Below are 72,089 nucleotides of genomic sequence, written 5' to 3' on the forward strand. Positions count from 1 at the left end.
AAACATTTGTATTTGCTTATTTTTCATTCTGACCAGTAGATGTTGTACTGTTAACATTAAGCACCAAGAAATTAACCTTTTAATGAACCTATTTCACTTATTATATGCAGACTGTATATAGAGGAACTGCAGCCATCATGTTTTTTTGCATCCATATTTAAGCTAAGAATGGCAGGTTCCTTAGAGACCACTGTGCAATCGCCGTATGTGGGCAGTCTATAAACGCAGGTAGTTGACCTCTGCAGTGGTTTTTCCCTGCACGTCCCGTTTCCTGTTCACCCAACTTCCAATACTGTCACAGGTATGAACGGTTTCTGCATTAGTTTGTTCCCCAATTTATTTTACTTTTGCTGTTGTTATTCATGTCACTCTGGCTAAGCCTTGGCCGAGTCTGAGTCGTGAGATCTGGCTTAAGTGAGGTCTGGCCCGAGTCCAACAACCCGCAACCAAGCCTGATGTAGCCTACACCACAAGTGCCAGACTCAGCCCATTACCAGTTCTGGCAGAGGGCCAGAATAGCTTGTGTTAATTTCATGCTATTTTCTCCATGCACACCCTTGAAGCCTGCTGTATGATTTATGATACACTGATAAATTGAGATCTGCATGTTAAAGTTGCTTTCTAAAATGATAACTTTCCATTTGGAAGGCACTGAACTGGCAAGAAACCTCTGCTAATGGGTCTGTTAAAACCCACATAAGGGTAAGCAGATTTACATTAGGGCTGTTTTCCTTAGTGAACTGACTCGTGCCAACCTTAACCTTCTATCAGGACATCTTGCAGGACAGCTGCTGTAAGTATGGCTGCCACTGCTGCAGCGCTAGCTTGAAAATTGTCTCTACTCAAAGAAATGAAAGTTGCACTCAACCTTTGCATTTACTGTTGCTTTGACAAATTTTTACTAAAGTATGTGTACTGGTGGTTAAAAACACTGACTTTTGTGGTAGTTTTATGTTAAGAAAGTAAAACATTTTTGTGTTAAGCATAACTTAATTTTTTGTAATTTTGTGTTTTTGTTTTGTAAAGTGAACACATTTTTTCATTTCACTGAACAAGAAAGTGACTACATGTCAAATAAGTAGATTTTTTTTTTTTTTTTTTTACAGTAAATTGTGTTATTTTAATATTAGTTAGGTAGCCACCAATACACACATTAATTAATTGTGAGAAGAATTAATTCATGTTTTACTTTTAAATCTTAAACCTTATCTGCAGATAACTTCAGTTTTTTTAGCCTATTAATTTATGTCAGTTTATCTCTATTTATCTTTATTATTTATCTTTTAATAGCTACATTTGCACAATTGCCCATTAAATCCTTCTTTATTTACCTGGAATCTCCTCATCTTTGGACTCAATGAAAATTTTGTACATTCTGATTGTTACCCTAAATGTAAGCTGGTGATGGGCTCCGTCAGCTCCAGGGTGTACTGCCACTGATCAGAGTATGTGTATGGATGGATGTGATGAGGATGTTACATCACTTGCAGTGCAACCAGACGCCAGCAGCAGCATCCAGCTTGGAGGAAACGCGGCGCACAAACCCAGCTGGCCATATTGTGCACCAGCTCTCCACAAATCGGCTGCGTCACACCTAAAAAAAAACACACACACACACCAGCGCTGGAACAATAAAGTCACCACATCAGGAGAAATCCACCGATTCAAAACGCGTCTCTGCTGAGCTGGTAAGTGTTGGGATGCGGTAAATCGTATTTTTTTCTTCCACGGTGATGCATCAGTCTCATTATGTCGAAGCCTTGCGTGTCCTTTCCTGCGCTTTTGTGGTTAACAGGCTTTCTCATGGCCCACAAAGCGTCTCACATCATGCACATTATTTTTTGTTAGATTTGTACTGCTGTTTGCATGTGTAAAAAAACCCAAAAAAACACGTGTTTATTTGAACGATTTATGCAACCACATAGGGGCAGAGGACAAAAGGTAATAGCTTTAATTCAGGCGTAATAAGCGATTGTTTCCTCCTCTCAGGTTGGTGTTTTTTCGTGCTGGGAAAATGGTTAAACTGGGAAATAATTTCAGCGAGAAAAATAACGGAAAGGTGGTTTCTGAAGACGGATTTGACACCATCCCTCTTATAACACCATTAGATGCCAGTCAGCTGCAGTTTCCTCCACCAGATAAGGTAAGATTTTTGATTTGATGTTTTTCCATTGATTTCAACAGTCACACTGATGGGCCCTGTGCTGTATTTCTACCAGTCCAATTAGTCCAATTAAGGAAGCACAATTATTTTTGGTTTATCAGTTTGTACAGATCTGCTATTTATATACACGTACAAAAGCAAAAGACAAATAATTTTACCCACCCTGCTTCTGTGAACTCCTATTTCCACATTAAGCTATGAGCTGACTGGATCTTCTCTCATGTGAATGTGTGTGTGTTCTGTGTTTTTTCCAGGTGGTGGTGAAGACAAAGGCAGACTATGATGGTGAGAACAAGAAGGGGAAGCTACGATCTCCAAAAATTGCTGAGTTCTCAATAAGCATCATTGAAGGCGTATCTGAGCGACTCAAAGTAAGAATAATGTTGCTGCCATTGTCTGTGTTTCATGCATCATCCCATCTCCAATATCTCTCACACCTCCACACATGCATATGCCAGAGAGCAGACGGCTGTCTTCCCTGCAGCTCGGGACATTTGTCACTACCGTCATAATATTGCCTCTCCAATCCAAGTTATACTCTGTGGCTTCTTCACTCAGGCCACCTTCACGTCTTGTGTCCTATGCTGCCTGTCATCTCACCGGGCTGCATGGGGAGATATAATGCACAATGATTCACTTAACCCCGCCCTGAAACTCTCATTAATTCAGCTGCTGCCATGGCGATGGCCTCCAAATGGCAGCATCTCTCCCACCTCCTTCAATGCCCCTCTGGCAGATGTGTTTAGCTCTTCACGCCATATAGAATAATTACATATGAATCGTTTTGTAAAAGAAAAAACAAAAGACAATCCTAGCTCCAGCTCTGATAGGGTTACGGTATAAAAAACTTCCTTGAATATTTTAAAATTCACCAAATTACACGTTTTGCATGCAGACTTTGCACCACTCTCCCTCCACACTCAAAATCAACAGATGAAACTGTCAAGCTTCCTTTAGTGATAGAGCTTTAATTCTCAAACATCTGAGAGGCAAAGAGGCACACCACTTTCTCAGAGAACACAGCTCATATCCTCACATTGGTGCTTTGAAATGCTGCAGGCAGCCCTTTCATCGCAGAGAGTCTCTTTCATAAGCTCCTGTTGCTTTGCTTTATACATGCTGTACTGTCTGTTCAGCTGTGAAACTGCAGGATTCACACCAGACAGATAAAAAGAATATCCCTTTACTCATATTGATACATGCTGTTAACAATCTTATCGAATCAGTGCCAAACATTCTGGGGAACAGTACAGAGAGCACTTGTTCCCTATCTAAGAAATCCTCTAGAATATACTGTCGTCACAGCATTCAATGAAAATCAACATTTGCTTCAGGATTTCTCTGCTGTTTAATCACAATTTCTCTGACGTTGCATGAAATGATCTCAGTTTCTCTATGAGCACCTAATCAAAGAAAAAGCATATTCATTTGTGTTGACTCATAACAAGAACACTCTCACACCGTGGCGATCAACATCTTTGACAATAATGAGGCCATTTCTCCCACACCTTGCCTTATCCCCCTCCCACTTCCCAGAAACACCAGTAGCTGGTTACATAACTCCCCAGAGAGGTGAGAGCTGGGCTGTACAGATGGTCACAAAAGCCAATTCCCTGTAGAGTTACTATATGCAGAATATCTGTAGCCCTGACTGGCTGTTAGTCACTGTTATATATACATTCACGTATTTAGTATTTAGATATATCATATAACTTGGCGCTCTTGTGCTGCTGTTTAATAATCTGAAAAAATGAATTACTCCAATCTGCTCACTCACCTCCTTTAATTAGGAAAGTTACAGTAGCTGTGTTGTTTTCTCAGGCTGATCTGTCACATAGGTCTTGTGCTTATGACGGAGCTGTTGTGTGTCTGCTTTAGGTGACCTTGCTGGTGATCTGTGCCCTGGCCTTCCTTGTGTGTGTGGTATTCCTAGTCGTCTACAAGGTCTACCAGTACGAGCAGCCTTGCCCTGACAGCTTTGTTTACACGGTAAACACTTTTGAGCATCATTGTTTGTGACCCTGTCTGACGTTGATATGTTAATGTTCATTTGATTGTTGTTATCTTATTTAACTATTTGAATTTTACCTGAGTAAACCTCTGTTCTTTACTTTGTAAAGCATTTTAGCATTGTATATAAATAAACCATATAGACAGCCATACTGTTGTAATGGTGTCCATATGCGTTGCAATGATGCTAAGCAGCCATTTATCAGACCAATTTTTTCACCAAGACTGTTGCACAATAAAAGGGATTGAAGTGACATTTACTTTTTATTTACCTCAAATGTACCCTTTGAAGACCTGACATTCGTGAGATTGTTTTCTGTTAGTAGAGATGATCTTTAATAGAATAATTGTCTCTTTGAAGGTGGCATTTTAATTATATCTCTACTGCCACACTTTAATCAGCTTTTGTTGTAAATTTACTTTTTAAAATTAACTTAAAGTGAGACCATGTAAATTTGAGGGGAGGAATAACACAACATTCCTTACATTAAAGCACAACATTAAAGCGCACCATTGTTCAGTTCACTCTATGGCAGTGGGGTGAGGGTGACTGAGTATTAGCTCATTTTCTGTGAAAGCCTCATCCATTTTGACAGACACCTGTATAGGTTAGGTAATGAAGCTTAGCTTGTGCTCTTTTCCCCTGCTGCTTGAGATTACAGTTCCATATTTATCAATGCTTTCTTATTGTGCAACAGTGAACTGTGAATCACAGTTTCTTTCAAAGTGTCATTATACTTTCCTTAATTGTAGTTTTGTTTCAAGAAAGCTACAAGGTGGTATTTTTCTTGGTATTTTTAATCTTGTTTTCTCTCTCTTTTGAGAAGCAAGGACGCTGCATGCCAGCTGGGATGTATGGCAACTACCCCCCTCAGGGCCCTGGGGGCCGCGGGCGCCTCTTTACCCTCATCAACCACTATAACATAGCAAAGCAGACCATCACTCGGTCAGTATCACCATGGATGACCATCATGTCTGAGGAGAAGGTCACCCAGCAGGAAACGGAGACTGCTCAGAAGCTTGCTTAACCAACCTGGGATCAGGTGGCATCACCTGCTGCAGAAAAAAATAAATAATATGGTTGTGTCATTCAAGCAAACCTCAGAATCCCATGGCTTTCTGTTGATGAAAAATCAACCTCTCTTTCCTGAGGTGCTATGCTGCCTTGTTGATAGAGTTTGGCCAGCGAATGTGTACTGTAGCAGGAAATGTGTGGAAATTTTGAACATGTTTTCAGCAAAGTGAGGCTTACAGTTGGCTGGATTTGTAGTTTGTTTGAATAGCATATGTTGTTATTTATTTACACTTCAAAACAGAGTGGCAAATGTGTAGAAAACGCCACAGAAACACAAACACTGACACACAGACACACACTCACTGTCTTTGTACATACACATATGTAAGAGAACTCACTTTAGTACTCAGATTGTGAAATGACTGTGAACCATCTTGTGTCTGCGTTGCTTGTTTTAATGCACATGCACGCACGACTCCAATAACAATAATACAGTTTGCTTTGAACCTCTTTCTTTTCAGATACAGTATTGATAGCGCATGTCAGACCTCTTGAGTTCCAGCAAGTTTGCAGCATATTTACCACTGAGGTCATCTGTGTCAACATATTTTACTGTCATAATATTGTGAATAAATGAGGGTTGATCTGAAAGAAACCTTTTAACCAGCGAAAAAAACTATTTTAATCGTGTTATTTTGATTCAGCCCATACTGCTCTCTGCATATAGTGCTCTTAAGGAGTTTTTAGTATTTGATGCATCAAGTCTTTTAAACCAGCATTAATGATTGTCTCCATTCATTTGAACTCTTTGTGACCACCACGTGCTTTTCTTTGCTGGCTACATGAGACTTAGTTATTGGTTACTTTACATAGCATAACTTTTATGCTACTCTATTGAATGTTTTTGCATTGCTAGTGAAGACACTGTATTGTGCAATGCTTCGCATTGATTAATGTCACCATAGATGGCTGTTGGTAGCCATCGCAGACGCTAGACTTAGGTTGATGTAGTGGAACAATCTGACAGTAGTTGCTTGTCCTGTCGCTTTTTTCTGTATTTGTCATTTACACAAATTATGTACTTTTTTCAAACAATGTAATGATTACCATTGAAGTGCATTTGCTACATAAAAATGTTAAATGAAAAACTGAAATAAAGTGCCCACATTTCACACCGATGTTCAAGTGGAATCCATATATGTAAAAGAACATTTCCTTTAACTAGTTCAAGAGGAAATCTTGTCAGTAATGCTGAAACTCCCACAAGGCAGAAAATAAATACAGTTACCAGTTCATGTTCCCTTGAGTTGAGATCAAAGGAACATTTCTAAGTGCTGTACTGCTTCCACCAGAATATAGGTTAATCCTAATAAACAGATTAGCAGAAATATCAGGGGGCCCTGTGAGTCAAATCTCAAATCGCCAGCCTCTTTTCTTTGGCTGACACAACTCAAGACAGGCCATGGCTGATGTTATGTGAAGGTTTGACATAAATTTGAAATGTATTAACTCTTTTAAAATGATATCCTGAGGTAAAGAAAGAAACAGAATTTAATTAAGAATATTGTTTAGTTTTACTACTGTGAGTGGTGTGTCAGTACAGTTATGCTGTGACAGATATCAAATAAATGCCTGGAAAGCAAAACATTCTCAATGGTTTGACAGTGAATTATAACACAAATGTCATTGAGGGTCCTAAGTTTACAATATATTTAAATACATGAGACTGCAAAGACAAGATGCAAGTCTACACAGTATCCTCTAGTGCATTAAAGTTGGTTCCAAGAAGGATCAACAAAAAACAAGATCTGTTTTTTCAGTCAGTCAGACAAGAAGGGTTGCAGCCAATCAAACCATTATTTCATTTAGTGGAAGATAAAAGACAGTGTCCAACCATACACACACTTAGAGTGAATACAGTGCTCCTGACAAAGCTCGACTCAACACAAGTGCTTGTAAACACTGATGCTGCACTAAAAGCACTGGACAAAGATTAACTGATAGTTAAGACCAGAGAAGAACAAACTGCCATCTCCACTTCAATCCAGAATCTTCATGAAGAACAACTTGTCCACCGGGTTCAGCATGGGAAGTGGTACATTCATACAGTGTGCTGTTGTCATTTCTTTATGAGATAACCAATACGTGCCAGAGCCAGGAGGTTTCCTGTTGTATAGAGTCCATGCTGGCAGCTATGTTAGCTGTCATACCAGTCCAGGAAAAGGAGAGAGAAAGAGCACATGACGAGGAAGAAGAGGATCCATACTCGGAAGCCGGCGTTGTTTTTGATTGCCTTGTGACAGAAGTTAGAAGATAGAGGAACATTTTACTGATACGATTCATTAATATCGACAGAACTGTTTTTTTTTTTTTCATCTAGTTGAGCGTTACCTCTCGTATATCCTCATTGCCTTCTTTCACGTTCTCCGTAGCACCCACAACCAGCTGATGAATACTGTCTATCTCTGTTTCCTGTCATGGAAAGCGAGATGGATCAGATCAGTTCACGTGTGACTTATTCTTGAAATACTGTGCATTTAAGTGACCAAGTGATGGAAAGAAAAGGAAATAAGCTCACTTGTTGCAGGACTTTCTCAGCAAAGATCTCCTGAAGTCGAGAGATTTCCACCACCTTCCCCTCGATTTGCCTGATGGGCACAAACGGGAAGCATGACACATCCCGTGAAAACAGTGTGCCTAGCATATTTAAGCCCTTCCAGATGGCATTAGTATTACCGGGGCAGGTCTGGTAATTTTCACCTCAGGACCTTAGGAATGTTGTTCCATCTGGAACAAACATGTCAGTGATTTTCTCTGGCTACCATAGTAATAATTTAATCTGCATACACCTATGTCCTTGGGTCATTTTAATCCTGTCTGGATCGACATCTGATATTTCATGAATGTGTTGTCTTGCGCACGTAGTATTTCAATCAGTTTGGGCATGTAATTTAGTGGGAGGGGAAGTGACACACAGTCAGACAAGAGTGTCTCTGAATTACTGCAATTACTCCCAGTAAATAATTCTACCGTTCACAACACTAATGTCTGAACAGACTGAAATTACTGATCTCCCTTGGCATTAGTAATGCTGTTCAGAACAGTCTTATTAAAATGGGACAGGAACATGTGTGCTGAGGGAGACTCACCTCACTTCATCCACCAGGCTGTTCATCTCACTCACCAACCTCTGGTTTTCCTGCTCAAACTAGACAGAAAACACACAGCACTTCATCAGTGATGCTTATGAACATGACGTTAATTCAGTGTAAGAACTTTGGATATGCTGTGTTATCTGAACTTCCATAAAACTACTAAACTAATTTAAGTGATTGCTTGTGTACAAATACACTTGACTGTGTGCCATTTTTGTAATGACAAATAACTCTGAAGTCCAAATGAGTTTGTTATCTGGACCTCTACAAATTTAATTCTCCCTAAAAACCCTCCACAGTAAAGCAATGGATGTGTGAATCCCTGTGCATTTAGATAGCTATACATTCATCAAACACATATGAATCATACAGATCTACATATACTATACAACATGAATAATAAATAATGATGTCTCAGGTGCCATACCATCTGGATCTCCTCAGGAGAGAGCTCGTCCTCCACTCGGCCTTCCTCCCACAGGTGTTCCACAGTGTTGTCCAGGACCTCTGACACACTTTTCTCTACAGGGAGGAAAACAAAGTGAAAACGCGTCATGTCTCTTCAAAAAACACCCAACATTTCCTCTGTCATTCACTTGGTTTAGCTGAAATGCTCATTTAGTTGCTTATTCTCTCTTTGAGCCATCCCTGAGTGGTTATTTAGACTGATTTGTAGTATTTGCAGTATCCTTGTAGTAACTTTACACTTCACCATATTGGGCCTTAGAGCAGCCAGTTTTGAATATTATTGTTGTCTGGGATGTTCAGTGTCAAGGTGACAATATACAGCTCGGCAACTATGCTGTGTTTGTGGAGATATTTAAAAAACAAAGGTTTACCATGTTTTCCCTCACATAATGACAGATGTTTTTTGGTTTGAAACAGTAATAGCAATAGCAAATATAATTGCAATTATGTGCAGTTGTTAACTGAAAAATTTTAGAACAAAAAAACTATTAAAATGTGCTACATTTAAGTGATAAAAGGGTTGTAGAAGTCGTTTTCTTGGTTCGCATAATAACAGCCTTACTGTGATAATGACAAAGAAGACAATTTGTTTTTTGAAACATTACCGTCAATTTGCTGTAACAAATGCAAATTCCATTAAAAATCCATTTAAAAAATTAAAAATGCCAACTGTTTAGTTCAGCTGTTGCTCCGAATATGCTATTGTTATTGGCTGAAGATATGGATGAGGATAGTCCTGAGGATGTTTAGTGATATAGACAGAACTAAGAACTTTTATTCACCTTCATATTTTATTATGAACTGTCCAATGCATCTGATTAGCCAATGACTTGCCAAATCCTGATGGTCTGGATGACATGAACGTATAGAACTGCAAATTATTGGATGTGTTGTGTAATGACAACACACGTTTCAAATTACAGGTTGTACATAACACACACACATCTGTCCTGCTGCCTTCAGACGGCTGAGAAAACATCATTAATGGCGTGGAATGCTTAATTTAAAAGCTGGTGTAGATAAGATGCAAGTAAGAATTAGACACTAACCTTTAACACGCAGACTGCTTCACTAAAATTCTTGTTGTAAACTCTTTAAAATCGTATTTCTTAGTGAATGTATCTACTGATTTAACTTAAGTGTTTCTTTGACCAATGCATAAATACACAAAAATACCAAACCAGAATAGAACAAATCATGTTCAACAAAGTACCCACATATAGTAGCAGGATTGCGTGTGCCAGCCTGTGCTGCCATAGAAGTACAGTCGAGTGTCTCAGAGGACTCACTGACTCACCAGAACTTTCTTCCTTGACAGTTTTCTCCTCAGTGGGCTCCACCTCACGCGTTTTCTCCACATGACTGTGGTGTTCTGGGGCCAGTCTGGACCTGAGACCACGTGAATCAAGGGCAACAAAGTTTAAAGTTACTACAGTCCTAAAATGATTTTAAGAAATAATAAATTGTGGGAATGAGGTATATGCATAGAAAGCATACTCACATCCTCTTCTTATCCACCATTCTCTTGACTCTAATTGCTCTCTGCTCAGAGTACAGCTTACACACTCCTTAAAGACAGAAGAGTGCTGGGCTCTTATCATCACTTTCTTAACCAGTAAACGTCCTTAAGATAAGCAAATGGATGCATTCAAAATAGTCCACAGAGGACTTGGTGCAAGACAATATCAGTCTGAATTGTAATGAGTTGCATAAACTCACCTTTCAGATACATTTCAATGAGGTCCAGCACTGCCCCTCTGTGTTCCTTTATCTGGGCTGATGTCACCTTCTTCTCTGCTACATTGACAACAATAACATATTCATTCATTAAAGATAAACTCGCTGATTTTGGGATGCTGCCCAAAAGTAATATCACATCCATTTTCAACTCAGCTCGCTGTTAATGTTTTGTAAGTCAACACAGTTGAGAGTTTAAAAACTAAAATCTGAGTCATGTATACCGCATAATGTATTACAAAACTACCACCACCTAAAAGCATATTCTACATTTCAAATAATGTTTGTAAAATAGTTCATTAGGTGCACAGTAATAGAAACACATACCTTCATTGCGTAGCTGCTTGATGGCTTCAGAACACGTCCTCATGAAGATCTGAGCATCCTGGTCGATCTGATCTCGTTCACTGTCCGTCATACGGGTAAGATCTGACGAGATGAGACTGTAGAACACACAAGACCAATCACAGTGAGTTCAAATACTTTGTGGCTATGTAGCAGAAGCTGAACATTTGATTGATATCCTAACAAAGGCTCTTTAAAGCACATATTTACAACAAGTGGCCTAAACCCTGACAGATGCCTTCCTCTTCCCTAACTCATGTCTACCTTCAACCACGTCCTGTTCTCTCTCCATTCCTATTCAGGGTCACGTGGGGCAGAGACCTATTGCACCAGGCTCTGGGCGGGTGGACGTGACTTTCCAATTCACCTGAGCTCATGTTTTATTACTACGTGAGGAAAATGGAACAATCTGAGAAAACTGAAACACAGAGAGAATGTAAATTCCACACAGGAAAGAGCATGACTGCAATCAAACCCAGGAGCTTCCTGCTGTCACACCACAGTGTGCAGCTGAGACTTAACGTCTCCCTCTGGTAGACTTCTAAGACACAACAACTCTCTTAGCTAAGAACATACAGAGCTAGTGAAAACAAAAAGACCCCAGCACTGAGAAAGCTGTAATTCTATTCATGTGTGAAGGTGGTTTTGATTAGTTAGGTTAGATTGAATTTTGAATTGGTGTGACAGGATTAATCAAGGTCATTCTTGCGAAAAATATCACTGTTAATGTAAAACCCTAAAATGATTATATAATTAAACTAGAGCTGAAAAGATAACTCAAATTGACAGAAAATTAACCAGCAACTATTTTGATAGTGAATTGTTTCATGAAATAAATTTTCCAGCAAAAGTACATTTTCTCGTTCCAGCTTCTCAAGTGTGACAGTTTGCTGCTTTTCTGTTTCACATCTTTACATCTTTGGGTTATGGACACAAAAAAATCCGGGAATGGACCCTGGGAATATGTGTTGCCACTATTTTAATGAAAATAATCTCAAACTGCATCCCCTAAATAAAACAAATACGAAAGAATTAAGATGCAGTGATAAAATATAAAGTGCAACGAGTCGTCCTTTACTATGACGTAGAGAAGCATTTTTGGTTTGTTTGTTTAAGCTACAGTCATAGTATCTTACCATAAATTGTATTGTCTTGTATTGTATCTCTATTCCAGGGTTCCATCAACAAGGCTTTTACTTTAATTAGCCTTCAATTAGCCATACTTGGACTGAAATGGTGACCAGCTACACTAATTCAGTCATAATCCAAAATCCATAATTATTCTGTCAGGCAAAGTCAAATGAAGAAGAGCAAAAGGGAAGATGATAAGAAAATTGGCAGACAGGAACGGCTGATGATGAGGCTGAATGTAGACGAGACTTGTGCACATACCAGTGATGGCATCTTGATGGATTTTCCCACCACTTAATACTACTGCACTCCACCCATTGACATCTCTAATGTTTAGTTAATGTGCTCTGTTGAGACTTTATCAACAAACCTAACAAAACATGGGCTACTCCACACACCCACACCTACAAAACACAGAGGGGGCCTTGAGCGGAGGAAGGCCTGGATTAGTCCCAGGGCGTGATTTGTTCTCCACTTGGTTGCAGCTCAATTATTCCACACAATTAGACTGGAGCCTACCGCTACAGACCACCCTACTCGCTGCTGACCTTGTGCCAGCAGCAAGCCTCTACAGTGCGCGGGCGCACACACACACACGCAAAAGACATATTTAGAAGTCCCATCAAATAACCCTGACTTCTGACCCCTTCTGAATTTTGTCAGAATCAAAGTGTTTGTCCCTTCCCTGCAGCACTGGTGGATTTTCCCGCTGCTGTTGTTGATTGTGGTGGATTACCGCAACCGTTTGGAGGGGCTTACCTTCCGGCGCTCACATAATCTTTCCTGTGTTGTAGCAGAAAGTCTTTCAGCTTGGTGATGTTTGTGATCTGCCAAGATAAAGTGAGAAAAAAGGATTATTTGACTCCATTACCTTCATGTCAATGAGTCCCTTTAAATGCGATGCCTCAGTTGCTCCTTCAAATATGTTAACCATGTCAACACAGCTTAAGAAAGAGTTTTTAGACATGTACCAGGAAACTATTTTCTCCAAACTACATTTAGACAGAGCCAGAGTAAATGTAAAACTTAGTATTTATTGGATGTGACAGGCGACCAGTGTCTTGTCTATCTCTGTGAATTCTCAATATTTGCTTTTGACAATTCATCAAGTCAGGGACATACAAAAATCAAACCTGCAATTTCCTCCTCAAACAGCTCTCATAAATAAAACCATGAGCTGCTGCATACAGAGCACTGACAGAGCGATCTCTAATAAGCTTTAAATTCATGATCTGTTACTATTTATCACTGAGAAAATGTCCAAGTGTGTGTGTGCATAGGGAAACCAGAGGAAACTTGGTTCAATCCAATATTTGCTCCTGTAATTCGGTCAAATATTAAAAAAAGGACCAAATTGCTTCCCTGTCCACAGAGCTCTGCTGGCAAGGTACAAGTGGGTGTGAATATGCACACAGCAGGCTCTGTGAGATCCACAAGAAGACAGAACTGAGACAAGCCCAGGATTGAAAAATGACACAATGAGTTTGACTGTGACAGCGACCCCAGAGCGTGGGAGATTATTTTGATAGCATAATGACGCTGTCTTCGGCCTTCAGCCTTTTCACTCTAACAACCTCAATTATCAAATTGCTTTGGCTGTAAAGAGTAACCTGGCACCAGCCATCTAATAATGTCTCTAAACATTCATTCCTCGCGTCACGGTGACCTGAAGCCCCGTCTTATTTGAGCTGACGTTTGAAAAATGAAAAGTTTTTCAAGGCAGAAAGAAGGTGTCAAGATAAACAGAGCTGAGCAATTTGTTAGAGACCAATGTTCTCCTTCTCTGGTTTATAAGGTAAGTCAGTGACGCAAGACACTGCTGTGGGGCAAATACTAACTCAGGTAAGCTGACCCTTGTAATAATACAATTATTAGAGGTCAAGAGTTAATTGTTGTTCAGAGCAGTTGAGATTAGAGGGGGGTTCAGGGGAGAAGAGAACCTTTCTTATGGTTCAAAGTATTTCAAAACATCGGGCGTTGTGTAGTGTCTCAGTGAATGAGAAAACTTTGAAGTGAGGTCCTGTGAGTCCACAACTACCAACACTTAATGGTAGGATTTTCCAGACCTACAGCCATAAAACCTCCAACGAACCACCTCCTTTTTAACATGTACTTAGTGATGTTAGGTTGGAAATAAAGGGTTATCTTGCAGCATGCACGCAGTCACTCAAATATGCATCTTAGAGTGGTGACATATGACAAATGTATTGCATTATTTTTCATTGATAATTGCTTCAATCTAAGTAGAAGTTATTGTTAGCACAAACTGATTTGTGTTTTTAAATTGTAGTGCTTGTGGTTATTTTTATTCGAGCAAATCAAAGGAAATGTTGGATTTGTGTTAGTTCTCACCTCCTAGATCAACCATATATTTTAAACACACAAGTCTGATATAAGTGGAGCTGAAACAATTAGCCGATTGATAGATTAGTCAATTCACTTTTAATAATTGACTAATGCTGTAAGTAGTAACTTTTCTCAGTTTTCCAGGATAATAAACTGAATATCCTTGTTTTGAACATGGTCAGACAAAACAAGAGAAACAACCTTGGACTAACTTGTGATGGCATACATAGCATGGTTAGGTGACTATCATGGTGTGTATCTTATGAAGCGTTCAACTTCTAATTACCAAGTTAAATTGGCTATAGTGGTAAAATTTTTATTTACAAACCAGGAAAACTGCTGTGGAAGCACATTTCCGAGTTTTAGTGATTTTAGTTTTTTTGGACTATCCTTGGCCTGCCATAAAGGGGAAAATAGAATCTTTCACATGGCATGACTAATTTATCTTTTCCTATAAACTATATTTTCTGTTTGCAATTAGCACTTGGCTTCAGCCTTTTATTTATGTATATTTGCTTGAAGAAGTGTATTCATGGTATTACACCTTTTTGACCAGCAGGCAGGGCTAAATCCACAGCATTGGGACATGCTGATTTAGAGTGTGTGTGTGTGTGTGTGTGTGTGTGTGTGTGTGTGTGTGTGTGTGTGTGTGTGTGTGTGTGTATTGTGGGGGTGCCGGGGAGTGTCAAGAGTGCTGCTCTGGGGGTTGAGCTGTCTCCTGTGTGTATACATTGGAGCTCAGATTCCCAGCACAACCTCAAGGGTTTGCAGGGGGTCAGAGGGATCAATTGCTCTTGTAACTTAAGACCCTAAAGAGCAAGTAATTCCTCAACAATGAAGGAAAGGGGTGGCCATGTGCATGCGGCTCACCGTATATGTGTAGGTGTATGTGAGTGTGTGCATGTGTATACGTGCAGCCGCCATAGGTGTGTGTGAGGCAGAGCTCGTAGCGAAGGCAGGAGGAGACAGTCTGCCGGGCTACATCTAATCTCGTCATCATCAAAGACCCCCACTTTACCTCCTCACTTTCTCCTTCCCCCTGCTTCCCTCCAGCCCCGACTGAGCCCAAACAAACCATCAGGGGGGATTATTATGAGGAAGAAAAGAGAAAAGGCTTAGCTAGCAGATTTCTAAAGAGCCTGGATGGCTCTTTGTTTTGTTAAATCTAGGTAACTGACAGAATTTGATGATGACTACCCTGCTTTGGTTTAAGTCCTTGTGTGTCCTGACCGAGGGCTATCCATACTGACGCCATGCTATGTTGTGTTTAGGTATGTGGGCCTGATACAGAAAGGACGTTTCAGTGGAGAAGACTGTGCCGCATGTTGATTTTATTATCATGTTTATGTCTGACTCTCTAATGGGCTCAGTTTTGTCTTCTTGTATATTCGCAGTTCGAACACTTCAGTCAGCTCAATAAACAAAAAAAACAAAAATCAAACAAAGCTTTTGAGATTATTTACGAACAGAATCCTTGATCTTTTTTCATGTCTGCTAAAGTTGTATTAATGTGTTTTGACCATGCAGGTCAGATCATTCACGGACACAAAATGTCAACGTACAATACCAAGATCACCATATATTGTTATGTTAAGGTAAGTCTGAATGACAGATGAAGATGAAAGTTATAAAGCTACAACAGCACTGCTTTTGTGTTGCAAGATTGTGTCACATTTCCAAATCCTTTTGCATTTTGAACAAGCTGAAAGTAGTCAGTGAACAAAGTCGTCTCTGTCCATCTCTAAAAGTCCTGCTGCTGAAGAAATGGACTGTGTTGGTCACATCACCAGTGAGACAAATCCTGTAGTCTGTTTTGAACAAATTTCTATGGAAACTACACTGCTGCATTTTGAGGCAATCACATCACATTTCAACAGTCAATTCCATAAGAAACAGATGTATTGGCCGAGGCTATTACATTTAACTAATGAAAAAACCTGGACAACACAGTGGACAAAAATAACTGAATGAACAAAAAAGAAATGTTGGCTGTGTGAAGGGCAACAGGTGATGGGTCTGGATCAGATAGCTGTAGCAGTTATTCACAAAAGCAAACAAAAACTTGTCAGAGGTGCCCATGTGCACTGTACACTAAATTCAAGTAATGACCAACCTCTGTCAAGTACTTCAAGGACCAGATTTAATTTTAAAACAGATGATTAAAACAATCATAAACAAGCAAAAGGAAAAATCAGGAAAGGTTGACCTGATAATCCCATATCATGTTGTGGAATCTAAAATGCGCAAACTTACATGTTGTCAAGTAAACAGCAGAAGGCAATGTGGAAACTTTCCTATTATATATCATAAATTGTAAATTGCCAAATTTGTAAGGGGAAGTTAGAAAAGAAAAACACTTTTTCTCTCTCTTCACCCTAAATTTTATATATGAACTCAAAAAGTGAAGGTGAAGACAAAGCAGTTTACGTTGAGATTGAAACCAAACAATGTGTCCGATCAGCATCTGAAATGATGCATTTAAGCATTTAAAGAATTTGAGGAGTGGTGAAAACAACTATAAGCAAAGTGTGTGGGTCTGGAAACAACAAATGCTTCAGCTGAGTGGATGACAGACAACAATTCTGCAATTTTCAAAGCTCATTATAAATAGAGAATTAAGACTTGGGACAGTTTGTACCTCCTAGGAAGCAACTGAATGCATTTTCTATTGACCTTAAACAAGGCCTTTGAATCTACTGTAGATGAATGCTGACCAAAAATGAACAGCAAAACAATACAGTATGTTTACTGTTATTAGTTTTTTTATACAACAGTGTCACTTGTCAATGTGAACAGACAATATATGATTAATACCCCATGTCTTGTTCTACTTACACGTTATATAAAATGATAATAAAAGGCACACTAGAGTCTTTTAGAGCTGTCATCTGTTTAAGAAGATGAGTACACATCTGTTGTAGTTTCATGGTTCAGATTCTCTGTGTTTTTGAGTGTCAGGGTCAAGTATGCAGCCTGCTGTCATCTGTATTGGTCGTATTTCAACGATTGTAAATCACAATAACTAAGATTAGTCTAACAACAGAGCCTTACAACATTCTTTAAAAAGTGTCCACAGCTGCTGCTTTAGTCTTGCTCCATGTTTTAATGTTTAAATTGAGCCTTTGTCTATTGAGCTCAACATTACTTTTGTTCCACTTAAACAATTTAGTCTGGAGGGTATCTGGTGTCCATCTCATGATTTAGAGTTTGACATACATCTGTAAATCTGTGTTTCACCACCTTTTCCTCTTTTATTTTCATTTTCATGAATCATGCAAAAAAACACTTTGTTGCACGCAGTGAAACAAAATCAAGATTGTGCTCAGGCCTGACAGCAGATGCCTCAAAATTCAATTTGCCTGGCTTTCATGGGAAAACAGCGCAGAGATTAGGCCAAATGGTAAAGAGACCATTTAGCAACACATTCATCTCGGGGTTATCCCCGCAAATCACTTCCCCATGGCTAAAGTGCCGACTCAGTATAGACTGAGTTTGGACAGCTGTATGTCAGCATGTTTTTACCTGTGTGCCAATATAGTTTGTGACTTGATGAGCAGAGATGGTGAAGAGGAAACTTAATTTCAGTTGTTGTACATTGGAAAATTTATTCAACTTTTGCCCATTCTGCCAATTTTCCATACAGTTTGCAATATAATAAGGCTTCAGTCAGACTTCACGTTGTCTCGTGAGAGAATTTCATATAATAGTCAGGATTTAGTTCATCGTTTACTATGTGAATGATTGTTTTTCTATTCTCTACAACATTTGTTGGACATTATGTAAATATTCAGGTAGGTCAATTTTAGCTATAGGACTTACAGGCTGTGTGTTTCTGCCATAAATGTTTTTACTTTTTTGCTTTAGTGACAATAACTTTTATTCTAAATAGGCCTGGTAAGACATTCAGGAAAAAATGTCAGATTTCCAAACTTGTACCCTTCAGTCACTAAATGGCTGACATTAATGATGACTCATAAATGTCTGTACTATCTGCCCAACATGACCTGTTAAATCTGCAAATGTGCCTCATTTTCATCTAAATGACCAGAAGAACTGAAACAATTATCCTACAAACCATTTCAAAGTTTGGTCTCCATCTTTGAAATTTGTCCATCACTGATTTAACATATCCCAGTATGTGGGAAAACATTTCACTTCCAAATTCCAAATGTTGGAAACTTGACCATCACTAACAAAAATATCAAGTAAACCAGATTCTTGAAATTCAAACTACTGTTTTGAGAATATATGAGCATACTATTTCAATGTGAAAGTTGTAAGAGGGAAGCGCCCCTTCTCCAACAGCACAAAATACTTACAAGTGCTGGCTGATGGCCAGACACTTTTCATGGCTTCTAAGAAAACACTGTGAGAAGGAGCCAATTTTGGAATACCAATACTAAAGGCGCAGTGGGGAGTCAAGCGCTATTTTCTACACACAATTTAACAATTTTAGAGTGACCCCTCCATTTAAACTCGAGAAGGGCAGCATGCTATGGAAAGAGACGAGGTGAGCGGTGAAATGGAGATCACAGTGCCCCAAACCGACCCCTATGAGGTAAAAGATTCCCCTGACCAAACCCCACCCTGCAAACACAGGCCCTCTTATTAGTCAATCAAGCCTTTTTTGCATTGCCTTGAAAGACGCTACATTTCCTTTCTCATGGCGCTGCTTTTTGAGTGGAAAAAAGCCTCACAGGACCACTGTGTATTTGTCAACTTTGATGTTTTCTTTCTATTTTTGTGAAGCTTCAGTGGGAACTTGGAGAGTTATTCATGTCTAGAAGGGCACCCACATCTGTTGTGCATTTGGTGCCGGCCGTCAACATTGTTACTGGGGACCTAATTTAATATTTTCTCTGTTTTGATCTTCCACCTTTAATCACTGGCTCTTGGGAAGATCGGCTTTCCCCAAGAAATTGCTCGAGAGCCGAAAGAAAATGTTATTGCAGCATGTTTATGGAATCATACATGTAAAGAGGGGACTCGCACAAAAAAATGCTGCCTATGTCAGGCTGTACAGAGGGAAGAATGGATAGTTGAGCTGGGGGAGCTGTGGGTGAAAACCGCGACATAACTGTAAGCAGTCAGGACATTCCAAACTCGCAATTTCAATTTCTACAAAAGCTGCTTCACCAAGATGGTTTGAGATGATATCTGCAGTGCAAGGGAGACAGCGGTGGGGAGGGAGAGAGCAGAGGGCAGTCACCACAGGATGGGTTTGGGTTTCTTTTGAATCAGCACCAGTGCTTTTATTAAACCACCATTTCTAATATCAATGTAACAGTACATAACAAAAACCTGGTTGTGCAGAGGTGCTGAGACTGGGCTCATGTTTGCCTCAGACTGATGGCTGGAGACATCAGGTACAACTTAAAAGTCCTGACTCCCCGAGGGAAACGTAAAGTGGTTCTTCAAGGTGCCTTTGAAGAGGTTTGCGTTCATGATATTCATGTTAGGCCAAGGACTTCTGGCTGTATAAGCAACACCCATGACATGAATTGAAACATTTTAGTTGCTAATGATCCATCTCCTACTGCCAACCATTGATGATGTCTCTGTACTTCAGGGGAAGAATAAAATTTGAGATGTTTTCTGAAGTTTTCTGAGCTAATTAAATGCCACCGTTGCCTTTCCTGCCAAGATTTAAAGGTCAGTGTCCCATGAGAAGAGCTTCAAAACAACTTGTTTTCACTAATATATTTAAGCTTATATGAAATTTCCTACAATTAAATCAGGATTATTTACCTTAATTAAGTCTTTTAAAGAAGGAACTGAAATCAAAATTTCCTCGCTGACAACCAGTAGTTTTGTAATATTGAACCACCGTTTTAATTCGTTCAGGATATTATACAAAAACTTGTCTTTTCAATATCAGAAAATGAGGAGAACGTTCTTTACTATTTTTCTAAGTCATCTGGCTTACTCCCACCTTAAGTCTAGATCACATGAGGCAATTTTCCGGGTCAATTCTAAAAGCAGAGTCCAGGCCTGTCAGTGTTGGGGGAGGAGTGGCTGTCGGACCTGACAGTTGGCATAAAAAGTATTCTGGGCTCAAAAATGTTGAGTCTGGCCAGTTGGCCCAGTGTGATTTTTTTTTCAAAGAACTTAGCTTTTGTCTGCCCAGATCTCAAGCAGAGCACTCATTTATTCTGAACTGCCCACACTGGGCAGGATTTGAAAATTCCTGTAGTCTGACCCAGGTTCAAGTCGACAAAAGTGGCATTTTTATGAGTGCTATTTATTTCAGTGATCTTTATTTCCCTGTGTAAATGATATTTGGAAAATTATATTAGTTGTTGTAATGTTCTTTGCAGTCTTTTGTCCATATTCACTGATGTCTACTGGAAATTAAATTAAGTGCTTGCCACGATATGCTTACATTTTGCTGGAATGTAGTGGTCAAAGAGGAGACGACAATGCAGACCAGAGCTGATATTCAAGACTGACTATGTTGCCTTGTCTGAGATAAACTACTAATTTAACTTACTAACTTTTCCTTTAATTACACATTCAGAAACCTGTTGTTTAGTTCAGCAGCAATAATGCTACCATGCTTTGTGAGTGGGTCCAGAGAGGGGCAATAAAGAGAAGCAGAATACAATCTGTGACACATGCATCAGAGTTAGTCAGCAACAAAACGTGGATGAAGCATAAATACATGCAAAAAAGTGTAGACATCAGATTACTTACTAAGACCAAATGACAACTGTAAGATTTTAGATCTGATGGAGTGGCTTGTCTGCTAACCGCAATTCATAACCTGATCCCAGAACATCTGGCACCTTGCAAGATGAGTTGGAGAGACAAGCAGACATAGCGATCCAGCATAATAGATTTTCAGGTAATGGCTCTATGGAAAGCTACTTTGCTCTGAATACAGGGAATGTTATTTCCTTTTCGAGAGTTATAAATAACGAACACACTCACAGGGAGAAAATAAAGTTCTGATTCATTGAGTAATGTAATCATGATTTCTGGTTTGTATTGTTTAAAATAAACATAATCAAGACCATAAGGTTAGTATTTCTACTGTGTAAAGCTCTGGCATTGTTTCTTGAACATGAATATGATTATAGAAATCATATTAAGCTGACCCATCATGAGACGACAACAGGTTGAAATTAGGTGTATCTCATTTTGACAGCCTCTTTGAAGACACTGGACCAATTAACACCAAATATGTTCTCATTGAATCAATTCTATCACCTCAAATATGACAATACTGTGATATTTTTAATAGCTGTGGTTATTTTGTCATCTCCAGTGTTGGTGTTAAATAATACCATTATGTGTGGATCTCAAGATTTCAACAGCATAGCATAAAAAACAGAGGAGTAAAGTAAAATACAACTGACATCAGGATCAAAACATGAATCCACTCCAACTAAACCTACAAGTGCAGCTGATATTTTATCTATCAGCAGTTATCACCATATAAAATAACATATATAGGATTTTGTGTTTCCCACTGCCACCTCTCATTCAATTCATGTTGCATCATACAGATAGATGCCTTGTTAACTATGAACAACTGGTACCTACTTTACTAAACTCAAGCTTTCAGTTTGCTAACACCAGACTTACCAAAGTATTTCCTACCTTGCTGCACACTTTTCCTAGGCTTCTGTTGCCTATCCAACACAGCATGAATAACACTTTGATTCAAACAGTCTTGTATTTAGCTGTCATTAAATTTAAAGTCAATTTGTATCGGTGCTAGCCATGTTAGCTAAATCTAGCTCGGGGAAACACTCACCACTTCCTTCGCCTTTGGAGAGAAGCCGCTCTTGGGTCTGCTCCGCTTGAAAATTTCATCTTTGGTAGAGTCAAAGCCTATTCCTATCGCCTTGTTTCTGGTTTTTACTGTCTTCACGCTGGCTTTGAAGAGTAAAGTTATATCCACAGCCATGTTCGTGCAGCTGCAGCGCTGTAAACAAACTGACACGTCACCAAGAGACAACGTCATTATCCCGCGACGCGGTGGAATTTTCCCTGAGACGGAGAGGAAAGCCTTACGTTTTACCTTAAGGTTTTATTTGGATTTATTTATTATAGCAACTTTTGTGCCTAGTAGAATTAACATCCCGCAAGAGCCTGGGCTGGTACCAGATTACTCTTCGCCTTGATTCAGTTCCAGGTAGCGATAATTGTAAAATTTCAAAAATCTCTTAAATATAATAACTTAAGTTTAAAAACACTTAAATGGAAGGCATTACCTCAGAGTCAGATGTTCATGTTGAACAGTACAGTTATATTTATTCATGCTGAAATTTCTCCACAGTATGCTTGTGCTGCAATGATGTAACAAGGACCAATTGTAATAGACAGAGTAGATAATCAATCTGTCTCTCTCTCTTTCAGAAAAATGCCTCAACAACTTCTTGAAGGGATGTCCAGCAGGAAACGAAGACCTAACTGGACAGACCAAGAGTGCCTCCTTCTTGCCCAGTTAATGCAGGAGAAGAAAGACATAATCAGAGGGAAGTGCAGTACTGGAATATCTATACAAGACAAAAGACAAGCCTGGGAGGAAATAGCCCAAGCCATCAATAATGCCTTTCCACAGATTCAGCGTACAGTTTCTGACTGCAACAAAAAGTGGGAAAATCTGCTTGCAAAGTCGAGGGAGGAGATCAAAAGACAGAAAAGGCAAGCGGGTACAGGTAAGGAAAATGGGCACTTTGCTAGCAATAACAAGTCTTATAATTAGTATCATTAAAACTGCAATCCAATAAGAAATAAGACCTTTAGGGAATGGCTGCACACATATGTATATGAATGTGTATATATATATATATATATATATATATATATATATATATACACACACACACACACACACACATGTGACACATGATTTTTCATTCACAGATGAAGGCCTGTCCCTTGAAGAGTTCAGCACTGTGACCCAATTAGTGATTTCTGTGATGAACCTCTCAGACATGCTTCAACAAGATCGAGAAGACTGTTCATTGTCAGAGTTGGTAGAAACTCAACAAAACAGGTAGTACATTTTTTGGCCTCTCTTGTGTGTTTAGACTGCCATTATTAATTTGCCACTGTATTGTATCTTGAACCTGGATAAATTAAACCAAAACTATCCACATGGCTAAGGAAGTGAGAAAACATTGTTTTTAATAGTGTAATTTTGATATACCGGCCCTTTATGTGTAAAGGTTGAAATGCAACTGCCTGTTAGATAAATTCATGGACAAACGTTTTTTTCCATTTCAGCTATGATAAAGATGGAAATGACCACACAACCGATGAAAGATTAACAAACAAACGTCCACTGACAGAGCATGAGCTCCTTACATATCCAGATCCATCCACCTCTCCAGGAGAACAAAAAATGATTTTCAGTAACATTCCCAAATCACTTGCAATACAATTCAGTACTCCCCGTGCTACCATCTTTACTGCCTCTGGAGAAAACTTGGATACTCCCTGCTCCACTTCTCCAACGTCAATGCACTGCGCAACTTTGCAAGAGCGAATGGATTTGGAAATGTCTGTGCTGAGAAGACAAGAGGCTGTCCTCAAGCTTCAAGAGGAATATTACACACTAAAAATCAAGCTGATGAAAAAACAAATGGAAGAGCCACATCAAAATGACTAAAGTAGTTGTAGAAAACTCTGTGTTCTACCTGTTTGGGACGTTACAGTTAGTGTTATAAATTGTCAGTTTTGCATTTGAAATGTGTAATTTTTCTTTTTGTATAGTGGAGAGTCAAACACTAAATACATCACATTTATTCCATATTCTCCTATTGTGAAACACTGATCAGGTTTGTTCCGTCACGCTAAGTAAAAATCATCTTCATGTTACCTGGTCAGTTGGCAACTGACATTTTCCTTAAAAGCAACAAGCAGATAAGCTGAGGATGTATTTTATAGACTGAGTTATGTGTTGGGTTGTTTCCAAATGAATTCCCTTTTCAAAGCCTTGCATTCAGAGACTGTGTCACTTTAAAAGTAAAACATTGCTTTGCCACATTATGACAGATGATATCTGCACATCATTACAAACCAAACCTTATTGAAACGGTTATTTTATGTATGCCAGAAATATTATTGTTCTGTAACAACAAAATTTCTATTTGAAGTTTGTAATGTCTGTAATGGTGAGCTACATTGTCAATTACTGTCAAATCTTTGTGCAAAAAAAATTTCTGTGTTGTCTGTTTGTCAATTTGTAGCATGAAAAATAAGATACATGATGAGATTAATTTCTGCCTTTCTTCCTTCCTGCATTTTGTTGTCTATTACAGTGAAAGTCAAGGGTTAGTCATCATGTTTGTCGCCACACAGGAGTCTCATACTGAAAAATAGAAAAATTACCGCAAAATAGTATAATGTAAACTGTACCGTAGTATATTGCCTTTGCTTTAAACTTTGCCTTTATGACCATATCTAGAGGGAAATTCAGGTCTTGTGTAAATCATTTCTTGCTTTGAATACATTTATAGTTGTGGACTGGAAACACTGATCAGCTTTGATGATAGCTTATTTCATTCATCAAGTATTGATATATAAAATTAGAGTTAGGCAGCCACTAAGCTATCCTTCATCTTGCATTATTGTATTGTATGTACAAGATGACACATTAACATATAATGCATCATGCCACATGCAGTAACTGGAATTTCAAATGCTAAATTCTGAAATTCTTGAAATTGATTTATATTCTCTAGGAAGTATAATTTGTTTTTCCAAATCATATGTATAGTTTTACACTGTGAGAATTTTTGTTTATTTGCCGATTCATGCCATTTATTCTTAAGTGCAAATTTGGAAGCTGTAAATGTTTGACATATACCAATAAACATATTTATGAAAGTTGAACTTGATCATGCCAGTGTAAGTAAAGCTAAAATAATGTCCTGTCTAGACAAATGTAGTAATTTGTGCATAATATTTCTCATAAATCCGTTTATTTGTAAATGACTGGGGTTGGCACCCAGATGTAAGCAGTGAGGCCCAGGGTGTTGAATAAAAGTCTGTTATTTGCTGTGTGGTTTGCTCATTTCCTTTGTTAGTGTTGTGCCAGACTGTGTTACAGCTGAGTGCTGTGACTGTCTCTCCTTTTCTGCCGCCTCAGCATTAACTCCTCGTCATTTTTTTTTTTTCATTCACTCTTTTAGCTTTGACTGTGGAAAGAGAGCGGCTTTTCAAGGACCAAGGTTATGGGCACAAACTGAGGCATGATTGCCCTTATGATACTTAATGTGTTGATGCGAGCAGTCTAACCGAGCATTAAACTTTCCCAACTTTTATCTTACCACGGGATGAAACACACTAATTGAGCTTGCTGCCAGGATGTACTTAACTGGGCTAGAATGGGAAACTGGGTAACGGGTTGCCACTTCAACAACAGATTTTTATCTCACTGTGTTTCATACAGGGTATGTTTACATGCACATTAGTATCTCAGTTTTGACTCTTATCCTGGTTTTGATTATAATTGGGATATAGTTTTTACATGGAACATGAGAAACCTGGTTATTCATAACTTATAAAACCTTATCCATGTTTATCAGGATATTTAGATGAGCATAATCATTATACTCCAAAAATACAATCAGAGCTAGGACTCTAGTGCTCATGTAAACACACTCATTGTGTTTTCCGTCATATACCGAAAAGCCAAGTTTTCTCAGATGACTGATCTCTGAAACGGTGGTTCCCAACATTTGTCTGCTGCATTACGGCCTCCTGATTAAACTGAGTTATTATCACTATTAACTTTAGAAAAGTTACTATATTTTTTCATATAATCAACTGTCAGCTATTTATTTCTTTTAGCCAGTTATTTAGACAGTTTTACTTTTGGCAAACTGCTTCATTATCAGAGCTGTTTGTTTAGTTAAAACTGTTATGCCCAGTACTTTTAGCTTTCTTTTCCAACTGTTATGGCCATTACTTTTCAGCTAACTATTTCAACTATTTATCTACCTTTAGATATTTCTACTATTTATTCACTCTATTAACTAATTAGGTCAAAACTGTTATATCCAGAACTTTTAGTTAACCATCAACCATTTGTCCAATATTTCTTTAACAATTTAAATGATTTATCCATTATTTCATTTTCTCTGCTAAGTTTTCACACACTCTCAATTGCAAACACATGACTCACTGGTTATTACTTAATATAGCTTTCCTCTAATATAAATGTGGATTATGTGTATATTAATCAAATCACAATTTTTGACTTTTTTTGTTACTTGTTACTTGAGTTCAGTTGAATTATTGAGTTTTTCATATTTCCCCTGACAACTGCAGAGGTACCCCAATGAGTACAGCTTCCCCTGGTCGGAGTCTTGTACTTCATTCTTTCTCTAAATAAGAGTATCAGCTAAATATTTAAAAAATTATGTAAAATTCAAAGATTCTGATATGATAACCTAATTATAGTTATGATAACCTTACCTATGATAACTGAACTATATCAGACTCAGCATTATAGGCATTCCTAGATACTATCTGTTCCTAGTTGAAGCGTCAGTGATGGTATCCATTCCTCCCGTCTTTGACAGATGAGCCATGTTTTGGAGTATCCTCTGGGCAGTCCACTCAACTGCCTGAAAAGGAACCCCTTAATCTCCACTTTCTCTTTGTTTGGACTATTATCAGACCTGTCAGTCCGGACTGCTTTATCTTCACAGGACTCATCTACTGGCTGTTTGACGTTGGCTTAATTCTATCAAAGGCCCTTATCTCTGCTTTGCCTGAGGATGCATCCTTCCTCTGACTCATTAGAACGGTCCTGGCTCTGATAAGAGGATCACTTATTAGGGTAAAGAACACTGTTTGGTGTGTGCCGCTGGCTCACTGGGATTATGTTTACGTGTTGTATTTTGCTTGGTTGAGTCCATCAGTGTGCCTTTTCTCTGTTTGTATTGTTTATTAGCAGGGTGTAGTCTGAAACCTGAGCTAATGACACAACGATATCCCAACAGCCACAACTGATCCAGATTGGAGATAGTCGCCTTTGATGGCAGTTAACGCTCTGTCTTTTGGCAGTAGTCACTTGAAATGGTCTGAAAGAATGTTATGCATCTTGATCTGATGAAGAGCAATTACATGGGAGGGAGCTGTTGCCTTTGAGGTGGAAGCTTACCTGCCACACCCTGCAGGCTTACAAATAAGCCTCTGGACACGTCCCAAATGTGTGAGAATGGTCCCTTTTCTTCGTGTCCTTCTTCTCGTGACATATGGTCTGACAGGATCTGACAGGTGGGGGCAGAGAGGGAAGCATTTGCCAAAGCACTGAATTAACCCATCTGGTTTGCTTTGGTTGGCATTATGTCAGCGAGACAAATAGAAGAAGCCTTTTCAGAGCCAAGAAGAAAAGATACTTAGAGTTGGTGCCAGAATAGATGTTTGACTCAGGTCCTAATCTGAGTTTCTTTCCTTGCCTCATTATCTCATGTTAATCAAATTAACAATCATAATTAAATCGTATTATTTCTATTTTTAAAACAAATGGTGATTTGATAAATAACACGTTACTATATGAATGTAGACTGGATGATATTGTATAGGCTATACGTATATTTGCACATGTGCCTGTGTGTGTTAGTCTGTGAGAAAGGGACAGGGGATACACAGTATCTCTGGGTTCTGTACTCTGTGCATGAGTCTGCATGTCTGAGAATATTTAGATGTTAATTCTTTTTTACCACCATAATAACCAGAACCCAGTTTTTGCATATGAATCATAAGCATTGCATGCAAGGTCATGTACATGTAAGTTTCCTGGAAAACTAATCATGGAAAAGACGTGCAGCTTAGCTGCTTGGACCAAAAAAGAGCTACCCATAGGTTAAGTAGAGATGTTGCAATCACAAATTGGATTTTCCATAATGCAGTCGCTGTTACAAACGCTTAACTTTATTTAGATTAAAAAGGGCATTGCCCATTACCAACAGGCTTCAGGCACAATGTCTCTGCTCCATGGATTAACCACAATTTATGCTTTTATTTTGCTGGCGTGGTGACAGCCAAGAAAGGGAAACTTTCTAAAAAGGCACAGTTACAAGGCAAATAACCATTTACCCACTTATTTTATTTTGTCCTACTCGTCACCACAAGCACAAACAAAATGGTTATTTAAGAAACTAGTTTTTGTACACTGAGTAACTGGACTATGGCCATCAGTGTTATCATTGTGTCTTGTATTGTTTACCCTTGGCACAAAAAAAATCCTGGTTCTACATTACCATCATTTTGAAGGTTGTTTTACAGAGCCTGTGGATATGTGCGTTTCAAATATGATATAATCATGGCATGGCCACTCTAAAACAGTCCAGATTTAAGCTTTCTGGATATGCTTGACTTGATAATTTTCCACAATGGTCTTCAGAAATGGACAGCAATTGCCCCACCAATGAAAGGAGATCCTCTTTGTAATTAAAGCCAGTAGAAAATTGGATCATTTTTTGCCTGGACAGCTTTCACATTCCAGCCTAATATGGCATTGGAAGCTTTTGAAGTTGCTGTCTTGGCAGTCCCAAATTATACCTTTCATCAGCCAATCATAAGAAAATGGCAACCTGACATTCCCAATCGCAACTTGCTTTTGAGCTGGAGTCCATGTAATCAACAAGGAGAGCATGATACCCACTGACAAATCGACTATGAATACTAGAATTATAATTTCTCTATCATAACTCATGGAATGTTTTATTTTTAAGATCAAAGCGCCATTTTTACTCGATCCAACAAAGGTCAAATATATGTAATTATCTTTTCTTTGTCCTGGTTCAAATGAATATCTTTTTAGTCAACCCTGAATAATGCTACTTATTGTATTATAATGTAAACTGTCAGATTTATCACTATAATATTATTTATAACTATCACTAGCTGAAATATAACTGCAGCTTCACAGGTTCAATTCCAGCAGGAGACCTTCATCACATATAACAAATACAAAAATGCATATTTTCCAATATGAATCTTGTCACCCTCTTTGTACTGGTTCAGTTGAAATCAAGCCCATTGCTTTTTCTTCTAACCAGTGACAATAACAGTATTGACCATGACCAACATTATGAATCTATGCTTTCAGTCATTTGCACAACCAAAAATGTCTTCTGATTTTCCTGTGAGCCAAAGAAAAAATGCTTAGGCTGGACTAAAAAGTCACATCCTGTTACTGTAGAAATATATGAGTCTCACCAAAAAATATGAGCAGGCATAGTGTAATATTAAATCAGCGAGTTGTCCAGGTCAGAATTAATCACAATGTAATGGACAGTTACACTGCTTCGCCCTCTGAGCTCAAGTTGAACACGTTTGTCTGGGATTTAAAATGTGATCATCATGTTACTGATTCGCTTCTTGCTACTTTGCACGGTCACCCAATTATGACTTGACAGAGCTGACACAGACGAGTACATTCACATTGACACAATGGTCTTTGAGGGGTAAAAAGCTCCATGGAAGCATTTACAGAGAAGGTCACTGGTCGCCCCATTGCCTCATCCTCACTGGACAGCTGTGATGTTGAAAATGTAATGTTGTGTTTGAAATGACTTATGGGCGTTAGCACAAGTCACAGGGTTCACTGAGAAAATCTATTTCACAGGGAGAACGTTATACTGTGGTACAATAGGTAACATACAGTATACTGTAATTTTCTCCTCCACCAACATAACAGTCTGTAATTTTTGTATAATCTTTGTTGACCCACGGCAAACAAAAGATAAACTCTTCCAGGACAACAACTGGCCAGTTGAGGTCAATTAAACTTGTGCTCTTCTGTTGAGAGACTGTTGGCTGACCATCATAACCCTAAAACAATGGCTACTATTATGCATCCTCAGGCATGTCTACTGTACAGGCACATACTTCTGCCCCAGAAGAAACCAGCCTCCTCAGAGACACTGAAATGAAACATGAACTAATTTTTGTCTTGATGGTTTCTCCCATTCTTAACCCCAGGCTCTGGCCAAGGCCAGAACGTTGCGAACGACCTCATGTATTTATAAATAGGCAAAGAGAAAAGGGGAAAGAGAGGAAGGAGCCCAACAGATGACTGAAACCATATGGAAATGGTAGAGAGTAACTCATCTTGTGACAACATAGCACGCAGCCCCCTAACCCCCCCATCCCACCCCACCCCCAAGTCCCATTCTGTCTCATGTCACAGCCATTCACGAAAGACTGCAATTGGAGAAGGTCAGTCGGTGGCTGGGGCCAAGAACAAAGTGATCGTGATTTTCAAAAAGTACATGCGGGATCTCAGGAGGAAATGGTTTTGCCGCCAAACACTCAATTACACGTAATTACAATAATTCAACCTTGGAGGATGGTTTATTCCATTTTATTATGAGGTTCGCTCTTTCATGTCCCACAGGAGGGGAGGAGGAGGAGGAGGAGGAGGAGGGGGAGCGTCGTGAACAGCGACAGGGACTATGTGAAACAGATACTAGGTCCCTCGTCTGAATGCTTTTTTTTTATGTCCTGCAGTAGTTGAGCCCAGGGACAATTATTTTTTCTCAAAATTTAATGGGTCACATTCCCCCACATGCTAAGTGCCACAAGCCTGTCATGACCTTTGTCTACTACAAATGTCAAGGCCAAAATAAACAGAGTATCCAGAAAATTTCAAGTAACTTTTTGGAGTCGCAGAATTATTTGTGCAGAAACAATTAGTCAGTTAATTAATTAATCTGGAATCTCTTTAAATTGAATGTCCTGGGTATTAGATTGTTGGTGAGAAAAAAACTTGATGATGACACCTTCACCAAAGCACTTCACAATTTACGTCTCATTTACCCATTCACACACACTGTCAGCAGCAAGCTACCATGCAAGGTGCTGGTCTGGCAATTGTCTAACCTCGTCTTGCCCAAGGACACTTCAACATGTAGACAGGAGGATTGAACTGTCAACCCTGTGATTAGTGGACAACCTGCTCTACCTCCTGAGCCATTCTTTTTTTGTCACAAATTGTGAGTTTCGAACCCTCAACCGAGATAACTCTGATGATTTTCTTAAACTTTGGAAAGCTCCTCCAGAGCCTCAGACGATATACAGCTGTGTTCACATGCTGACTAGTACTCCTCGTACCTCTTTAAAGTCTAACCAAAAAAACAAAACATGATTTTTTTGTGTATGCTTACAACAGCAATTTGCATATACTCGATACTGGATAGATAAAGGAGATGCAAGAACTCATGTCCGTCTGTTGCTTATTGTCATTATCTGATTCTGGATCACTTTCAGATTTAACTCAAAAAGCATCTTCTTCTGTGCAAAGGCTCTGACTCACATCATGTTCATTTGATTTGGGGGCTTTTCATTCGACAGTGGGTGATTGTGCATTTCCACTGAAGCATCTTCACAGAGGACAAAGGCCTACTCACTTCTGACGCGACCGCGCTCCGTGGCTCTTGGCTTTCGGAGTTTACAGAATTTCCCAGTCACATTGCAAATTTAACCATCTATTACAAAAACACACTCACACTCAAATATCAGCCCACTCAGTGTCGCAGGGTTAGACCGTTAAGAGCCCAGGTCCACACACCACCACACCCCAAATGGAAGACTGAGAACTCTGTGTGATTGATCGTCACTTCTAATTTTGCTTAAGGTTGTCTGTGTGTTTCTGCGCTGAAATATAGGCCCCTTAACAAGACCGAAGCACAGACGTGGGCAGAGAGGAGGCTTTGAAATGCGGCAACCTCTGAACCAGAAAATAATCAAGAGGACTTAGGCATGGCACTGCGGCCGGAAATTCACTGTGAATACTGGGTTCAACCATGACCATTTGAGAGCCCAACTTTTTGGCTTTTGCAATGATTTCGAGCCCCCCACCCCCCATCCCCCACCTTCTCCAGTCTCCCTCTTGGCTGTATGTCACACACTCAATTTGGGCTCCCTCTGACCTAAAAGTTGATGAGTAGCGTCTCTGTTTTTGGGGCAGCTCTTGTCAGCAGAAAATGAACTGGTGCATGCCTTTGGTCCGTTTATGACACACATAAATGTGCACATGTATGCCCCCACACTCACACATACACACACACACACACACACACACACACACACACACACACACACACATACAAATATACAGTACGTCCCTTTTAAACCTGTGGCTTGCCTATGTTTTTCACAACACATCACAGGGATGGCTACTTTTCTGCTCGTCCAGCAAAAAAGTTCGCTCACCGTTTCCCCTTCTGTTATTCCTCCCCGACTTCTTCCACAGCGGAGGAAGAAATTGCGGTTGAGAGTTTAGGCCAAGTCTCTCCACAGCTTGTCCTGATTACTAAGTAGACAAGTACCCATGGTCTCTCTGGTCCTCGTTTCCCCTCCTTCATATTTCTGAGTGACTGTCTCTGAGGTTTCTGTGAAGGACAAGGGACCCCTTTGGATTGTGGATGGTCCTAAAATAAACTTGCATTCAATCAGTCACCGCTGTGGTGGTCAATACGTGTTATGTAGACATTATAATTGTGCGCAAAGTCATTGATAAAGTGGGTCATGACCTCATTCAGCATATGGGAATACACACATTGTAATTTAGCTTTGAATAAACAAAGTTCGACCACATGTCACTGTCTGGCATGTCCTTATAATCTTAATGTTCTCATCAGGCCTCAGAATGCCAACCAACCATGGATTTTTTTAATCTGCAGTTTCCACTCCCCCCCCCGTCTCCTCCTCTGATCACTGTTTTCCCTCTGAATTGTATCAGCAGCTTACTGCCTTCCAGCCAATTAGTAAAGGCAAACACAACAACAATCAGTCTCTTGGCTTAATGCACTCCACCTCTTCAGCAGTAAATACCAACTGATTCCTCAAAGTATTGTCATTCAGAAGGGCCCTGCTGGCTCTGGTCTTTGTCGAGAAGAGAGGGGCCCCCTTTGAAATAGCCGCCCATACCAAAAACACAACTTGTTTCAGCGGGAGACAAAGGCTAAAGGGAGTATCACAACGGCCGATGGAGCCTGATAAAGGCAGATTACAGTTAACTGGCTGATTCGTCAGCCAAGCAGGTTGTGTTTTGTTGTGCAACAAGGATGTGTCGTGTCACAGACCCCTGGAATTGTCCGGTGTCACTGATCTGAGTTCAAACAGAAGACTGTCACCTTTTAAGTGCAAAGACAGAGAAACTGTTGACTTAAATCGGGTTTATATGAAATTAGACTGGATGTAACTTCAGCTCAGAAGAGGGACAGTTGATTTTCTGCTTAACAAGTAGCAACATGATATAAATCAGAAGAGCAATGTAAACAACAGAGTTAATGGGGATGCAAGACCGAAAAGAATGTTTTTTCAGCATTACGGGAAATGTGAAAAAAAAATGGAAATTCTTTTTTTAAAAAGTAAAGAAATTAAAATTGGTAGCACTATGAAAATGATAAGAAATCAAAAAGACTGCATTTCCTTGTCTAGAAATGCAGTCACATAATATTTTGTTTTCACATTATCATGACAAAATTTAGCCCTTGGTGCCTCTCATGTGTTACTGTTACATTTTAGTCACAGAGCTAAGCATCCCATTTATACCTGCTGATCTCTGAAAACCCCAAAAGGTCATTGAACAACACTTGACACTGTTCTGAAGGTATTTCCAGAAGCCTCACAGACTATTCTAACCATCTGGATGAAAAACTATAATATAAAAATTTGTCCATATTAAAAAAACTCTAATTTATCAAATTGAATGCATCTTTCAAGTTGTGATTTTCTAGGAGGCTAGAATTGACCTGTCTTCTGTACTCTGTTTTGTAAAACATGAGGAAAATGTTAACATGTTCTTTTGTATATAAAAATAAAACATATTACATAGAAGCATCAATATAAACTAATAAAGCTGAAAACAAAATTATTCATTTTGGCTCTCTTTGTTAAAACTGAAATATTATTTCCAGCAACAATCTTTGTTTGAATTAGGAAAAAAGACAAAAGGAACTTGTTAACGTGTTAAAAATATTTTTTATCGAGCAACAGATGGACGATTTTTTTCATCAAGATGATCAGAAGAGTCTGAAGATTCTGGAAATATCTTCACAACAGCATTAAGTATTGTTAAATGACCTTCAGCATTTTACAAAAATTGGCGGGCATATTTTAATTAAATCGGATGCAAAGCTCTGTGTCTAAAATGTAATGATAGGCAGAGGGCTTGTCAAATAATAAATAAATAAAAAACATTCTGCATCTTCACTGAAAGGATTTTCTCATGATTTTAAACAAAGGCAGAAGCTTCTGCATTTTTCTTTAAAGAAGTGAGCATGTCTGGTAAAATGACAGAACTCCATCCAAAGACAAGCAGGGATATAAATACATTTTCACAGGCGACTGTAGCATCTGATCTTAATATTCAAGTTGGATATTGAATTATTTAATTTAATTTATTATTACTGTAAATAAACGTTTCTCTGACTGTCATTGCCTGTGCAGTTATTATATGCATCTTGAGCGTCTCTGACTTACTCTATTTGTATATATATATATAAAGGTCTGTGGGCCTGGGGAGTAAACTGAGCTTATAGCCTGTAGACAAAGTCAGAGGTAAAGGATGAGAGCTCTTCATCACAATAACAAAGAAAAGGTAAGAGAAAGTACCAAAGAGCATGACAAAAGGAGCATGCAGTAAAAAGAAAATGCTTTGTATGTAAATCACTTTGAGTTTCCATGGTGTCATGTGAAAGTATGCAAGACAGTTCAAAGAATCCCTGGCATGTTGCTGGTACGGGAAGGCCCTGACGCCAGACCAAGTGCCAGTGCCATTGTCAGTTTGTCTATCAGAAACACAGAGAAAGAGGGAGGGAGGGGAACAAAAGGAAGGATGGGTAGACAGACAGACGACAAAAAAGTATGAGAGGAAAGAGAGTAAATATAAGGAGAGAAAAGATGGAGAGAGGAGCTTCAACAAACCATCGGGGGGAGACAGGTGCCTGGGGGTTAAGCTGGAGACAGAGGGGTGAGGAAGAGGCGAGGACGGAAGATGGATGAAGCAGTCTCCTGCTGAGTGTCCGTCTCGGACTCCCGTCTCGGACTCTTCTTTGCTCCTCTGGGCACAGTGGGAGAGAAGGAAGAGGACAGTAACTCCCCATCATACATCCTTTCTGATTCTCCTGCATTTCTCTTACATTTTCTCTCCTCCTTTCTCCTTCATATAAACAGGTTGATTTTTCAATCTTCACACATATACACATCCTTACAATTCACCATTCTCTTCTTGCTTTCTCTCTCCCTCTCTCTCGCTCATTAGGGGCCATTTTCACTTCAAAGCCCCTCCATTATCTGCCATCTCTGAGGGCAATTAGGAATGGGGTGACTTTGAGCGGCAGGCACGGCCACGGCATTATAACTACTCATCCCCTGTCATGAGGGCCTTTGTCGGGGCTGCCGACATTGATGGAGAGGATACTGGGGCCCCCCGTAAACCCCCACCCTTCCACATACCCCCAGCCGGCCCCTCCTTTTCACTGGTAAACTGTGGAGTAAAACGGTGTGTAATTAAGTGGCAGTCAAAGCAGGTCCTGTTTGGGTGTGTGACGGGCCTGGCAGGGGAGAGTTGGGGTTGAGGCGGCAGTTTGGGGAGGAGGGAGGTGCACAGAGTCACAAGGCTTGTGGGGCAAAGGTGGGGGCAAGTTTGGGATGAATGAGAATGGCAAGAATACAATAGTGAGGCTATGAAGCGCAGAAGGGAAAAACCCACTTTGGATGAAATAATGTATGTTTACTCACCTACAGTTACTTTCTGTGAAAGAAGGGAGGGAGTGTTGTAAAACTAACGTGCTACTTGTCTGTGTGAGTGCAAACTAATGCAAACAAACATGAGTAACACATTTAACCAAAGCAGTGAAAAAAAAGTAACATCCCAAACCATAGCCACCCCACACAAGGCCCATTCTCAGAGTTATTGCCTCTAAAATGAAAGTAGCCTACTCTTCATGACTTCCATTTTGTCATTTATGGCGTCTCTTTATATGAGTGTGAAACAGAGGCGCAGTGAGTGAAGCTGTCACCAAATAAATGTCTCATTATATTCCCTTTCCTCTCCGCAACAACTTTTACCGCTCCACTCTGGTGGAAGTACACATGCACAGGGCCCCTCAGTGTATATGTGCTGAGTGGTATATGAGATTTTTTTTTTTTTGAAGGGTGGAGGTTTACTGTCTTACTGCTGCCAAAGTCATGAAAAGAGCCAACAGTAAAGTACAAAGTGAAGACAGCTGTACTGGTAGACATAAAATTGTTAAATGGAGATACATGTTTGTTCTACAAAATGTATCAAGGGCTACAGAAAATGTGTAATTTATACAAAAAATAGACATCAATTAGAATGATACAGAGGTGAAAGCGATATTTCTCCTTACATCTGACCTCAGACATAAAGGATCTGGTATTGCCTGTTTACATTCATCGAGTGGGGCCTGCTGGCTCCCACTCATGGCGGCAGCAGGCTATTGTCTCTGAAAGCTGGCTTGACTATGAGGTATTTGGATCTATATTTTTGGTCATTTTTCGTAGGCATGACTGTATCCCATTGACAAAGGCTGGGGCTTGTTAAGTGGAGTTCGGAACAGCATGTTTTGCATGTTTGCGCATGTGCATTGAGGATAATCCTTTGATCTTTGACAGTGACTAGTGAGAGACACCAAGACCGAAAAGTGGCTGATGGTGGAGCGGCTTATGCTGATCCCCTCAGCGGCATATGCCGATCTCTAGTGGTTTGCCGCTCGTGTTCCACCAGCATGTACCGTTTCCTATGACGGCAGGGGCTGCTTGAAAGTCGACAGCCACTGTCAGAAATGTCGAAATTTTTCTCAGTTGTTCTGTTGTTGGGTTGTGTAAGATGCTTTTGAAATGACAGTAAAATAATTTTTATTCTGATTCTGCGCTAACATAGCCTTTGTTAGCCTAGCCATCATAGCCAGTTTCACTAATCAATAACAGAAATTTACAGCTAACCAATGAAATAATACATGTATTATTTTTTGGTGTGCTGAATTTATCAGTGGGACACAATCACACATTACATCAAAACTAATATGAATGGCATTGCATTTATTATTCACAATAAATACTTTGAATGAGTAACCGGTTGCTATGGTCGTAGCATAAACCATTTTCTACTGGTGTAGAAATGACTGGCTATGTTTGGATAGGGGGGTAGTTGGTTTGTTTGTTTCTGCTTGACTATCTATAAAAGCCACCACATGCAACTTAATCTTAGTACAATTTTTTCGCCATGAAATCTACAAAGCACAACCTCCCTTTCATATCTGCACCTTGGAGGAATGCGGTGACTGTGCTGTGGTGGAAGGGAGCTGATTTAGCCGTTCTTTGATGCTCCCACTAGTGAGCCGTCTCCCACTGAGCACTGACATCCTGTCAGCATGAAACCTCTTCTCATCCCCCGGGTTAGTCACTACATGACCACATGATGCTTCGGTGTGTGTGTGCGTGTGTGTGTGTGTGTGTGTGAGTAAGAGACAAACTGAATAAAGAAAAGGTTACACATTTCCTGAATTCAGACACACAGGTATAAGATAATTGCGGTTTACAGGGAATCAAAGTGGAATCGAACTTCCGCGTTCTCTTCGAGGAGGAGAAAACCTCATTCAAAATCACAACACAGATCCAGCCAGGGAACATGAACCTACTCAACAGTATGTTGTGTTGTTCACTATTTCTAGATAAGCTAACAATGGTAACTTTTTTAAAACGACAATCAATAATTTTTCCGTCTTTGATGTAATTTCCCAACAGAAGTTAAACTTTACCAGCTTGATAAAAGAGGCAAGTAATAATGCAGAGAGGACTGGTTTATTTCTTATTTTTAGACAGTAGATATTACAGCTAAAACATTATACATTGTAAAAATGACTTAATAAGAGTGTGTTGAAGATACCAGGATACAGAGAGATACAATGAGCTATGAGCTAGCTAATTTTAAGCTTGTTTTTTTTATTTTTGTATGCTAACAAATTAGTTGTTGTTTAGCTTTATTAAAGTCATGAAGATTTCCGCTTCTGATAGCAAGTGTTATGATAGCTTCTCATTTTTTGAAGACTTTATTAGTATTTTATTTTTATTTTTTTTAGAATACCAAAGAAAGAAATCCAGATATTATGTTGAATTTCAGAAGCTAGTGGAAAAGCAGCTAGCTAGGGTGTGACATCAGGATTTAAGCTCTCTATTACTATTTGGGTCTTTATTTTCTAGTTTTAGCCATCATTCCTGTTGGTAACAGTAAATCTGTGCTCATAAAGTTAATTGCCGAGTTAATTGCTGAGGTCTGGGAATTACCAACATCCCTGAAATATGCCAGTGGAGCAAAAAACACAAGTGGATGATCAGACAGGTTTTAAACGAAGCCCCATGTTAGCCAAACTGGTGTAGAAGAGAAAATAATGGTGAACGATAAAATTACTTCTCAAACTGTCCATTGTAAAAATTCATTACAGTTTATAGAGTGACTTTTTTGGTTAATTTCTACCTACTTTTCTGGTTGTAGTTGTGAGCTCACATAGTTTTCCTTAAATAAAAAGGATTAATGCAGGCATTTTGGATGATTTTATTGTAATAATCTGATAAACGAACAGATGGACAAATTTGTGCAGGATATCACAAAGACATCTATTATTACACTCGTCCACATAACTCATTGTTTGTCATTTTAAACGTGAATTTTAAAACACTTCATTCCAACTTTCCATTATTCACAGCTCTTTATAGGCAATCAGAGACTAAACACCTCAGCTTTCAGCTAAACACCTAACTTGTAATATCCCGAGGGCTGGGTGGAATTAGTTGCAATTACTTTTTCAGGTAATTATAAATCCTCAGCTATCCAATAAAGCTATTCACACGACCCTCAAGGGCCCTTGACGCTGTCATTTAAATGTGGTATATGGAATTAGAGTGAGGCAAACCCAGGTCTCACACCACCTTAATTGTATGGTGGAAGGAGCCTGTGGGTGGTTGAGGTTTCAAATAGCTTTAATTGGTACTGAGGTAACAAACAGGTAACAGAATCGTTGGGAGAGTTCTGCCAGGGGGGTTAACAATGAAAAATGGTGAAAGAGTGTCAGTGTCAGAACCTTGTTCACCAAAACAAGCCCTGGAAAGTAAGCTCAGGAAAATTCAGACTGAACAGCCGCAAGTATTTGATTTAATGGTTGACCATTTAGAAAAAAAAATCATGCTTTATCCTTACTATGAGCATGTGATGATTAAGATGTCCTTTTTTTAATCTCCTTTTTATCTCTTTGTTGTCCTTCACATACACGCTCAACCCACTTTGCTTTCTACTGTGTGTTTGATGGGCAGAACTATGCCTTAAGACCCCCCCACACACACACACACACACACTCACACTCTCCATCTACCCCCACATCTCCAAACATCAAACTGTGAAGTCCTAATGAGTAATAATCTCTTTTCTCGCCCCTGCTAAAAAGGGAGAGTCAAGCAGCGTCACTGACCCTGGTTTTCGACAGCACGTTCCAAAGACTAAGCAAACACTGGTAATTGCCCCCGAGATCAGGTTCTGTTTTGACTGTTTGTCGTCCTCGCTGCCGCCTGATGTGTATTTGATCTGCAGTCGGATGGCAGCAGTGCTGCTCATTCACTCCTCACATCTGAGCTCCATGCAGAGAGACAGCAAACCACCAGGCGAGCAGGGAGCCTCGGCTCACACACACTCTCACACACAAACACTGGTAAAATGTGAATTAGCAGCCACTTACAGCATGATGTGTGCATGCTGTTTCCTGTGGTCTTCCTCGGAACAAGTCATAATGATGTCAGGATTTCATGAGTTTCTTCTGAAAAGTGGCTGAAAATCCTGTACAAACAAACAAACAGATCACGCATGTGTTCGCATGCAAAGAGCACATAAACACATTTGATCAAAGTTAAATATTTACTCATACAGTGAAACAAGTAAATATATTTCTAATAAAGTGTAATTCAGTTTCATTATCTCATCCTGAGGTGATTCTGGAGATCTCAGTGGAAAAAAGACATAAAATTTCATGCTTCCATTGTGGATAACATGGTCATTAAAAACAAACAATTCCTGTGCGCTTTTATTGGTGCAAACAAATCATGTCCAGACAGCCACAATAAGCACCACTAACTAGTCACATTTCTTTGCTTAAATAAGTCACATGGGGTCGGTTAGAAAACAAATCCCAGAAATTAGAAAACAGCAAATGTAGAGATGGTGAATATTTGTAAATTACAGACAATAGCCTATGAAAATTCAAAGTATTTTTTTAATAAACAATGAATTAACTTGCTTAAAAATGGAACCCCTGTCAATATGCTCATAGCCTTTGTGGAGAAGTAAGAAGAGGATTATAAAAATATTCTCTGCGAACAAAACAAAAACATTCAAATGACATTTTCAGATTGAACTCATAATGATTTTCTGGGCTCTTTTTTTTTCCAGCCAACCCTCATTTTAAGCAGCATGACATGCTGACAAATGACTGCACAGATGAGTCAGGAGTGCTTTGCAGTCAGTCATGGCAACCTCTCAGCCACAGTTACAGCTGACCTTGTCAACAGGCTCAGATCAAACCAGTCAGGAGCGCGACTGTTTCAGTAGCCGGGCCTGACCTGAAGAGATCAAACCAGAGGTGGGGTTAATACCTGCTGGAGCAATCAATCTGCTTTTCATTTTCAACCTGCTGGATCATCTCAGCCTGTTCAAAAGGTCTCTGTCAAGGGGAAAAAAAAAGTCAATTTTTGCAAGTAATTTTGACATGTCAATTATTGTGGATTTACTGTTATTAGGATGATTGCTCCAATGATTCAGCCCAGTGAGCTGCTTGGATTAAAGGAACATTTGACATTTTTTTCTGGGATGTTTGACAAGGGAAGCAAATATTTTTTGTGACTCCATCTCTGTAAAAGAGCGTATTAGGAACATACAGTTTGGGTCTAAATCCTCATCTAGAGTTAGTGAGATTATATGTGACACAAAATGTGAGCAATGTTTTGTGGGTATTTTGAATTTTAGATTCAGTGATTTGTTTTAAGTTTACCTGATTGGATTAATTAGTCCATATCCTTAAACTGGCTTTATTGATTTGATGATTACGTCGATAGTGGTTAGTTAACAATAGTCTCCAACGGTTATGACTTGACAGACATGGTAAGGGTTTGCGCTCTAACTGAAGTATAATCACAGCCTGCAGGCAAAGCTAATACTAATAAAACTGCCTGACAACGCTACAGGAATGTTGCCACAATTAATGAAACCTACCGGCCTCTCCTCTGTCTGGTGCCAAGGCACATGTGGAACCTCTAAAAGCCTGTGTTTCTGGTGGAGTGAATTACCCCCTCAAACCAGTCACACCAGGATATCAGGATGCAGCGCTGACTGAAGTTAAAAGGCCCAACGCAGGGCCCAATCCCCTAAAAGCATTATTGTATACACGCAAGCTCACGGGGATGGCTTGTGTACGCTTAAACACAAATACACAGACAGGAACTTGGTTTACTGGTGGATCAATGATAGAGTAAACAGTGAGTTATGGGAGAGAGATGGTTGAAAAGGCTGATGATGGACTCAGGGTTAACAGTTCTCACTCAAATCTCCTGTGGAACTGCAAAGACACAATGTTTGGATGTGTAGTAAATAGGATTCTGTGTGGAATATTATCTCATACTTTGTGTTCAGCATCAGTTATGTTTAATGTTTGAATAAAATGTGACAGAGAGGCAGAAAACAAAATGAAAGTAGAGGAATGTGAGAAGCCAGAGTTTAGGAGACACAGCAACGTGGCAGACAGCAGCAGCAGGATGCGGAAGACCAGCAGAGGGAGGGAGGAAGAGGGACGAGGGGGATCCTCCTGTAATTGCCGGAGCGACATGGGGGCCGATTCAAGGCCTTGGGCTGATATTAAAGTGACCTGAGAGACTCCAGACACAACAGGCCTCTAAACAGTCCTGGCTCCACTGTGGAATGAGCCTCCCACACCGGCCTACCCACCTCCCAAACATCACTATCCTGTCAGCTATCACCAGGTTGGCTCTTCAAAGTCGCTCATGTGACCCGTATAGCATCCCAGGTTAGCCTGAGGACTGAAGAGAAACAGACAGAAATGTCTTCTGCGGAAGCGTTGTGTGTGACATACTAAGTGTCATTTTTAAACTTTTTAAAGATCTTTACAGGATCAGACTAGTTGAGACTGCGCCACCAGAAAAACATCAGGTTTTTGATTAAACTAAAACTCCATGTAATGAGAACTGAGACAACATGCTGGCATGGTTATTGTGATGAACAACCAGTAATCACAATATACCATAATGAATTACAATATGCCTCAATGACAGTCATTAAACTGAATTCTAATTGAACATAATTTTCACTCCTTATATAAACAGGTAAGACTTCACTTGATTTATAATTAATGGGAAGCAAAGCAGTTTGGCTGCCGGCTGTGACAGGGAAAGCTAAACAATGTTTCTTCTTTCCTCCTGAAAATGTCACCACATATCTGAGAAGGATTTGTCTCTTACACACAGCTTAGAAATTATAATAACAAAAACTATAACAACAAGACATGAGAAACACACCATAACATGGTGATCTTCTTTAGTCGTTAGTTTGGCATGTGTAACAGACATGTACACGCTGAACTTGCAAACTGACTGCTTTACCCAACATCACGCTTAACCTGTTTGACTCTCCCTCCATGTGGCAGAATTGCATCCAGATTTTCCCACAAGGTTTAATGGCAGAGGTGTGCCACCTCACCTGAAACAAGCCATCAATTTATTCACCTTTACAAAAACAAACCTTAATATTCAGGAGGAAACAGCAAGGTGGAGTTTCACACAGCAAATGGCACATATGTAATGAGTGCGCTGAGACCTCATTGGCAAATTGATTTATCACAAGATGAGATGTGTCCAGATCTGCCAGGCTCTGACAAACAATTAAATTTTTGGTTTATTTTTGTAAATCTTGATCTGTAGAAATAAATGCAGGGGAGTTAAAAGTTAAATATTTTCCTCTGAATTGTAGTAGGAGTATCATGAGTCAGAAAAGCTCAAACAATAGCTTCTATGTGTACTTGAGTACTATATGAGTAAATGTTCTCAGTTACGTTTCACCACTGCTGGTGTCATAACCCACATTACCCTCATTATACTTGGGATACTCGGTCATCAAAGGTTATCACAAAAAATTAATTGACAAAGAATAGTTTGTGTCCATAATGTCTTTTTTCATTAGCACAATGAACACCTTGTGTGTGAGTTCAAGTGTGCACATGTAGAAATGAGTAAAGGCCATTTTTTTGTCTCACGTACAACCAGTCCTCCAACCCGAACGGCCATATGGGTCGTTCGTCCCTACCCTCGGCTACGACCCACAGGAGCGTACCAGAGGCACACATACTGGAGAAAGGTCTCCTGAGTCTGTGTGTATTCCTCTGTGTATGTGTGTGTGTGTTTACTGCTGTGAGGTCCAGCGGTGGCTGAGTGATGCCTACCTTGGTCTAACACCGTAGTTAACACAGTCGCTCTGGCTCCACAGTGGGTGGAGTCGCCAGACAGCATAACTGGGCCCTGCAGCCCACTGTAATTAGCCTTATTGAAGCTGTCACTCAATGAGCTGCCCTGATCTGGTCCCAGAGCGCCCCGGTGCTAACACTGAAGAGAAGGTGTTGGGGGTGAGGGCCCGGAGCCATTGGCCATGCGATGCTAAGAACTCTCAGCTATCTGTTACTGCTTTAATAATACTCCTGACAGTCCCTTCTGTGTTCAGCCATTCTTCCCCTCACTAGCTTTTCTCAGCCCCTCTCTCCAAGCCTGGAGATGTGTTTTGACAAACTGATTGTTCGTTGGCATGACGTGATGTAACGAGGGACACATGTTGCAGGGGAAGAGGAAGAATATGAACGTAACATCAAAGAGAGGAAAATCAGATCTTAGGCAGGACCCAAATGTAGAGCGAAATAGGACTTTTAAATCTGTTTATGTATCTCAATGAAGATGTTTTCAATTGGGGGAAATGTAGAGCTCATATAATAAGCATATAAGGGCATGCTTGAGTGTGGGTTTGATAGAATAACAAAATCCACATGAAATAAAACATGCTGTGTCTAATAGGCTCATAGCTTTAGAGATTTCTGTTGTTCCTCTTAAACTCACAAGTGGTTTTCCTCATCGTTACTGCGGCTCTGACATCTGCTTATTAATACTCCATGTCAGACAAATACAAAATGTTCAGTAATTTTCACAAACAAGCACAGACCCACACTAAACAAAAGACAGTACACACACTCACAAACACACACAAGTGCGTGAGATTTTCATTCACTGTTTCATAAATTCAGTAGAGTTACTGTTTTCACACGAGTGCCGAGGCCTAAACAGCAAAGTTTTAACTGTCTCCAAATATCCTGAGGGTGATATGAATGGTGCGGTAGCAATTTGTTTTCTTCGTAACCTCCTGATATCCACCAGACATAGCAAACTGTGTTTATACTGGGATGACTGATTTAAAAAAAAAAAAAAAAGGTTGCACTATTGTAGGCCACGTTAAGTGAATTTTTAGTTGCCAGTTTCTCAAGCTATTCCAACATTAATTTAAGGCCCACTGAAAGCTGACAGCATCTTCAGCTTTCAGCTTCATGATGTACAATGCACAAAATAATAGGGATGACTCTCTTATACTGGGTTTCAGTGTCTTTTGTGTCAAAGCTTAAAAATTCTTCGTCTTTCCATCTCTTCCTTTGTAACTGGTATTGATTAAATAAGGGAATATATGAGAGGGTGACCTTTACTTCATTTCCACCTTCATGTATAAGTGGCCATGTCTATAGTATATTGATATAGCTGTGAACTCGTTTTTTCTAAAATTCTGTTCAGAGAGAAAAAGACATAGTGAGGGATTTTGTAACAAATGAAGGAAACTGGTTCTTACACTGTGACACAACCCTGCTGTCTAACGGAAGAACTCTACAAGCACAAATCTTCTGTTAATGGAGACTTAAATTCATTATGGTATCTAAATTAGCAATATCTCAGGACTGACAAACAAATATCCAACAAGATACAATGACATGTTGCACTGTACCTGAATAATTCCAAAGTCGTTCCCAGCCAAAGCTCTTGTATTGACTACTTAGTGTTAAGCAAAGTACCCACATGCTGCTAAAGGCAGTAAAACAGCTTTGTTACAAAAGCCGGGGGTATTTGTGGGCTTAATTACATTCATTTTACTCTTGGCATTTTGATGGTAAAACACTTAGCTTTGGAATTTTCATTCCCTTTGTACACCATTGTAATGAACACAAACCCATAATTGTTTCTCACCCATAGGCACTAACTGGGCTTTTTAATTTTCCATCGCTCGCTCAGTAGCTGTGCCAAGTTCTTCAGGTAATGTTGAAACTCTGACTCACAGGGTTGTGGGCTATGAGAGCTGGGCCAGTTTTGAATGGAGCTAAATATATACTATATTCATAAATGCTTCCTGGGATTTGTTATACAATCTGGCTCTACCCAATGAACCTTTTTAGGAGGGCACAACAGAATCATCATGTATTGCTTTTTTGTAATTAGAATTGCTATTTAATTGTGTCTTTCTTAACAGAATCATTGTGCTTTGTTGAAGGAAAGCAATCACTCAAATGTAATTAAAGGCTAAACTCAAATTCTGAAACAGCTACATCCATCACAGCTGCAATTTAATGATGAAAATACTGTGTTGGTCTCTTAATTATTGCTTTAGTATTGTCACAAAAGAAACACTGAGCAATATCTCATGTGGATTCTAACTAAAGGGAAAATCAGGCTCGGTGGCTGAGGGCTGGACAAAGGTTTAGAAAAAAAAAACCCATCATGACCAAAGAAAGTGGCCTGCTGGCACGAAAGGAGCATTATTACCTTGATGCTTAATGCTGAGTCACTCCCTGGCAACTCAGGATACTTAACCACATGTTCCACCAAAAAACCCATCATCACTGCAGGGTTTATCTCAGCTCCTGTGGCTGTGATTACAAACAAATGTGTCATTTTTCTTTTGCGAGTTGAATAATCAATTATTTGTCAGCACCTATATTTTGTAAGTTTTGTATTTGGGTTCAAATGAGTTATCCCACAAAACAAAGTGACAGTTTTTTTTCTTTTTTATCGGAAAAAAAACACACAAAAATGTAAATATCTATTTTAGGCCTTGAATGGTTTTATAAATATAATCCGGTTTAGTGCTAAATTCAGCTCATGTTGAAACGAGATCCCAGCAGAGAGAAAAAAAAAAAATCTTTTTAGTATCCCTGCCAAAGAAATTATACAAACTGTAGTTTTTAGGAGGTACATTACTAAAAATTGTGCACCCTTTTCTGCAAGTTATTACCATGTTTGCCAGCTATTTAAATGCTTCATATAAACTATCATATGCTGGTGTGGCTGTTGTCATCATATCAACCAGCTGTTTAAACAGCTAAAACCTAGTCTTGCATGTAAAGTTTGTGCTGTGATTAAGTCAATCTCAACACTGATGAATGCATGATAGTGTGCGGATGTGTGTTTCAGCGTGTGGGAGGAATTGAGGTTATACTGAGTGCTATTGTAGGGAGTGAGCGAAGAGGCCTGCAGTCCTCTGAGTGAACACTGGGGAGAGCCCGTCTACTCAGTGTGAGTCCGGCTCACTGCACCCTCCCCTCTAGGTGCAACAGCAGTCACTCCGCTCCGTGCTGTGGTTTCACTTGTTTGTTTTGACAAGAGTATTAACTTACAATATCGCACATTAAAAGTGTGGGATCATTCTGGAAACAAACACAGATGGCATCATGAGACATTAATGCACCATCAGTTTTCAGGAGATGATGCCGACAGATCTGTTACCCCATTGTGAACTCTTGAGTGTGAAAAGAGAAATCGGTTTACTCAACCTATGATGCAAATATGATGCCTGAAGTTATAGACAATTGCTCTTTATCAAACTTTTACAATATTTACAGTCCTATTCAGACATGAAGCGCAAACTAGGACCATGCAGAGAAAGAGCGTCAAACCGTCTGCCACATAATGAGCATCCCTTCTCTTATTTTACATGTGTGATTGCTCAGTTTGGGTGGTCCTGCCATCATACGCGCTTATTTAGGTGTACAAACATGAGAAACATCGGAACATCTCATCAAGATGCAAAGATAATGACGTGCTATGTACATAAACACGTGCTTTATACAGTAGACATTCCCCAAACAAATTTCAAGTCTACTTAAATCACGTATGGTTTCTGAGGCCCTGCGGGAATCATCATCATGAGCTAGATTCTCAGTGGACGCTGTGATGGATTCAGATTTTGTCTGTTTTTGACAAATGGAAACAGATTGCATGTTAAGAACATACAAAAAATGGACGGAAGAAAGACAGAAGCACTCGATCACACACAAACAAGACAACACACGTGCAGCATTGCAAATCTGCACAAAAGCATGCATGTGTGAGAAGAAGCACACAGATACACACGCATACACACACACACACACACACACACACACACACACACACACACACACACACACACACACACACACACAAGCTCAAATCCACAACAACTGTTTGGTTTCTGAGTCATCACCATGTGAACAGTATGACAGATTGCTGAGAGACAGGGTGGTGCAAATAAAACACTAATGACAATATAATGGCTCATTAGCTTATGATGTGGGTTGCATTGTGTGCATGCAGACATGTAAGTGAGTGAGCATGTGTGTGTGAGAGAGAGAGAGAGAGCAAGAGAGAGAGAAAGAGGAAGAAATGCTGTATTATGAGTTTGTTCCCAGGCTAACCTGACTAGGTGAGACTCTCTGGCACCAGCGTCTCAATGCAGCCCTGGGGGGAGCCGTACAGTGCTGCAGCCTACGAACTGAGGTATGCGCGCGTGCACACACACACACATACACACACAATCACAAACACACACATAACAAAAGGCAGAGGTTGTTCAGGCTGTACTTTCTTTGTTTCTATCTTGTCTCTGTTTTAACATGGCAACTTTCAAAGCAGTAAATACCAATATTCACACAATGAAATAACATGCAAATTCATGTATCACATACTGCACATACCATATTATTGACACATAATAGTTTCCTGAAACTTGTAAGAACTCTGCATCCTCATGCTATTTATATTCCCATTACCACAGTGTGTTACACTTAACACTCAGGTAAAAGGGCAACCTACTGCTCACTGTGGTGATGGGTGAGTTTTGGGGTCAGGTCTCTTCATGTGTTTGACATTATTAGCAGAGCTACCATGTAATCCAGACTCAATCCTCAGGCCAATGAGACTTTATTGGGGGTAAAGGGTGATGGTTATGGAAGCTATTAGACAATAATGGAATAAACTCCCCTCCTTTAACTTATTTGGTCCCCGGAGGATTGTCCTTTTTCCACTGAAGTTCCTTATCGCTCAGCATTTAGACAGAATTGATGACATACTTTAAAAGGTTTGGGGAACTCTCATTTAAAAGCTAATCTCTGAGTCTGATAATCCCTGTTTTGAGTTATGATTTGAAGTAATGTAATCTCAGAGAGCGCTTTCCCAGGGTTAGAGCAGAGGGGGCGGGATGAGTTGAGGAGATATGATCAGTAACTAAACTATGAGGATGTTGGACATTAACTTTTCAATTTTCTCTTTTGGTAAAAATGTTTGCCCTTCTTTGCTTTATTGAATCATATTCGCTGAGGCTTGTCTGGTAATTCAAGAACAAAGTGCTGTGTGACTCACTGCAAAGATTGCCACAGAGGAATTAAAAGTGATATGTCTCTAAGTCAACCATCACTGTTATAAATGACTTAAGAAGAACAAAAAGACAACACATCCCCGCTGAGCGTAAAGTCACATCACACATGCTTAAAAGACCCGATTCTGATGAGTCCTCTCTCTCTGTATACCACTCTTATTATCCTTCATTAGCGTCTATTACACACCAAGTTGTTGCACTGATCATTGTCTTTGAAGAGGCCATAATTACAGGGGAGGTTGCCAGAAAAGGTTTCGAAATGTCTGAGACAATATGGTCTGAAGAAGACAAATTTCCTACAGGTTGCCTCCACTCACTGGAGTCACTGGATTTTTTTTTTTTTTTTTTAAGAAGAATGGTGCTTCAAAATGCTTCAGCCGGGCCAGCCAGCTGCATTCACCAGCTCAGACTGTACCACTTTATCTGTCACAACTCTGCTGCTTCTTTATTCTGCTTCAAAGAGAGAAATTATGTTTTTTTGTTTGTTTTTTTTTTTTTAACTCTGTAACGAGACAACAGAAAAGAAAAACTCTTGGAATTTAAATTCTTACATTTATGAAGCATAAAAAAGAGCCAGTTCAAACTATCCGCTCACTTCAGAATAATATCCTAGTTAATGTCTCTTTCCCACCACTCATTCATCCCCAGACTGGAGGGACAGAGGTAAGCAGGAGTCCTCAGTCTAACCTGTGTGGGTCCCTGGGAGCCTGCGGTGGGGCGTTTGGCTCTGTGAGAACGTGGCGTGGAGGCTAAGCCCCCTGTTCCACTGGAACGTGTTTTCCTTTCCCCATGTTTGGACACACAGCAGACAAGTGGAGGTTAGGACAACACTCCGCTAGGAGCCAAAAGACTTATCCGACAAGTAATTAGGAGCGGGGTCAAGTTGAGAGAACTAAGCCCCGTAATTCCCACTCCAATGCCACGGGTGAGGTAAGGCCTGTCTGGAGATCCTTTTCCTCCTGAGAAGGCTCCTCAAACACATCTGAGAGAGAGAGACGGAGAGAGAGAGAGAGGTAGGATGAGAGATGGATGAGTAAGTAAAACAGATGATTCGAAATTTTAACATAGTGTCAACTTTTACATTTTCCCTAAGAAAAAAACAATCTAGACTGTACCAATACAAATAGTGTCTTTAGTAGCGTTATAAATTAATATTGTTCACTTATTTTCAATTTAACTGTTTTTCTGTTTTGCATAGAAATACTGAGAAGGTGAAAAGTCTGTGCTGTAGGGCTATAGAGTTAGCCATATGATCATGTTTATGCTCAATAAATTATAGTTTTCTTTCTTTTTCACCAAAACTATTTCTTTTTTTCCAGCTACTAACATTAGCTATAAAATAATTACAGATACATGTTCCTGCCACATGATGAACATCTATATTCCATACATACATTAACACGTGTGCAGTCTTACAACCTGCAAGTGCATTTACTCAAGTGTGATTTTGAAGTAACTGTACTTAACTCCATTATTTCCAGAGCTTTATATTTGTCCTCCACAAACATCAGATGGGCAATATTGTATTTTTTACATTACTACACCTACAGTTATTAGTTACCTTTATTTTAAATATAAAAAAAATAATTAGAAAATAATGTAATGTTGTCAACAAAGTGACCCAACACTATATAAAGTTGTTCAAATTAGCTTTGAGAGCTGCAAAATTAAAATGAGGAATAAAAAAAAATCTTATTGTATAATATAAATAAAAACTATTACCATCATTGGATAAACAGGTAAAGACCCAAACATTAATATACTGATGTATGGATATCTTAAGATCAGCCTCTTCAGCGTGTACAACACCATGTAAAAATACACACAGTCCTGTCTTGGATTGTATTTCTGCTTTAAGGTGCACGTGAAATTGCCTTGTGATGAAAAATCCTATTTACTTTTTTGGGTGAACTCTCCTTTTGATGGTGGCACAGCAGAATGCGCGGTCTGTCCTTGAGCGCAGCGTGTACGTGTGAGCCCTGGCGAGAAAACACCCATGATATTTTCATAGCCACAGTAGGCCTGCGCTATTGACCTTCACCTCAGCTTTCATGTGGCTCAGTCCTAAAGCAAACCTCAGGACCCACAACATGTTCATAAATCAGTCGCTCAGGACAGATGCTGCAATAATCGTTCAGTTTTGAGGCCATACAAAGAACTAAATACGGCAAAAAAAAAAAAAAAAAACATTCCTAAGGATGATTTGCGATTGAAATCAGTTGCGCTATAAACTGTTACTTTGGTGCCAGTATTTTCTCTGCTTTCTGCCCGGGGACAACAGAATCCTCTCTGTAAATATTGTTTTGTTTTTTTTGAATGCTGCATTTAAATATCATTTTCAGAGGTGCTTTCATCTTCCAAGTTATCTGTTTAGCTCTTCTGGCTTTGTTACAAAAGCCCTCTTATCCACTTAGACAAATGCAGTTACAAAAACCTACGAAACAGCCTCATGTCAGCAGATACAAGGTAATTTGGTCCTTTGTTTATATATCAAATTAATACCAGAAGATTACTGCAATGTGAAAATTATGGAAAATATGAATATAAAACTCTTTTTGTAAAAAAAACAAAAAAAAAACAACAAAATGTTTTGTATTTTATGTAAATTGACTAGAGGGGTCAACCTTAAGAGGTCTATAAAAGAAGTCAAATTGTCCATACGTACCATTTGTTGTGAGGGATGAATGTCTACATGTTAGTGAATGTTACTGGTGTCTGTATTTGGACATGCCTGCATGGTGTTTGTTGTCTTCACTTTGCGGCAGTGGTGGAGGGTGTTATGGAAGGACGGATCAGCCATCTCAGCAATGGATTAGACCGGACTCGGAGGCTCTGCAGGGAAATACGGCCTTCATTAGAAAAATGGGAAATAGACCTCTGTTTCATAAAGATCCATTAGCGTTTATTGATGAGACTAATGTGTGTGTTTAAAGTAAATTAGAAGGGGAGAGGCCATGCTTTAGGGAAACTGGTGATGAAAGGCTTGCATTAATGTACATGGTGGAGGGACTGCTGTTTTCCATTTGAACTAACCGCTTCCCCTCAGCTCAGCACACCAAACCTCACATACACACACACACACACACACACACACACACAAACACACACATGCACACGTACACACACAGTATATCTACCTGCTTAGATATACTGTATACTGTACACACTGACACTCTCTCTCTCTCTCATACACACACACACACACACACACACACACACAAACACACACCACTCCTCCCTCTCAGCAGCCTACACATGTAAGTCATATACTAACCAGAGTAGGCCTGGCGCCCGGGGAGAGCAGCCTGGAATTGCCCCTAAGAAACCAAATCCACTTTATCAAACTGCCAGATGTCACAACCAATCCTCTTCCACTGGACGCTGCTTTCACCAGGCAGCAGCACGGAGACACGGAGCCTGCTGGAGCCAACCTGGTGACATGGACACAGAGCAAAAATGACTGAGAAAGATATACATCTGCACATTGCATACACATTCATTACCTGTAACTTTTACTTGAAACAATGCACTTACATGTCCTTTCACAATAAAAGACACTAAAAAAAAAATAAAAAAAAACTCTGCTGTACACCTGTACCCCTCATTTTGAAACCCTCAGACTCGCTTTTGCACCTCTTCATCAAAGCATTCATGCACAATACTTTTTTTTTATATGATCTTTTTTTTTCTTGATCTGAAATGATTTATTCACTCATTTGTTTAGCTGAATTTAAAAGCCTAATCAGGGACTGATTAGGCTGCAAGTTAACTACATATATCTGTTGTATTTCTCTTTCCTATGCTATCTGTATCGTCTCTGTGAAAAAACTCACAAAAAAATTTAATAAAATGTATTATAAGAGTAAAATTTTCTCTTTCATTTGACTTAAAGTACTTCTCCAGAATAACAGGCCGGAACAGTTGTACTATACCTTTTAATGTAAAGCCAGGAACATTAAACATTCTTGGAGATTTTTTTTTTCCCCTGTCAAATCAAGAAGATCATTTCCTTCACCAAATCTCATAAGTGCCATTTCAATTTACCCGCTTACATTACTGGATCTGTTCCATGCACCATTGGGATGTTGCTGTTGTAAATAAGGCATGCACGAAAATGAACTTTCCAAAATGGTAAATTATTCTTCATTACAACAGGGTCACGGTTACCGGAGATGCCAAGCTAAGCAAACACTTTTCAAAGTCCAACAGCTCCCTTGACGGCTCGAGTGCCCGCTCAGATTGAACAGGAAGTGAGCGGTAATTTGCCGTGAGTTCTGTCCAGCCTCAGAACTCCCAGACATTGTGTCGTCCAATTAGGGCAGAGTCGCGTGGTTACAGAGACACGGAGCCAACGGGTCACAAAGTTGAAATGGATTCCTGCCGTCCCCAGACAGTTGTTGATTGAGTTCCTGGTAATCTGTATGCTGAAATCACTCTTTCCCCATTGTCATTTTCAAGTCATGAGTTTGCATGCATGTGTTTTACATAAATGAGAAATCTGAAAATTCAGCTGCAAATAGGACGGCCAGAGAGAACGGTAAATATCTTTTGAAAACAAAATACAGTATTACGGGTGTTTTGAGGAATGGAAATGGGAAATGGGAACATGCGATGTGCACAATATGGTTTGAATCAAGTCAACTTTATTTTGCCATGATTATGTAACTAATTACATTTCAGGCTTTTCCATTCTGTAAATGGATGTTGTCTTCAGTGGGAGAGAGACATTTTAACGCATTTCCATGCCATAATTAATTAGTTCCACTTAATAGCTTGGAAAAGGCCCCTGATTGTACTAACAACATGCTATCTTTTCCCCTTCATATCCAGACACAATCAATTATTGATTGGTCTTTACAGAAGAATCAGGGGTCTGTAATGTTGGGAGGCACAATCCACCTGAAAGTTACATTTTTGATTTCAAAATGTCGGTTTTGTAATTTGGAAAGACAAATGATTTGATACATATTTTCCCAATTATTTTTTTATCTGATACCAGAATTTTAAAAAATCTTTAATCTGGGTTTATTATGAAGTTCCACTTTGAAACAGATTTTTCTAACTGGAATGAAATGGAGCACAGAATTTCTTCCTATTTGTTTTGTACAAATAGACAAAATGGTCTGCATTGCATGTCTCTGGTCATTGATGCTCAGAACAAAGCAACCTCTCACCAACTATTGCAAGTTACAAATATACAGGTGGAAAAAACAACTGATTCTGTATTCATTTATTTCTGCTTCCTATATGCATTTGAGGGATAGTTAAAGATTGTGGGAAATGTGCTCATTCATGTTCTTGCTAAGTGTTAGGTGAGAAGATCCATACCATTCACATGACTGTAAAAATGAAGGTAGCAGCTAATTATCTTAGCTTAGCATAAAGACTGACATGAAATAGGCGGCAGCTAGTCTGACTTTGTCAGATCTGCCAAACGTTTCTGTGTCATCATCGTGAGGTGGCCAGGCAGCCAGCAGCCAAGAAATAATCTGGCACATAATCCCCAACAGAACCACAACATGTCGTTTTCACACTTTGGTTTGCTAATTCACAAGCTTTAGATGCGCTGGTAGGGGGATTTTGGTAACTTTGGACAGAGCCAGACTAGCTGTGTCCTCCTGTTCCCAGTCTTTATGCTAAACTAGGCTAAGCTAACTCACTGCTGGATGTAGCTTCATCACACACACATGCTATCAATTGAAATGTCTAACTCTTAGAGAGATCACAAATATGCATATATTCCAAAATGTCGAACTATTCATTCAAGACAAACTCATCTGTCTGCACAGAGCAGCACCCAGGGTTAACTCACATACTCACCCTTTATTTTCTCTCTCTCACACACACACACACACGCACACACACACACGCACGCACGCACGCACGCACGCACGCACGCACGCACGCACGCACACACGCACACACACACACACACACACACACACACACAGTGCTCAGTCTGTCCAGACACCAACAGTGAACTTATGCAATTTTCCCATCATACACAGGAAATGGTTTCTCCACCATCATCATCCCAAAGTTGCCATGGGTAACATACTGTTTCCTTACCACCTCTTCACCGTCTTCATCTTTATCCCCTTTCTCTCCCTTGTTTGTTTGTGTCCCTGATGTTTTTATTTAAGGCATCAAAAGACACCTCCCCTCCCACCCGCTCCTTCCCTCGCGACGTCTCCCCCAGGCCCCAGAGCAGTCAGGATGATTTGTAAACTTCAAACGACTAAGAGCCCCAGCCTGGTCTCCTCTGCTCATTTAGGTAATTCAATAAGCCAGGGGGGACAAGCACAGCGGCGTACTGCTTCCCCCTCCTGCCCTCTGCGCCCTCTCTCTTCCGACTGAAGCCTCTGTGGACTATCTGCAGCAAATGTCAGTTTGCAGTGGAGGGAGCTTCCGCTAAGGGAGGATCCAGTGTTCAGAAATGCTTCATTTTGATATTTTAACCACTAGCATATTGTGTTCTTTAAAAAATTAGGTTTTTGTATGTTCATGTTAGTGATAAGGGTTGTCCCTGTGCTGACCCGTATGATGAACTTGAACTTCTATCTTTTTCCCTTTCAACACTGCCCTTATATCATGACTTCTGAATGCAAATGAAGCCTTCAAGATCTAACTCAGATATTAATGTTTGTGTTAACAAAAGACAGTAGTCTGATGGAGACTCCCTGGGGAAATCCTCTCTGCAGCAGTCACCTCTTCATGGCAAATCCTTTATCTGTGAGGTCACTGTATGCATGTGACAGTTCATCAGGCCAACAGTCTGTCAGGGTTTGTTCCCCAGTTGGCATGATGGGGTGGGGGGATAGAGTGGAAAAGGTGGGGTAAGAGGGAAGGGAGCGGTTAATGATATCCGCCTTCCTCCCAGCTTGTCGAGACAGAGGTGGCGGCAGGTCTAAGTAGGCATCGCCACAATGTCCCAGACCCATAAATGCTGGAAGAGCATAAATCTCTATCTTTATCAAAACCACACAGAGACATTGGTGACCACTCCCCGCTGTGGCTGCCTGCACCCACCAAATCTGCATCTGATAAACCCCCCACGCCCCACTCCCTCTCTCCCCCGCTGCTCCACATCAGACACAGCTAATAATGCCACACAAAATCTGGTAGGAGAGTAAAAGGCTGCTTACACTGGCACCGCAGTCCACAGAAAATGATTTGACATTGCATGACTTGTTGCAACTCATGTTGAAACATAAATCATTGAGTCTTTATTTTCCCACGAACCACTTTTAATATAAATAGCAATTAAAGACAACAGTAAAGAAAGGTGGTGCAGTCTTTCCTGCTATTACTCTGGCATTTGTGTTCTATCTACTTGGTTCTTTTCTTTTTTTTTGTCATACTAGACAAAATTGCAAATTAAAGAGACAATTCTCAGTACTTGAAACAAAGTGTTAAGTTACAATTTGACCTTTACAAATACTGAAAAAGAGAAACAGAGCATCCTGTTCCCCAGGCCTGCAGCGTCTCCCTCTCCCTCCCTGAGCCCACCCCCAAAGGAGGCAGTAAATGGTCCATTTTATCTCTTTTCTGTCAACCATGACTGCAAGAGCACCAGATAGTAATCTGGAAGAAAAAAAAAAGAGCAACAACAATTTAAGTGCCCCCGCAAATTTTTTTTTTTTTTTTTTTTTTTTAACAGTCGTCCAAAAACCTTTCAAAGCAAACTATGATTGGGATGAAATTGCAGAGCCTCTTCCGCAGGAAGGAAAAGCTGACTAATCACCTCGTCATTAATGCTGAGGCTCATCAGGGCTCTGCTGTCTGCTGGCACTGCCCACACGGCCATGCTGACTGCTGCTGTCAGAGCGAGGCTGGCGGATGATTTGCTCTGAAGCGAAAACAGCTCACAGAGAATATTTGGATTGTGCTGTTCAAATATTTGGAGCAGCCTGACACGGCTGCCGCCATCCAGAGCTGGCAAGGCAGAGACTGCCTGTAATTGATTTAATTATCAGTAATTACCCAACTGTTTTTTGTGTACACTCTGTAGTCCTAGGTTGGGAAGGAGAACGGAGGGAAGGAGGGGGGGGGGGTCTGAGTTAATGATGTGTTTCCATCTTAATTAATGCTGTGGTCCAGTCGTGGTTAAAAAGCAGCCATACAGACACATGTAGATGCAATTTTGTGGAGACTGACACAGATCGACGCTGAGGGTGGCAGTCTGACATGAGATGAAATGAGTGAAAGGAGAATTAATTTGCAGAGCTGCAGAGAAATGAAATAAGACGTGTTACTTTGGGTTCACTGGGGTTCACAACACTTCAACCTTTTCATGTAGATCACCAAATCTTTCTAAAACATCAAACAAAAAATGTGAACATGAGAATATCACTCATAAAAATGCAGTGATTTTGCAGAGTAACAACAAATCCTTTTTGCGTGTGTGTGTTTGTACCATTTGTATGCACGTGAGCTCCTGCAATATGTGTCTGAGAGCGAGGGTGGGGGGAGCTGTTAAAAGTCTTGAGTTCTAGCCTGTAAATGTCATGTTTGGTCGAAGATTTCCGTTTTTGCCTTCTAATTGGTGTCGGGGGACTTTGGTTTTTAAAAGGGAGGGTGAAAAAAAAAAAAGCGGGTGAGGAAAGCACGGAGGGGGGAAAAATAAGCCTACAGATCTGCCGAGTTCCACTGAACCCAAACTGGGTTTTAATGGTTCCTACTCCAGGGAAGCATAGCTTGGGTCATTAAGACGGGAAAATGGGGTCGTGCTAGAATAATAATCCCCCGCTTTTATTTGACAGCACAAGAAAAATATTGTGTCAACACATAAAAGAGGTTACTGGTGATCATAAACTACATTCACTGTTCAAAAAACTGTGGTGGGGGACTGAAATGTTGCTGAAGTTGTGTCAGGTTTTTACGGAAGGTGTGATCTTGAAGCGCCCTCATCTCATCTCTCATGGAGAAGAGAAGAATTCTTCACCAGGACTTTTTTTCACTTACAGAGGTACCTGCACTGGTGGAGCTTCAAAGGAGACGGTAAACTCTTGTCATCATCGCTGCTTATAAATCTGAAGGCACACTATGTTTCATCCACAACTGCCCTCCAGCCCTCCAACACCCCCATGTCTCCTCTCTCCCCCCCTGGTCTTGGTCTCGACAGTGAGTGGGTTACTCTACTGTTTACAATATTTCAAATTCCCTCTCAAGTGTTTGGCTTGGCAGATTGTCCGGCCTTTTCCCTCGCAATTACAGGCTTGCGGGGTTTCTCAAATGGGGCTTTTGAAGAAATAACACTTTTCTCCCCGAGCTCAAGGGAAAAAATTGAGACATTTGGCCAGCAACTCATACAGTCAATCACACAGACTGAGCTCAAGCTCTGTCTGACGCACTTGGCTACTAAAATATCCTCATACCTTGTGTGTGTGAGTGTGTGTGTGTGTGTGTGTGTGTGTGTGTGTGTGTGTGTGTGTGTGGAGGCAATACACACATACACACACTTTTAGATGCTCAGTTTAGAGTCAGTCAGAAACTTACAGTGACTAATGTACTGTAAAGGAATGAGCAGATCTGAAGCAAAACTGCCAATTGTTTTGATTTAGTGAGCTAGCATAAAACTTGTCCTGATGGGGACACGAATGTCTGCACCAAATTTCATGGAAATCCATCCTGTAGTTGTTGAGATATGTCAGCTTGGACCAAAGTGGCTAAAAATACTAGCATGGCTTTTAAAAAAGGATTATCAGGATTAATAAACAGCAGTATTTCCTATTTGTATTGACTCAAATCAAGCTGATGGCTGAGACTTCACAGCTCATGTTTTATGAAAGTACAAATGGCAGAAAAGGGAAGGAGAAAGGAGGAGGAGATGAGGGCTCAGAGATAGATGTTGACTGTTTATTTGCCCATAATTGGCTCAAATCAACATCCTCGGGTTCTTTATCTCCCAGAGCACAACAAAATGATATATAAGATATGAAGCTGTCAATAAGAGAGAAAGAGGACAGCAGAAAGACGGACATAAAGACAGACAGGGAGAACTTGTTTGTTTGTGCACGAGTGTGCACGTGCAGATGAGAGCACAACAGAGAACATTTTAAGGACATAAGTCATTGCTGCTTCTCATTCTGGTAATTACAATAAACGTAATTGCACAATTGCTCCACTAAACTTTCCCTGTGAAGATTATGATGCCGAGTTCAGATGAAAGGCCAAATAACATCAACATAGTTGGCCTTGCATTGTCAGAGGGCGGGGAGATGGGCTGGGGGGGGGTGTCTTGAGTTCCTTACCCTGAGGCTAAGAATCTCCCCTCCCTCTGCTCCTCCACCTCCCCTCGCTCTTCCACCCACACAAGGGAGTTAAAAATCCCATTTACTCTGACTGGAGCCAGGAGTTGGCTTGAAAAGGCCGGGGACAAAAAGCGATTTTCCACGGAACAAAACCATTACAATGGTCCGGCTTTGATCTGGGCCCCCCCCCCTCTCCACTCCTACCAGTGCCAATTGAACTTTGTCACCATGCAACTGTCATCCGCGAAGGGAAAGCCCTCATACTCTGAATGAAGCGGTCCACAGCAATTTACTCCAGACAGCGCTTTGAAGTGTCAGGGAGAAGTCCAGCTCCTAGACTGCACTTTTTGGACCTCTCACCCTCTCTCCTCTCCTACCCTCGTCCTCTTTCTTTCCCTTGCCAATTTCAAATGGCCAGCAGGACAGCGTGGACAGTCCAGCAGGGCAGCGAAAGAAGAGAGAGAACATTAAACGTCCAGCATCTTTGCTTTCTCCCTCTTCCCCTCCCTCCCTCTCGTCTAAGTAACAGAGGCATGCAGCGCTGGCATGTGGATAATCAGCCATGGGGCCCCGCGACATCAAAAGCTTGGAGAGCCCCTAAGAATACAAATGTGAGGCCTAATGGTACACTTCATTAATGTCCTCCCCATCAAAGGCCACTTTACTGACTTGGGAGATTGACTAATTTACACATTGTGGGAAATTGCTCCCAGCCATGCGTAAAACTGCCAAGCATTTATATAGAGAGAGTCAGAGAGAGAGCTGGGGGGAGGTAAGTGGAAGGGACAGCCTCTGTTCTCCTCTCGAGTGCTTTCTTTAACTGTTGGAAGTGGCTGAAGGCCAAGCCACATTATAACACATACGAACACTGGGGAGTGCACGCCTTTGTGTCTCATAAGGATTATTACTTTAGGCATTTTGATGTGCTCTATCGCTTTTCCTTCCCTTCCTCTCTTTCTTATCCTCTCCTCCTACCTCGGTGCTAGATCCACTTCTTTTTTTATTTAAGCTTCCTCTAGGATAGTTTGACATTTTGGGAAATATGCTTTCCAAGAGTGTGATGAGAAGGTCGATATCAATCTGAGTGTGTTTTAAGTACGGAGCTGCAAGGAAAATGAGGTTAGCTTAGCTTAGCATGAAGATAGGAAGCAGGAGGGGAAGCTGCGCTCTGTCCAAAGTGAACACCTCCACAGCTTATTTACACAGCGTATCTTGTTTGTTTAAACCATGTATGAGCAAAAATGCGAATATGACAATCCTGTGCCGCAGTGATGTCTTGACAAACAACAGGTTATCTGTATGCCCTGCACTTTGGTGCAACCCAGTTGGTGTGCACAGGTTTTGGTCTTTCATTTTGAGAAATACACTGGGTGACTTTGCACCTCACAATTTACATCCAATGCCAATGTTAATTGCTGGAGCAGGAAGCAGTGGGCCCTTTATGTAGCTAGCTGTAAAGTAAGGGTGTGGAGGTCACAGTCGTACTGCGGAAGACCAGAAGACCTGAGTTTGGGGTTAATGATTGCATTTCCGTGACTATAGTCATGATATAGTCCCTGACCAAGTTTTAGTTATTTACCTTTAACCATACCTGAGCCATAGTGTGTTTGGTTTAACCATGATCTTAACCTTAAAGATCCCCTCCACAGGTTTTGTGACATATACAAATATTTTAATCTTAACACTTCAATATTTTGTGTCTAAAGTGGTTTATCCACAAAAAGTTCAATTTCCTTCTTAAAAATTCTTAAGATTAGATCTACCCCTTCTCCCTCACTGAAAAATCCAGAATTCATGAATATGGATATTTTTTTTATTTCAAGTTTGACACATAATTGTGGGTACACCAGAGGTGAGTTTCCACATCACACTTGTGAAAGTTGCATATCAGACCATTTAGGCTGTCAACAAATCATGCTCGTACCTACACGCCTTAAACTAAAGGTGAGCACAGAGAAACTCTCCTCCTTCAGCAGATGATTGTGAAAACAATGGGTGTTGATAGACGCATTTTTGAACTGCTTCCCCCTTCTTCCAGTCTTTATGCTAAGCTAAGATAACTATGTCCTGACTCCAGCTCTGTGCTTAATCCACTGACATGAGATTGATACTGATCTTCTTGTCTCACTTTTGGAAAGAAAGCAAAATGTTGAACAGCTCCTTTTAAACATAGACAAATCAACTAATCCCAAGCAAAAGTCTCTATCTGACTCTTTGCTGCGACACGTTTATATACATATTTCACAATCGCACACATTATCTACACACTCACACACACACACACCCACACAAACTCATATTGCTGTCATCACCAGTTATTACAAGCTGCAGCCGCGTGCAGGCCAGCATGTTTTACAACCACGTTAACCGTGCTATGGGGACTTAAGTGACTGCTTGCGATACTTTTTGTTGCTATCTTACATACATGTTAGTGTGAGTATGGACCGTATGCGCATATGTGTATATTAGGGGGGCTGGAGAGAGTTAACGCCTGCTCCGGGCCCTGACACCTGCGATACAGAGCAAGTCTTTCAGCAGGCAAATTATATGGCTTTAATTTGTCTTCTTGAAACAGTGTAGCTGGCCGCAGACACTGATGCCAAGTGCCGCTCGACTGTAGCGCTGAGGAAAATGTTAAAAGTGTGTTGAGTGTCTGTACATGTAAGCATAGCCTTGACATAAGTAAATACACTGGTTTGGGTGGAACACCTGTTTATGTTGGAGACTGGGAGAACTGACAGATATTATAAAGGAGTTTTCAATGTTTTCCATGTAGCCAGAAAGTAGCAATGAAACTTTTTCAAGGAGCTGCACTGGCAAAAGTGCAGTGCCACTGGACTGGGGTTTTCTGGCAGGAAGGGAAGGCCTAATGTGTCTTGTTTGCAATCTGGACAGGGTTTTATGGTTGGCCCAGCCTGCAGTAGTACACACTTCAGTCATTGGCTGGTCAACAGAGGCGATTTGAATATCGTGACTAATTCGACCAATTAAACTGTCACAGGCCTTTTTTCAATGGGCCTTTTTTCACAGGCTGCTCATCCATAATGCTCTCCTCTGTTACCCCAAGCTTTGACTTTAACTCTCTCTATTCACAGTGAAGTGGTGCAATGAGCTAGATCACAGAGTATGTAAAAGCATAGCCAGAGGCACTACTGGGCCAAGCCACAGATGAGGAGAGATCTTTACAAATTGAACAATGAGGTCAGTATAAACAGTTTGAGACACTGTTATTTGGCTGCTTTCAAATGAGAAGTGGTCGGGGTGGTCAAAACAAAATTTACTGGAATTGTATGGAAGTCATAAAATACAATTTACTACTTCTGGATATAAAGAGAAACTAGTAGCATCCCTAACATGGTAGCTGTACTTACACTAGTCCCCAATATGTATGTATTCATTCAAATGGAACTGATTTAATTTTATTTATTTGATACAAAGCATAGATAGAGAGAGAGAGACAGACATACTTGATTTTGCTCAGTGGAAGCCATACCTGTTCTTAATGGTTTTTCTTCATGTGTGGGGTGACAAGATGTGAATAATGAGGATAGCAGCACAGACTTTCGGAAGATCTCTCCTTGAATCCATTCATGGTGTTTGTACTCGGCTGTATGTGAGAAAAGAGACAGAAGTAGCTGTGTAAACAATGAAAAAAAAAACAGCTAGAGAGTGAAGTTCAAATCTTGTGTACTTTCTCACCTCTGCACACCCGACCAATCACTACGTGTCAGTTCCAGGGGAAAAAAAAAAAAAAAAATCACAAAAATCAGCGCCCCAATTCCAGCATCAGGAAGGAGTGGGGGTAGGGAGGACAGGGTTTGAGGCACTGATAGACGATCTGACATGCAGCTCAGCTGAAGCAAACAGAGGCCGGGATCAGACAGACGCCACACTCCGTGAAAAATGTGACCTGCGTATTCATCTCAGTGAGGCTATAAAAAAAAAAAAAAAAAAAAAAGAAAAAAAAGCTGTGTCATTCAGTAACAAAGTTTTGCAGCAAATTCAGATCTGCAATGCAATGACCAATCAATGACCAATCAAGGGGATGCTGCTGATATTTTATTGTGTTATCGGTACGTGAAACGTGTGGGGTTGCTTCTTCTTTAGACTGACTGTTGCATCATTGAAGGCCTCAGGTTTGTTTTTGGTAACTGTTGAAATGCCAGAAAGAGGTGGACACCCTCATTCCAGAGAAGTTTGGAATGATGTCAATTCTTGGTGTCAGTGTTAAGTTCAATTTTCAAGATTTCAAATTGAAAGTGTAGATGACCGATCAAAGCTGGAACGGCTGCCATCACCACAGACTCAGAAACATGTCATCAATGTATTTATATGCTTAAATGAACAACTTTTTTTCCTTCTATTTTCTGTTTTGTTTGTTCTCTTCCATCAACCACATCATCTGGCATCTCGTAATGGCGATGTTATGGAAGTATTTCCAACATACTGTAGACTTCTCAGCTAGAATTGCAACAACATGGGGCTCTTCGTATAACCTCGCAAAATGTGTTTCGTTTTTGGCTCTAAAATACCGTGCAATTAAAATATTTGATCATTCATAACAAACAAACGCAGAATGCATGCAGCCCAGAACAAAGTAGAAGGTGGTTATGATCAAGATCAAAGTGATTAAGGCGGATAAATGAGGGAAGTTAACACACGTTCAGTCAGTCAAACATGACACTGGTTTGTGGACGGAGTCATTCTATCAATATGATTGAGTTTGTTCTAGATGACTGAAGTACTACCAAACTGTTACAAAGGTTGTCCCGAGACACAGCGGTGATGCCTGACCAATGGAGACATTTTGGGAGACTGAGGGGAGACTTGGCATCAATAGACTAGAGTCAGGTCTCGTGAACCTCAAAGGGAGCGCTTGAATTCACCTTTTGTCCGTCCCTAAACGAGACGCAGGGGAGACCGTGCCAATCTAGTCCGCAGATCTCAAAGAGAGGGAGAGCCACGCTTGGATTTAAGTAATGCGGTGCTCCTTGTTGAACAAATTCACCATTGTGACTCGTTAGCCTGATACTATCCACATACCTGCTTTTGGGGAATGCATGTGAAAAGGCGGTCTGGAGTCTCTGCCAAGAGGAGGGATGGAGTGGTGAGGAAAGAGGAGGGGCTCTACTTAATGGGTCACAAATTCACATTGAGAGGAGCCACATCTGCATTTTATCAGCGAGGCCCAGATAGTGTTACAGGGGACGATTGTCTGCAGATTGGCCATTGGGCCTTTTAAAGTGGTAAATTGTTGAGCAAAAGCAGAGCAGCACACAGGATGACGTAGCATGGCGAGGCCTGCCACTCACAGAAGCTGTCAGGCTAACACCATTGAAAAGGTCTTGATGATTTTGGAGGTTTTATTGAAATATTCAAGGTATTGTTCATCTAATCAATGGACTTTTCATCTCCATAGACTGTGTCTTCGCTAAGGCTGTATGTGTTTGTGTGTGTGAGCATGTCTGTTCAGTTACTAAGGTGCACGTAGGCATTGGAGTGACTCAGATTTCAGTCAGATTCAGACCATTTCAATAGTTTCTGGTCCTTGTTGCTAATTCTGTTTTTATTTACACTCCCTGACATCAAAGGTAACAGTGGTAATTTGGCAGAAAGCCGATATCTGTTCAGACATGGTCTCTTCCCATGGCTGACCCAGAACATCCTCTGACACATCTTCTCCACAGGGAGCTGTGGACGTGGAGGCCAGAGTGGTCTGACAGTGAAACAAGTCCCGCGAGGCATCAGAGTCCCTGCAGAGACTTCTTGTCTCTTCCCTCTGCTTCATTACCATCTTCCCCCTTCTTTCTACCCTTTCATCTGCAGTCTATCGCTGGCTCCAAGCCATTGCATCCGGGAATATGGTGAATAGGGGTGGGAAGCTACAGACGGAATGGGAGCGGATATGGGAAAAAGCAGAATAAACATTACAAAGAAAGGGGATTTTCATTTCAGTTTTAAAGCCATTTTTAACAATGAAAATGGTCAAAAAATCGCAAAAAGAGGCAAAGGTTGGCCATGGGATTAAAAGATTTCTCTCCTCTGTTGCAGCCCAGGTGGTTTTAAACAACACAGTGATTAAATTTCTGTTCATATTTAGTATTCTCTGCCAGTGACAGGGTCAGCTGGAAACTGGACTCCATCTTATAAAGAACATGTAATTAAACATGATGGGCCAATAGAATTTTAGTGGAATAAATGAAGTGCACGAATAGAAAAAAAAATCATAAACAGGGATAAAAGCATAAAAGGCTAAATGTATCACACCAATCACATGCACTTTAGTGTGGATGCTTCTGGGGTTGATTTCCAGGTTTTCCAGGTTTCTGATGATTATTTATTGCTCACTATAACTTCTGCACTTGCATAACAACGTTGCCATTGATCTTGCTTTTACTGGCGCCATTTATCTTTGCTCTGAAAAAGATTTTGATATTTCCCTGTATGACAACAAAACCCAGGGAGCGAATAAATCAGTGAGCCACATTGAACAGCTCAGCAGAATCAGCTGCACAAAAGCGACAAGGGAAAGTTATTCCATTTGTCTTCAAAGCAGCAGAGGCCAATAAAGATGTTCAGCTAAATCTCCTCACTTTATCTTAATTGTCTGAGTAAATGGGAGGGGGAGCCATTTCAGTTTATGATCACCTATTTGCCCTCTAATGGTGTTTATGAAAAGGATGGGAATAAACAAATTAGGGCAGATGGACAGGATAAGACACAGAGAGAGAGAGAGAGAGAGAGAGAGAGAGAGAGAGAGAGAGAGAGTTCAGAGGTATTGCTTAACTTTGGATTTGATGGATTTGAATGATCTCAAGGAATTATGAACTTTAACAATACCAAAGCTATTGCACAGAACTCAAAACCTTTTGTACACTTTTGTGGAAACAGATTCATACTTCAGTATTTGTTTTCCGTGGCAGTTGTTGACTGATATTTGAAGATCAGTATTGCTAGGAGACGCAACTTCTGTGTTATGCTAACAGACTTGAGCATGTCATACCTTTAGCTTATGAACGTTGATACAAGATGAAGGCTACATTAGCATTATTTACTGTATGTATTGTTAGTGATTAAATACATCTATCCCTTTACAACATAACATAATATCACCATTGCATAAACACATGCCAGAGCAACTACATCACGTGAGGCAAAATACATAAATATGTGCAACTTTAATACATTATGTATTTTTTAATTTGTGTCTGAGGAGTATTATGGTCGCCAGACACTCTCAACGGGCCATAAATTCACATTAACTTAGCAGCTAATGTTAGCCTCTAATCTGTTAGCGAGATGACTTCTTCCGTTACACTTTCAAGAGACCGCAATGCATGATGGTCTAGCTCCATTGATGTAGTGTACAGCTTCTGTACACTACATTTTGGTGTACCTTGTGACAATTTTGTAATTTGAAAATTTGAACACCTCTACAAAATGGCTGATTCATTACATCGTGGCTGAGTGGATCTGCCGAACGTGGCCTTGGAAAGTTAAAGCTAGCTAACATGGCCCAAATCACTGACTTCTACCACATGTTTCTTTTCGTTTATTTCAACAGCTAGCCTCAGCTTTACGACACAGAAAATTATGACACAAAGTAACTAATAAAGCCATTGAGTAATGTAGAGAGTGCTCAAATCACAATGGGACAAAGTACTGGCCAACAAAGTTGTTCCCTCAGCTGGTTAACTGGCTGTGTCGCTGTTAGAAGTTAGTGATATAAAAAAAACATTTTAATGTCTGCCTGTGCAAGTATTGCACCAATAAAGTTATAATTACTAACACTGGTTAGTCTGTGACAAAAATTGACATTACATTACATTACATTACATACATGTAGAACACTAATAGGGGGTTGCTATCATTGTAGAAAAATAAGTAAAAAGTAAAAATTCTATTATTTTTGAAATTACAATTTTGACCCAAATATACAAGCCAAAACAAACACCAAGAATATACAGTATATACTTCTATGCAAAATTTAATTTAAGTTTGACTCTAAATTGTCAAAACAGTAAACTGGTTTGGAGTAAAAAAAAAAATCTGGCCTCTACATATTGTGAAATTACTTTTGACGACCAGTTTTTAGTGTCAGAAGATATTACAGAAATCATAGAATAAATATTAAGTTCCATTATTACGCAGGAGTCTGTTATTGTTTTAGTCATAATGCTGTGATAACATGGCAATCTTCAATGATATATTTCAGATTCATTTTATTGACAATAAAAAGGGGAACGTGCACTGATTCGCTGGCCAGAGATATGAAACCAATCCAGCAGTTTCATCCGACAAGCATTAGGTAACTGAGGCTAATTTATTGCTTTCTCATTTATTGGGGGCAGCTTTGAAACACATTTTCCCATGACACTCCTCTTTGATTTCCCTGACCTCTGACAGACACACACCTTCCCTAAATGCACACATAAATCTACGCCTATCCACACACACACACACACACACACACACACACACACACACACACACACACACACACACAAACATGTACACACTCTTACCTTCGTTTCTGTTCATTTCTTCTGCAGTTCTCTCTCTCACATACACACACACACACACACACACACTGCCTGCAAGTGGCCTTATCGCCAGACTCTCATGCGCCCCCAGACTCCACTAATCAAGACAAACTCCAGCCATGCCCCTCACACCCCAAAGCCCACCCCATCATATCCTTCTCTCATTCCGGCCCAATCTCCTCCCCCCGCCATCCTCCCTCATCCCCTCCCACTTGGCCCTCGTGGCCGTTGGGCCGCACAGGATCTCACTGTTATTGGTTTAGACATAATTTACTGCCCACTTGGTAATGTAGCATTTCAGCATCTGATAAAAATCATATCAAGTCACAGCAATGGGCGCTACGGCTTGAAAGGAACTCATTGTGATCATTTAGATACCAGAGGAGGTTCCTGCTCTCTCTCTCTCTCAGCTTCCCTCTCTTTTCTCCCCTGGTCTCTGTAGTCCTGTTTCTCTGAAGAAAGACTGAAATATAAACTGATATATTAACATGTACATGTACATGTAAAACTCCCTGTTGGCACTTTCTTCTTTCCTCTTCCACTTTACTTTTTTTTTACTGCAGGCCATTTTCAAGGGTCAAGACAAAGCACTGTACCCATTATTGTTCAAAAACGTGCCTGCACTTACTCGCTTGACTATTCGTAATAATATTCTAGTTTCCCCTTTTTCTTGTGAAACGAGAGAGCGAGGGGGAGAAACAGTGAGCCAAAGAGGGCAGAAAGTAGACTGAGGAGAAAATCTCTCTGAGAAATAAAAGTAAAGTAAGGAAATCCAAATGCTGTGACAGTGAATTGATGAAAGTTGTAATTATCATAATTAACTTAGTTTGAGGCTTCATATGGAATTGCAGGAAGCGCAGCTGTTTTTTCTCTCTGTACTTTCAGTGAGCCATAAATTGAGCCTCAGGGTGATTCTGTTGCCACATTTGTTTCCACACCATCACTGCTGAGCTACTGTTGCACTGTGGTTAAGACATGGTGTTAAAGTGCGCTGGAACAGATGTCAATGGGAAATGTGCTGTTGCTGGCACTATAACTGCAGATTATATTATTTTTCAAAAACTGAAAAAGTTAATTGCACCAGTATCTATGGAAGGGGGTGTGTAAACAAAAACTGCAAAACTGCTAAACTTATTTGACCTGCCAGACTGCAATAGGAGAATAAGCACTGTACCATTATTTTGTCATTAAATTCACTTGAATCGTCGCTCCTTTATTTGAATCTCTCTGCCACAATTAACATTTGTGGTACATAAATATATAAGCAGTCTTGCACTGATTCAATACATTTTTTTAAATCCTCTATAGTGAGTTTGGATTTAGAGTTAGCCATATCCCTCGAGTTTAAAAACTCTATATGACCGGATATTGAGATAATTGGTCTGATGCATAGGGATATGAACTTCGGGTTCAATTGCGTGTGAAAGGACTTTTCTTCCAGACCTATGAGAGCGGAAAAGGGGCTTATGAACCAGCTAATCCAATGATAACACTTATTACCCCTTAGCTTGCAGATTTTGGTCTTGAAGTATGTATATGTATACTGGACTATGTTCAAGCCTATATATGTAGCATTATTTGAAATTTGGATAATGTGGAATTCTGCTAAACATTTGACATTTTTTCTTATCAGACAATTAAAATCTATAGATTACATGACAATATATGTTTATAGTATATTTATCGTATAAAGACACAAAGAAAAAATTAAATATAAATATAAAATATAAAAAAAAAATCAAAACCCACCCACAAAGATGAAAGGGTAAAAAAAAAAAAAAAAGTACCTCACTTGGCAGTGGTATTTGAGATGGAAATTTAGTGGACCCTATTACCAGGTCCTGAAGTAGATAGCTATAAGCACACAATTTGCCTTGTGTTTTATGAGCAGCACTAAATCTGGGTTTTATCAGTGTGAGGGAAAATCCTGATATGCTCTTTGGGTTTCACTGACATTCACCACAAACTGACATTCGCCGCTGAAGTCCAGCCGCGTTCTCTTCAAGGCTCATCTGCTCCATGCTTGACCACACAAAGGAAGAAGCCACATGGATAACAAAGGACACTATCTAAACACTAAACAGAGGCCTCATGTGTAGAACAGTCCAGATAAGTAGACAGGCGATCAGGCTGTGATCAAAGACGCAACGTTATTTCCAAAGGGATTCTTTCCTTTAAAACAACAACGACTGATTGTGCTAATTATCGACTGTCTACTCCCATTCAAGAAGATAAGAACGCGCTGCTCCATCTGTATATTATGTCTATGAGTGGTGTTGGAACTTCATCAGATGTTTTACCATCTTAAGATTATAGCAATGACTGTTTCTTGATGCCAACTAAACATATGGTTCAAAGTCAGCACAAAATTACAATAAGATACTATGACAGCGCCAGTATGTGGAATATACTTTTGGATAGCATCTAGAAAAACAGAAACTGGACTCGCCACCTTCACCATTGTCATACTGATGTACAGTAATTTTCAGCTGATCCAAACTCAGTCATGAATGCTTTCAATTCTCTGTAGTTTACAAAGAAAAGCAAGTTGCATTTTAAAATTACAAATTAAGCACAAACTGAACACGAGGTTACAAGGTTAACACAACCTGATACCAACTCACTGCAAATATGAAAATGAAAGATAGATGATCATTTATACTATCAACAGGTGAAACCGAAGCAAGGAGAGAAAGATTTATGAATCTTGGCAGAGTTTGTGGGAGTGTGTAGTAATGGCCGTAATAAGCAGTCGATGTTGATTGTAAGATTAATATCTCTTCATGTCACTCTATGTGGTATGAGCCTCTGTGCTAATTAAGAAACAGGTGTTATATTATATTGTTTACTGGTTTGTTCACTTTTTCTTATTTTAACCATTGAAACACATATGAGGTTTCTTTAAAGACTGTAAAAAGGTAGTTTAATGTCTGCACAGCAGGTTTTTGCCAAGATCCATGTTGAGAGTGACCACAAACCACCACTCAAGCTTGCCGACCCACTGTTGGGAAGTTAGTGTTAGGCCTGGTTGGAGTTTCAGTGGCCACTGATAGTGACTAAACAGTGGGATGGAACAAGTGGAGGCCTTTGTGCAAAGAGCCAAACCCAGTGTCGTCTGAGGTTAACTGACTAGTCTGAGTGCTGTTTGCTTGCAGCAAAGGAGGCCGTCACTATGCTGCAAATCTCACACGCCGCAGTTCCGCTCTCCAAGGGAGAACCATTAGTATCCATTGTTAAGTGAGTCGCTGAAGTGCTCACCAAATTAAAGGCAGACCTATATCTTCCAAGAAGTAAATAGGTGGTTTTCCTGATCGCTCCAAAGTAAATAAGTGAGAAAACTGTTTCCATCCACTCACAGCTCAATCGTCTGGGTCCTATTTACACCACGAGCTATTCAGCCATCTTGCACCAGAACATCCATGACCATATGCACAGCTGAAAGGTATTGTACACTTAGAGAAAAACCTTGAGAGAGGCCAAATCTTGTCGAGTTGAAATAACAGAGAGAGGATTGACAATGTGTGTGGCTGTGCGGTTAAATGCCCAACCTCTGACTTGATAGTTTTAACAACTTAATAATATGTACAAAAGGGCAAAAGTGAGGCTCCAATTATGGTGGGACTGGAGAAAAATACAATCTGTTCACAGGATTGCTTTAGGACTGGAAACCATTTCAGAAACCAAACAGCAAGTTAAGTGTTTTATATTGCTTTGGTTCGTTTAACAGAGCCCTTAGAAATCAGATCAGGTGTCACTGGAGGACAGCGTAATTGCATATTAATCCCATCTAATATGTCTCAAAACTGTGTAATGAAACAATTAATTCACAACACCACCTCTTACCTCCCACGCCTGCAGTCACTGCAAGCTTTCATAATCCCTTCAGCCCAAATGAAACTGCACAAGGAAGTGAAACCTTATATCACTCTGCACTGTGGTCCTGACATCATCATTTCACTGGTGAGCGGAGGCTCACAGGGCACGCTCTTCATACAAGAGAGTGCACTTGATAAGACTTACAGGCCACTTAAGAAGCTTTTTAGAGTTTTTCAGGCTCTGTCACAGAGTCAAGTGCAACCCCTTGGCTTTGTCCCACCAAAACTCCTCTCACTGAGTCGATCCTGAACCGCTCCAAAAACCACGGAGCACGCCTCACACAC

The 72,089-nt window shown here is 40.1% G+C and overlaps 3 protein-coding genes across 4 annotated transcripts; 2 read left to right on the top strand and 1 right to left on the bottom strand.

Moving 5' to 3' along the window:
- Positions 1–1,508: 1,508 nt before the first annotated feature.
- On the top strand, positions 1,509–6,367 carry nsg1 (neuronal vesicle trafficking associated 1). Its single transcript, XM_022745383.1, has 5 exons — positions 1,509–1,688; positions 1,990–2,143; positions 2,419–2,535; positions 4,043–4,153; positions 5,002–6,367. The coding sequence occupies exons 2-5, from the start codon at positions 2,015–2,017 to the stop codon at positions 5,200–5,202; spliced, it is 558 nt and encodes a 185-aa protein (XP_022601104.1). The 5' UTR covers positions 1,509–1,688; positions 1,990–2,014; the 3' UTR covers positions 5,203–6,367.
- Positions 5,624–22,324, bottom strand: stx18 (syntaxin 18). Of its 2 annotated transcripts, XM_022745380.1 has the most exons (11): positions 22,131–22,324; positions 12,785–12,852; positions 10,877–10,992; positions 10,532–10,609; positions 10,314–10,380; positions 10,110–10,201; positions 8,772–8,866; positions 8,339–8,397; positions 7,768–7,837; positions 7,581–7,661; positions 5,624–7,482 (listed from the first exon to the last, which is right to left on the bottom strand). In XM_022745380.1, the coding sequence occupies exons 1-11, from the start codon at positions 22,281–22,283 to the stop codon at positions 7,387–7,389; spliced, it is 975 nt and encodes a 324-aa protein (XP_022601101.1). In that variant the 5' UTR covers positions 22,284–22,324; the 3' UTR covers positions 5,624–7,386. The 2 variants fall into 2 exon arrangements, with proteins under 2 accessions (XP_022601101.1, XP_022601102.1); XM_022745381.1 differs by lacking the exon at positions 12,785–12,852 and having other exon boundaries at positions 22,131–22,276.
- A 6-nt stretch (positions 22,325–22,330) lies between these two features.
- On the top strand, positions 22,331–25,256 carry LOC111221811. Its single transcript, XM_022745382.1, has 4 exons — positions 22,331–22,511; positions 22,736–23,037; positions 23,246–23,378; positions 23,609–25,256. Exons 2-4 carry the CDS (start codon positions 22,740–22,742, stop codon positions 23,991–23,993), a joined length of 816 nt encoding a protein of 271 aa, XP_022601103.1. The 5' UTR covers positions 22,331–22,511; positions 22,736–22,739; the 3' UTR covers positions 23,994–25,256.
- Positions 25,257–72,089: the final 46,833 nt, after the last annotated feature.

The sequence above is a fragment of the Seriola dumerili genome, unplaced genomic scaffold (assembly GCF_002260705.1).
Source record: "Seriola dumerili isolate Sdu_G_001 unplaced genomic scaffold, Sdu_1.0 BDQW01000088.1, whole genome shotgun sequence".
NCBI lineage: Eukaryota > Metazoa > Chordata > Actinopteri > Carangiformes > Carangidae > Seriola > Seriola dumerili.

Excerpts from the sequence above, each read along its gene's own strand:
- LOC111221811 (XM_022745382.1), top strand. The coding sequence starts at position 22,740 with ATGCCTCAACAACTTCTTGAAGGGATGTCCAGCAGGAAACGAAGACCT. Across the intron at positions 23,038-23,245 it reads GAAAAGGCAAGCGGGTACAG|ATGAAGGCCTGTCCCTTGAA; the intron begins GTAAGGAAAATG and ends TTTCATTCACAG. Across the intron at positions 23,379-23,608 it reads GTAGAAACTCAACAAAACAG|CTATGATAAAGATGGAAATG; the intron begins GTAGTACATTTT and ends TTTCCATTTCAG.
- nsg1 (XM_022745383.1), top strand. The coding sequence starts at position 2,015 with ATGGTTAAACTGGGAAATAATTTCAGCGAGAAAAATAACGGAAAGGTG. Across the intron at positions 2,144-2,418 it reads AGTTTCCTCCACCAGATAAG|GTGGTGGTGAAGACAAAGGC; the intron begins GTAAGATTTTTG and ends TGTTTTTTCCAG. Across the intron at positions 4,154-5,001 it reads CTGACAGCTTTGTTTACACG|CAAGGACGCTGCATGCCAGC; the intron begins GTAAACACTTTT and ends TCTTTTGAGAAG.
- stx18 (XM_022745380.1), bottom strand. The coding sequence starts at position 22,283 with ATGGCTGTGGATATAACTTTACTCTTCAAAGCCAGCGTGAAGACAGTA. Across the intron at positions 10,202-10,313 it reads ATGGTGGATAAGAAGAGGAT|GTCCAGACTGGCCCCAGAAC; the intron begins GTGAGTATGCTT and ends ACGTGGTCTCAG. Across the intron at positions 8,867-10,109 it reads TGTCAAGGAAGAAAGTTCTG|AGAAAAGTGTGTCAGAGGTC; the intron begins GTGAGTCAGTGA and ends TCCTCCCTGTAG.